The following is a 72,089-nucleotide window of genomic DNA, read 5'->3' as shown; positions in this document are numbered from 1 at the left end:
AGCGTAACAAAGGTGTATAGGAATATGTAAGGAGGACTTAGAAGTGATCTAGAAGCAAAGATCTTTCTAACAGGCACTGTCCATTCACCACAAGGGACAAAACCATGCAGAGTTCGTGTGAAAAGTGTTTTTCTTGAACACTTTGCTGTCAACAGTAACCAGCATACAACAAACACTTTTGCATTAGCTCCGAACATCTGACACTGTCTCAATAATTTCTGTGTAAAAGAAACGTGACATTCTGTCCTCTTGACTTCTGTCATCAGCAATATGACAGTCATAACTTGTATTCTGACATTGTTCTGAGATCTTAGAGAAATGCCATAACTTCTAAACTCTTGAGAAGCAGCCATGCAAAATATATGCTTCAACTTTAAAAAAAGCCATTCATCCACATTACTTGTACCAAAAAATGAATTCTATAGCTGAGATTATGTATGGTTGTAAAAAAAGTCCAGAATAAACACAAAAAAATGATGCTTTAAAAAAATTATTATTAACCTTGTTATTTTTTTCCATTTGAACATGCATTAGAAGAGTTAAACAGTTCACAAACAGCAGCAAGCATTGAAAACAGATCTTTTGACTTAAACTAAAATTATTAGATAGCTTTTTCCACACTCACCAAAATGAGAAGCCTGAAGTGTATGCCCTTCATAACTGTCATGGGCTAACATGTTATGGCCATGCCACTGTAACAGAAAAAGGATACAAGAACTCAGATTAATTGCAAGATACTATGCAGCAAACAAAATTAATGTTTAACTTCATGAAAAAGCAAAATTTTATTCATTTATTTAGCAAGATTTGCACTTTATCTCTCTCTTCATTAGATTTTTTCTCTGGTATTTTTTCCACCCAGATCCATATTCAGTTTAATGGTATATAATAGTAAGAAACACCACCCAAGAACATACGTCACTTTCATTTCCCCATTCATGTTTCCCCTATCTAGTTTGGAATTAGGATAAGAGATATTTTTCTTCCAAACTTCTGCTTATGCACAGCAGATGCCAGTAAACTGAGAATAAACCTGTTTCGCACTGGAACTTCAAAACTACAGCTCATGAACCACCCACCAACATTTAAGTAGGCAAAAAATACTGAAAAGGTCTTTTTACAGTCCTGTTTAACACAGATGCTTGATCTTTTTGTACTATACAACACCACACTCTGCATGTACAACACCAAGCTGATGAGATCACTTTCTACAATTAACCTCTGCAAATACTCTTATTCAGGTCTCACCTAGGGAGATCGTGCTTTACTGACTATATTTCCCATTATATCGTCTTCCTAAACCAAGACTGAATGTGGCAAATTGATGGTCCACGCACCACGCTCTCAAGACCAGCACATTTGGACTCCTCATCAAGAGAGATAACGAGCTCCAGAGCCAAGGGACCTCTGCTGTGAATGCCCTACCCACAGATGTTTAGCAATCGTAAATAAGGGCTAATCTCAGCTCTGGTGACAGCACATGTGGAGATAGAGTTCTCTTTGCTATTTTATTGATAATGTATCCATCCAAAGTCCTACAGGCATGCTGAAAATGCTAATTAAAATTTGTATGCATACTCCTTGGAACAATGTCTAGGACTAAAACCCCTCCCAAAATCTTTCTCTACCCAGAAATCAGAGATCACCCAAGCAGGCTTTTCTCTCCTGGTAGCCTTGAGGTTGGCAAGCTACCCTCATAGCATACCCCACAGAGAGGGAGCCTGGAGGTCAAAATCTCTTTCTGTGGGGGAGGTTGTTCCCATTGTGCAGCAATATGAGGCACGTTCCCCCAGAACAGCTCTCCCAACTGCCACCAGATCATTTTCCTATGTTTCAGTCTCAGTAGCTGCAGCTGCCACTATTTACCTCAGAGCACCAACCATACGTGTTCTGTTTCCACTGGCTATGGATTTGTGCTTACCTGGCAAAGTTATTCCACTTGAAAGCAAGAGGAATCAGTTGGAAATTAAAAAACAACAACAAACCCAAAACAAGCAACAACAACAAAGTCAAGACCAATGTAGATACCTGCAGCTATTTAGCATAAAAAGCTTGAGGTTGCCAAGAATTTTTAGAGTCCATCCTTAGTATCTCTTTTTTGTAAAATGGGATTTCAGCCTAGAGAACTATTTGCTGTATTTGAAAATTTCACCTCCATAATAATGTACTAATGCAAATTTATTAAAAAACATTACATTGCATCTTCAGAAAGCTTTGCTATAACCATTTCAGAGTCTCCCAAGTCATACAAAGCCTGTGAGTTTCTCCTGGGAGACACTTGCTGAGAGGAACAGTGTTAAGAAAAATGCTGAATTCACCACATGCCTTCTGCTCTTTGAAACACCCAAATAGCTTGGATGTGTATATGTAAGCTTCTGTGGAAAGCATTGAGTAAATATATCTACTTGATTTCTATAGTTTTAATATGCTTTAGATCATTAGTCAAGCTTACTGGAGAGCAGCAGTAGTTTTTGAGCCTTTTCTAGCAGCCTCTGCCACATTGAAATGAAGATGTTTAATATCAGTAATGACATTACTCCATCTTCTTATGCTGTATAAGTCTTACTGATATTTATCCCATGGTAGTTATTAAAAAGTAGGCATTTCTTTCAGCAGCAGCTTAAGCAGCTCCCTTTTGGCCTGTCGATGCCCCATCCTCTCCTGCTTACCGGGTGTGCTGGTGCAACTTGTGGGATAGCAGCAGCAAACTCAACAAGTTTCCCAAGTGTGGGGAGAATTAGTTATGATCCACTCAGTCTTAAGCCACTTACTTATTTTGGCCAGGATACATCTGTAGTTGATCACCCAACTCCATCCATAGCCCACTCCCCATTCTGCAGCTACATAAATGTCTCATTTAAAGTGCTGCCTCCCTGGTAGAGAGAAAAACCAAAAAAAACTTGTAAAAAAGTGATGTGTACCTATTTTAAGTGAACGGTAAGCATATTATCAACTTCTGTAACAAGAGACAGCTACCATTTTGCATACGCTCTTCCACTGGATAGCTTCTTATGGCTCTGCTTTCTCCTAGGCTTAAGTTCATATGCTACTTTATACTGTAAGATTAAACTGAGCTCCTTAAATAGTTTTTGCATGAAGTTATATGTACTTATTTTATTTTTTTTTAATTTTGAGGGGGGGGAAGTGGAACCCATTACACAAACTTGGCTACATGAAAGCAACTCATGGGGAATGACAAAGAGAGCACTTACCTTAAAGTAATAATAAAAAAATTTCCAACAGTGATTTATTTTCCCCTTTTTTTGCCATCACTACAGATAAGGACAATGGTGGTAAGAGATTGTGCCTGTTACTGTCCCACTAAAGTTTCTCAGTAGCGTTCCAGCCATACCACTATGCCCAGGTATGATACCTCAGTCTGCTGATTTCATTACAAGCCATAAAGAACAATTATGGAATGTGACTAGGACCAGCATTAAGTAGCCCTGGGAGCCTGCTCATATGCCACACCTGAGCAAGTAACTTTTTTTGAACCAGTAAACTTGTTTTAGCAGGATGCATAGCTCTTATCCTAACTTTCTAAAGAAGTCTTAGGAGTATACATTGAAATAGCATGATTTTAAAACTTTTTTTCTCTTTTACTTAGTCTTCTCTCCCTATTTTTGTCATGTTTAGCTCTACTTTAATTCTCTGCCATATCTCTTGTGATAGCTTCAGATGCTGCTAGATTTCCTTAGCTTGTATTAGCTGTAATGATTACTTGAGTAAATCTCACTGTTTTCTTCAGCAAACTTGTTTGGATGAACTTAATAATCAAACCTTTTGTGGCAGGTGGATGTAATCTTTTATTTGAATGAGGGATTTCAGAGTAAAAGTAAGAAGGTGGGCTGATGGCATTAAACAAGCTACCCAGCCACAGCTATCTGACTCCTGACTTGCATTATCTTGGTGGGGCACCTGTATCTCATCCTATTTTAGGGCAGCACCAGTCATCCTTCCCTTCTTTCCTGAGTACTTGTGGTCTATACATTGCCCTACTCCCTGGGTAGGAAGGAGGTGTGATGCAGTAGCACTGCATGTGCCTTGTTTATGGGAATGAAGGATAGATTCAAGCAGAGGATGTAGGTAACTAAATTTAAAGCCTGTGATCATCCTAAGCATTGCTGGCCTGCTGAGTAAGTTGGAGATGTCTACAACCAAGTATTTTTCTTAGGCAGGTGCTTGAACCCATACAAAGCAGTTGCAAATCCCCTTTTCCCAAACCAGTGCTGTGATTTCTGAAGTGAGTTGGGGGGGGGGGGGTTAGCACCCTATGAAGTGCAAGTAAGGTAGAGGCTTGAACAGTTGTCAGAGGAAATTTCCTTTAGGAAAGCTATTTGGATATGACAGTAATCAGACTGTGTGTGCATGTATATATATATAACTTTTGTGTTTACATATAGTCTATCATACCCACTGTAATAGACACATATAGTCTATCATACTTTTTTTCTTTTGAGTATAAGCTTCCAAGATATTTGAGTTATGATTTTTATTGCTGTGAAATCTAAAATTAGTGAAAGACTTCAGGAAAACAGTTGCTATTTTTTTCCTGATTGTGTTAGAAAACAACACAGACAAAATAACAAAGACAAGACAGGCTCCTCACTTGAACAAGTGGAGTCAACCCCTTCATGTTTGCCTGGGCTCTTCTGTGTCCTATTGTATTAAGTGGAGAATAAAACGGTCTTAATGTTCAGCAAACTGTTTTCAACCAAGGTATTCTGCTGGTGTATGGGATGTAATGTGTCTCCAACAAGTCAGCTTTAAGATATGCTTTATGTGAAAAAAAGACTAGGCAATTGGGTCTTTTGCAGTCTTCTGGCAGGTTAAAAATTAGTTCAGCAGATACCTAGGGTGGGAGCAGTCTTTAAAACTGAGGGTCTCTAGTGAAAGCTTGTATATTCAGGTGCAGGGACTTTGTAGCTGCGCACAGGCTTTGACTAAAACATGTTAATGTGAGCTTGCAAGAGCAGTTTTGCAGGGTGATGGGGGGTGCCTGTCTGCTGCTAAAAGAAATCATTATATATGCTCATAGAAAACCCTCTATATTACTTGGAAATAAAGGCATGGTTTGTAATTCTTCTTTCTGGAAATTTTAATGTCCTTGGCCAGGTACTGAAGTAGAGCTGTAACGGTTTCTGGGAGCTGTGGATTTGGGTCCTTTGGCTGTTGAAACCACCTTAATTCATTTAATCTGATGGCTTAAGTCCAGGTTCTTCTGAAACCATTATCTGCACATGCTGCAAGATAGTATTAATGTGTATTTGCATCCCCTTCTTAAAGCAAAATTATTCCCTGTAACGAAGTCTGTCCTCTCAAAAGAGTTACCTTCATATTTTATGCCAGTTTTTATTGAGCTGCTTTCTCTTTCACCAGCTCCTCTGGAAACAGGAATATTTCAGATCAATGGTTGGGACAGGTGGTGGTACCATATGGGGGTCCTCTTTGTATACATATGTATTTACTTACTACATATGTATTTGTATACATGTGTGTTTACTTACTAAATACATAGGCCTGTTTGCAGAATCTCAAATGCTACCCCAAATATTTCTTTTAAGTATTTGTTTAGTGTCTTTGAAGTAAACATCCTTTTTGAAGTGGTAAGTATGCTTTGGTGGTGGGTATTGAGCTGGGGCTGAGGCTTGTGCTGGGGAGCTGGGGGATGCTGATGGGGTCAGACGGAGGAAAGGGATGAGTAGATGGACCTGAAACACTTGGTTCTTATTTGTTGTGTGGTCATAAATGAGGGCATTTGGGTTAGAAAAAGGAGCAATGTCATGAAGTGGGGGGAAATTTGTAGTAATTTGTAAAGGCTGGGTGAGTGCCACTAGGTGTAAATGAGTGTGGGAGGGTGGTCCCCCTTAGCTGAGGCAGCAGCTGGTGTGGTTGGAGAAACAATATTGAGGGAAGGAGTCTTTAATAAAAGAACACCCTGCAAGCAGGAGTAAGGGAGCATCTACCAAAGCAGTGCAGCTGTGGCTGTGTAGGTCTCAGGCAGTGCCATTGTTAATGTTTGGAAGTCCCTTTCTCTTGTTATCCCAAATCCTGGCTGAGAGAATGCCTTGCAGAGCTCAGTAAAAGGCTTTAAAAGTCACCTCGTCTGACAACAAAGCTTCTCTTCCCTTAAGACGTGTCACTTAATCATCTTTAGCTTCACCAGAAAAATCAGAGGGATGAGCAACTACAGTGACAGTTACTGCTTTTAAACAGTTCACTGGATAACTGTGTTTCTTCCAGAGCAGTGTCGAACATCACATTTTCATCCTGGAGACTATCCCTTGTGCTATGTATTTCTGCTTGAAGAAATTGATAATACCCTGCCCACATTTGTAGCAAGCTCCCCGGACAGAGGAAGACCCTAAAATGAGTTATTTTGCGCATCTTTCTCTATTTAATCTTCTGCCATACGATGGCACTGGTTAGCTGACCAAGGCATATGGTTCTCCTGTTGCAGTCCAAGCTGGGTTCCGGCTATTTTATGGTGATGCCCGCAGAGTGCAGCTTCTGCTCATGGAACTCCTCCACAGCTTGCTTGGAAACATCAGAAGATAGAATATTTGTGGAACAATAGAAAACAACAGTTTGTTTTTCATTTCATGTTACTTCATAGCTCTCTAATCCTTGAGATAAATTCCCAGCTCAGCTCTTCATTGTGATCAGATGAAATATGGGCAATTTTTAACTTGCGGGGATGAATGAGTGGCACAGAAAATAATTTTTGTTTAATTTGAAGTGAAAGGGAAAATCTACACAAATGGTAAATTTTACAAAATTTATGAGAGACAGTGCTCTCCCCTTTGTGCATGCAATGGGAGTGAATAGTGGCTGAAGAGCCACTAAGTCCATGGTTTAAAAAAGAGGACCTAGGGGTGTGATTTTAAACCTTTTCAGGCATTTACATAAGCTCTGAGCATTCAGTGCTGTATTCTTAACAAAACAGCCAGAATTTAACAAATAAATGCAAAAGCACTCTGTATGGGATAACTTTAGATACCTGTTTTCGAAACCCAATTAGCACTACTTCTAACAGTACAAATTACTTTTGTGATCTATATCTTGAATTAGTTTAAAAAGAAATGTAAGTGAACGTCATGTGTAATGCACAAAGCTTCCAGATGTTTGTGCTCATTTACTGTCAATTCAGTTTTTCAGTACCCAAGGTAAAATGATTTGTACTCTGGCAACTTCTCCCCAAAAATCCCATCTGAGGGCTGAGCACTGCTTGGGGCTTCTCTCTGTACCAACTTATGAGGCCATGCAGACTGTTGTTGGCTGTCAAGAGCCAAAGGTCTGATTTTAAATGATTATGATAGGAATTATGATAAATACCAGGGAATACAAATAGGTCTGAAATGACCTGAGGCCCTGAATTACTTGCCCAGGGCTGAAAACTGAGCAAATGACAGTGGCAGACAGAGGGCGGGCATCCTTTCGGGAGGGTGGTTTCTAAAACAGAGACCCTTGTTTGATTGGCAAGTAGCTGTCTGATCCAGTGTGTAATGCAAAGAAAAGGCATGTAAATTAAATATATTTTTTTAATGCATTTAAAAAAAACCCAGTTATTGTCTGGGATTTTCTTGTGTGGTAACCCATAAGATAGTGGGACTACACTCACTATTGCCTTAAATCTTTGACAAATTTTAAAGGAATTATAACTTTAAGGCCTGATGTATTTCCTTTATTGCTTTCCTATTTCTGCCAGGGAGAAACATGAGCTGTCTCTTGCTGTCATGTGAGGATGCATTTGCCCGATTAAAATCCCTTTGGCCACTGCTCTGCTTGGGAGTGTGGCTGTGGGCTTGGGGTCTGCCTCTGTCCTGCAGCACCTTGCGGGGCTGTTGCCTGTTTTAGGGCAAGACAATGGTGAAAGGCTTTGTATTGGGGATTAGCGTACCAAATGGATGAGTAAAAGAGGTGGTAATTAAACAAGATGATGAGATGAAGGCAGCAATAAGGATTGATGACATGGCTCAAGCTGGCAATGGAGCATGGGGTGAAGTTGGGTGATTTGAAGGCGAAATGTGATTGATCTGTGTTGTGTCAGGTGATGGCACAAAAACAGTCTAAAAGGTGAATTTGGAACTCTTCAAATCCTTTGAAAAGCTAGTCATGATTATTTAGCTGTGGATGTGATGTTTGGAAATATTTATTTAATGATTACTGAGGCTTTCACGCTGGATCCGTTTTCTTTTAACTGAGTGTTTTAATTTTAAAAAGCATTTTCAAGTAAGAGAAGAAAAAGACAAGACAGTGATTAATAGGGCCTCTCTAACAAAGAGCAAAGCTCTGGAGGCCTCAAAATTGCTGGTGGTGCCATGCAGAAAGACCCTGATAGTCTCGGAGAAAGACAGGAGGACGTTATGTAAAAATCAGAAAAAAGACAGGAGGTGATCGCCTGCCTACAACTTGTCAATAATTAAAACATCTTAGCCATTGAAGCCTTTTGATTTTTGCTGTCTATGAAACTTAAGGAAAAAGTCTTCAAAACTTTGTCAAAAGTTGGATGTTGACAGTCTGAATTTGCAGCAGTGCTGTGAGTATTGTGGATGGCATGCTTGAAATAAAGCAGCAGCCTTGCAGCTCAGAATCTTACGGATTGTATCTGTTCCGTCTCTTTCCCCTTTGGCATGATGGTTTGCATTTTTCTCTTTAATTTCAAAGCAAAACTATAAATAGGAGTTGGGAACTGTGTGGATGTGGTGATTGATATGGGTTTTGTTTGCTGTTCTCACCCACTCGCCTTATAAAGGAGGTCTAAGCTTAAATTAAGAGCTAATGATCGAGCAGTTTGTCAACCCATGCCATGTCCTTGATCTGCTTCCAGCATGTTGGCTCCATCCTCTTGCTGTGACAAATGTCATTGATTTTGGCAGGGCTGGGTCAAGCCCTTGGTACAGATCTTTCAAATTTTACAATGAGCACAAATATGATAGACTCAAACTTATTTCTTCAAAATGACTCCCTGGAATCCCTAAATGTTTACATTAATTTTGGGGTTTTGCTTAGGAGAAAAAAAAATTTAAAACAATCTGTGTTATCTTTTGGGGCATGTAATAAGAGCTACACCTTGATACAGGTCCTTCTGATCAGAGGAGATAGCACATATTCCTATAAAATGAAGGATGAAAAAGGCAATAAAAAGTTTCTAAGGCTGATAAAAATATGATTTATAGTCAGGACCCAGTTATAAATCCCGTCAACACTTACTATAGTTATACTTGCACATTGCTGCATTGTTGAAAGAAAGGTTGGTAAAGGAATTAAGTATATGGTGTTTAACTCATAGTTACTTACACAAGTTGCAACTAGCTTGAAAAATGCCAGCATTGTTAGTAAAAGTAGTAATAGAATAGTGATGCATGTTAATAGCCATAAGGGTATCTGCCATTTAAAACTAAGTATAGTCAACTGTGTTTTGGGACCCGAAATGTGTAGAAGAACATAAAAATTTTTAATAGGGTAATAGCAGCTGCAGAAGTCAAAGTAGTAGAGGAAGGGGGAATACTTCAGCTCATGATGGCCGACATTTGCTCCCCAGCTGATAACAGTTCAGTGATTCAACTTCAACCTTTGATTTATCTCATTTAACTTCACACTGTCTGTTTGGCCTTGAGCTCTTTTCAGGTGTTGCCAGGTCCTAAGAGCATCCCACCCCATCTCCCCACCCCCAATTTAACCTTTTAAAGTTATTTGTAACTCTGTGTAGTGGCTGTAAAGAGCATCTAAAGGAAAACCAGGAGTTTCTCTGTGGTATGCTCTGATTTTTAACTCTGCATCACTCGACTGATCTTTATCAACAATGCTCAGCATATTGTTCCCAGGATGGGCAATACTCTATCCCTCTACCTTTGGCTTCAGGGATTACACCCCAGTTCTGAAAAAAACCACCTATTGTTAAAGAATTTTTAATTGTTATTGCTGTTTTCAAGATACTAAAACTATTGTGGATGTACAGGCATGTATAAACACATGAACTCAGGGCAGCAATATCCAGTGTATCATGTTAGCTATGTATTCTTGTTTACTTAATTTTCTTTTAGTGATTTTTTTTTTTCCTTTAGGATTATACTTATTTTTTCCAATTCCAAGCAGTTGTTGGGTAGTTTCTATTTGCAAAATCCTCAGATGTAATTCTGCCCCTTCCATGATCAACAAACAAGATGTCATCTGGAAATCTCGTATTTTCTTCCTGAACCTGCTTTGGTCTGATACTTTTACTTTTGAGAGGAGTAGTTGTAAAAGTATGCTAATAAGAACTTTATCTTGCTCTATCAAAAGCTCATGCCACGTAGACCCATCTCCTGGTTGTGTAGTTTATAGCCTGGCTGTTATTGTTAGCACTCGCATCACCCATGCGTGCATGTGAGCTTCCGTGCAGGAGTGACACTGGGAGCTTCGGGTTTTGTGGCCAAGTGTGCAAAAGGAAATGTAAAAAATCCAGGTTACATCTGTAATCTTGCCTTTGTGGGTATGTGCTGTGTTATAGGCTTTAATTGCACGGCTGCAAAATGTTTCTCAAATGCACTATAATCAGCATTTTCTAAAACCTTAGTTGCATGAGTTTCATCTGGGGTTTTTTTGAGCTGTTTTACTTTCTGCAGACCGTGCTGAGGCTATGACGCCTGCCTGGCAATGGTGCATGGTCAGCTGTACTTGCACAGCAATTTCCACATATAACAGTGGTACAGTGCAAGATGCTGATGGGCACCAGCAAACACACAGCCTCTAAGGAGGCTGTCTAGAAAAAATGATGCAAAGAAAATCCTCTTTTCCCTCTGCTTTGTGCTCTGAAAAGGGGTTTGACTTGCCATGCCACAAAATTTTGAGGCTAGGGCTGATTTTTTTTGTCCCTGGGAAGGATTTAAAGCCTCCATGAGGTTGTGAGCCTCTTGCCCTGAGCGGCTGAGCTGGAATGAAACTGAATTTCTTGGCCGACTCTGCAAGGTTTGGGGATTGTTGGCCTCTGCAGAGGAATCCCTGGCCAGGGCTGGCCCTGAACACCAGTGGCTCCTGTGGCTTGCTTACATGCAGGAGGGAATATGCTTTTGAGGATTGCAGTAGAATACTGCTAAGGGTGGATTTCTGACAATCTGGGGTCTCTGTTCAGCACCTGCCTTTTACTGGGTGGGTGTTAGTTAATGCTTCCTGGATGGGATTTCTCTTCTGTGACCAGGCAGCTGGTGATGGCACCTCCTAGCCTGACCCTTGTAGCTTGGCAGGACACATGCTGCAATCCCAAAATGCCTGAGGGGATGTATGTGTCCCCTGACTTTTGTTGCTGGTAGCAGAGGGATGGGATGGGGCACCCTGTGTGCCTGGTTGTGCTGTTTTTGGCTGGGATAAGCGTTTGGTCTCAGTGCTGAGCAAATGTCAGAGCAAAGGCTTGCACAGATTTATTCTCGTTCAGGAAAATGTGTGACTCTTGGTTACAAAATTAGGAGCACAGATGTTAGTGAAAGAAGGAAAATGATTAGTGCACACACTTGCACTGTAACTGTGCCTCCAAATTGAGTTAATTATGGATACACTTCCTCAGCCCTCCTGTTCCCCACAGATTTTCCTGTACCAAATGAAAATGTGCATCTTGTTCCTGTTGTCTGAGTTAGGTGGAGGATAATACTAAATAATACTGTGGGGAAAAGTTTCAGTTGTGATTTGTTGTGATGAGCTTTGCCATGTAACATTGTTAAACTCAGTTATCACAATTAAGTTTGCTTTAGATTTTTGTGCGTTTTATTGGATATTTTATTCAGTTGATTTACTTAAGTGGAGTTCCTCAGTATGGAGTTTTAATGTTCCTGTTTTCACCAGCCTTCTAAAAAAACTTCAGCAGGTATCTTGATTTCTAAGAGTTTTACAAAAAGGCAAGGAACAACGCTCTTTTTCTTATTTCATGATGAAGACGCTTGGAGATGTGAGTGAACTAATGATCTGTATAATTACAGTACAGGTGACATGCAAACATTTTGCAAACTATTCCTTGCCAGTTGCTGTAAAGCCAGTGCTTTCTGCCTTGCTGGTCCAGAGACCTGAGCATAGACTCTTTTCATGGAGGAATTGATTACAGTTGCAAAATTTTCTTGTAAAATTTTTTTCCTTGTAAATATATTCTTTCCACCAAGCCAGTGCTGATTCAGTTATAAATGTTTTTGCATTTGGAGGAAACTTTTTCCATGTTATGGCTAGACAACAGCCTTTCTCGCAGATCCCAGACCTGGTCTGATACAAACTCATTGTACAGGCAAAATCTGTGTGTAACTGTTGCCATCTTCATGATTTTTGGTCTCCAATCTTTGTTGTCTCTGGATCATGGCAAACAGATGGTGTTCAAGTTTTATTTGAATATCTGACTACATTGGAAATGAGGCAAAATGAATTCAGCCATCACTAATAAGAATAATGCCAAACACTCAGGAAGTTTCTTCCCCACTTTTCCATAGTCTTGTTTATAACTTTGTTACACAATTGTGTTTCATCTGAATGGTTTAACCAATAGCTTTGGAGATGCACCTGCAAAATTTTTTTGGTGTTTTGTGAGCTGAATCACAATGATCATGGTTACTGTGCACACAAGTGTCCCTTTAAATCTGTGCATCTTGTTGCATACAGAAACGTACAGAAATTGGATTTAATGCAGAAAACCACATCTCCATAAAATAGAGTTACTGTTCTGGCTAGGTAAATGCAGCATTTTAATTGCATTTATAATTTGAGCCCAACCAGTTGTGTTAGTAACTGTTTTCCTCACAGCAGTAACCAGCAACAACCGCAGGCATTGAGCTTTATAGTTAATCTAGTTTTTGGAAAAATTGTTTAGCAATTAACGCTAATAGCTGGCTGATACTTGCATAGCATCCAAGTTCAACTGTACATTTGCCTTTCACAGAGCAGACTTGCAAACAAGATCTGGCACCCAAACAGGCCTGTGCTAGACTGAAATTATTCATGTGTAGTCAGATAAGTAAACAAATAAGGAATTCGGAGACCTTTTAGATTATTAAATTTTTTTTCATTTGGTATCTGCCTCTTTAACTTGGAGCTGCCCAGGATGGTCTTGAAATTAAGCTTTTAGGCTTAAAAGCTCATTTATTTGTTTCTGGGATATGTTACTGGTACTCGTAATAAACTAATGGGATTTAATAAACCCAGAACAGTCTCAAAATTGGGAAACTATTCTTCAGTATGATGGACATATCTAAGCAAACAGGTCCTATACACTTTGCTATCAGGTTCATGCCCCTGCAGAGTTGACCTGTATGGCACTGATGGCTCAGTTCTGCTCTTCAGTGAAATATTATTTCCTTGAATTATCCCTTTGATGTTTTAAAAGCCCAGAAAAGGTGTGTGAGCCCTTAAATGGGAATGAATGCCTTTGCAAGGGTGATGTGAGGTGAAAAGGAGAAGTGGCAGTACACGGGCTGCACCGGCTCCTGAGCTGCATAGCATAGAAAATGCTCAAAATATCAGATGTGTAAGTTGAAATTGCCTCAAGGCAGCTTAATCTTATACGGGAGGAATTGGCATTGTGCATAACCCAAGCAGAAATGGGCCTTGGCAGCAACGGAGGAGCAGCAGCGTCTCTGGGACAAGTTGTTCTGAACAGTTTATCGCTCGTGTGAGCTCACGCTTGCTGTGTTGCAAAAAGACCTGGGGAACGCGTCTCCTTGTTTGATCTCAGCCTGATATTGCCCTCGGTGGAGCAATCCTGTGCTTTATTTGCAACTGAGCTGGCCTTTCAGGGAAATCCTCGATGGCTGCTTTCTGCCTGGGCTTTGCAGTGGTAGGGAGGGCTATGGCACCACCCCCAGGGTGGTGGAGGCGGGAGGCAGAAGCAGTCTTAGAGCTGGAAAGGGGAAGAAAGCAGTTTAATGAAAACAATGCTTTCTCAAACATTGGTCATTCTCTGTTTTTTGCTGCTTTTTGTCTCTTCCCCCCCCCCCCCCCCCCCCCCCCCCGCCCTGATTGGGATGGGGTGGGCAGGTTTTGAAGTGGTCTGTGCATCACAATGTTCAAATCAACTTGGGCGGTTTGGTGCCTCAGGACTCATTTCTGCTTTGTGATTGCTTCATGCTGAGACATTGCGAGGGGTTATTTGGGGGAGAATTAAAAGCTTTTTTGTTGTTCTTCTGGATGGTTTTTGGCGCTGAGAAAACCTGTAGCTCTTGCAAAACGTTCAGCATCCCTGAATTTAAACACTATTGTAACATCAGACCTCACTGGATTTTGGCTTGAGGCTTGCATCCGGAAGCATTAAAACACTTGTGTTAGACAGGAATGTTACCCTCGATATAAATTTCCATATAAAAACCTCTACTTGTCGTTTGTCCATATATTCCCCCGTTTGTCTCACCCTTATTTCTTTTTATTGCTGTTTCTGCTTGGCAAACACCACCACAGTCCTAGGTGCATGTCAGCCTTTGAGGGAGCTTCTGCGGGGCAATGACGTTTTAAAAATAAATAATTTTTTAGGCTTCTGATGGGCTCTCTAGTGCTTTTTGCCCTTGTCTGTGCCTGGTGAAGGAAATGTGTGAGCAGCGGGACAGGGCTTTGGGTTTGGGGTGACATGGGTGGGGAACCCCACAGACTTCTCCTGTGCCTGGGTGGCCACAACTGTGGCTTTTTGTCTGTGATGGGGCACCCTGTCCCTGCTTGGTCTCCCCTGCACTCTCTCAGTCCCGCTGTGGCAGGCAGGATGGCATTTACACCTTTAAAACCTCCTCAGCTCTGTACTGGCGAAGGTCTTGTGTGGTTGTTGGCTCCAGCCTCGGTGCTTCAGGGCATGATTTCAACCATGTCTATGGAGACCAATTTTCAACATCAAAACAAACCAGTGTAAGTGGAATTTATATTACCTTTTAAAAATGCAAGTCAACAGACCTGAGGACTCTGCTTCGAGGAAGCCTCTTGGGTTTGTTCAGGGAATTACTACAAATATTTTACATCCTTTTTGAGACTCCAGGCAACCTCAGGAAGTGTCTGCTGAGGACAGCTGTTGAAATACCCCAGATTGCATAGCTGATCAGTGGGATTTTGGGGCCTGTGCTGTGAGAAAGCACCCCTCTGACACCAAATATCCTACACTGCTTGAAAGCACTGTCTAATTTTCAGAGGCAGGCTGATCTTTCTAAACATCTAGATAGTATTTTTCCTCCCTGAAGCACAGTGTTTTCAGCTTGAGTGATGGTGGTCAAGAGCAATTGGAGCAAAAGCCTGGATCCCAAGTGCCTGAGTGTGTGCAAATTTGGGTAAGCCCAAAGGTGAAGAAATACTCTACAGCCAGAGATGGAAAATATCCCTGCAGTGATGTCACAGCAGTGGAAGGGTTGAATTCAGATAAGAAAAGGCGGCAGTGGAGGATGTGTTGGGATGCTGCCCAAAGCCCATTGAAGAGGCAGGTTAAAGATGGGTGAGAGTGGGCTGGGAGTGCTCCACCCCTCTCTGAAATGTGCCTTGAGGACTCAGTGCTCAGACTGAATATCTTGGAAACTCAGTAATAGATGCTTAAAGACAGAATCTGGAAATTTTGCAAATGTGTTTTGTTTTTTTCCCAGGCTGGTTAGAGCTTATGCCATCTCTCACAGTACGGGGAAGAGAAAGACATACCAAGCTACTGGACTTAATATTGGAAAATAGCCTGGTTTAGGGATTTTGGCCTAGGTACGAGCATCAAATTATGTCAAGATGAATAGTGACTTAACTGCTAATTTTATGATAGGAGAAGGCTGTGCCAACAAGCTGCCAACTTAGAGATGTGTTTTGTTATCTTGGTGCCTTGCCGGCAGGTGGATTTGATTGGGATGTTGGTACTGGCTGGATCCTTGTTTCTTTACATATCAGTATTGCATGTATGTATTGTGCATCTGTAATGTACATGTGTGCTTAATCTTTCAGGAGAGCTTTATTTGCATCTTTGTCATGATGTGAATGTGGTGCCTCTCTAGCTTTTATTTATGCTTGTATACAAACAGCCTTTGTGCAAAGCGCAAGTTGAAGCTTCACAAGAATGTCACCGTGTCCTTTCAATTTCTGCCAAATCTAGACATGGGGGAAAAAAATTCTTAAACTGAGCAAGGAAACATATTCCTGAAAAATGTTTACTTGTGATGGAACTGGGCAGCTTTCAACCTGGTATGATGGAAATTAACAGCCAGCAATGTGTCTACTGTATAGCAGGGGCGAAAAAGGGTTGTTGGAGAGGGGGAAGCTTCCTGATAAAAGTGGGAAGCTGAACCGCAGCCAGTTTGCTAAGAGATGGAGTGGGCTCTCAAAATGTGATGGTCTTGCAAAGGTTTCGCTGTGTTTCAGTCTGATGTTTCCCGGCACTAGTGGGGAAAATGATGCATGAGTCTGGCTTGCAGTAAGACATCAGCATATGTCAGCTTGATCTGCTCTCTGCAGAAAACAGAAGAAAATGTGGCCTTTTGTGATACATTAGAAGAAACTACTGCTTGATTGTCCATGAAATTTCAGTGCTTTATTGAAGATGTTCACTGTATAATTTAGGTCTTCCCTTTTCAGCATACCAGGGCAAAGGCAGAAATCTTCTGACCCCATTGAAGTTTCATGTTACTATTTTGATCCTTGTGATTTGGTTTTTAGTACAAAATCACCAGCCTTGCTGTGAGTACTCAGCATGTTGCTTCATGTTTTCCGCTGCCTACCTACCTGTGCCAGCTTTTAAAGCTCTCGTGAAACAAAATATTTGCCTTACTAAATTTTGCAGGTAGTCTTTAGACCGACCCTGGGTTGCAAAATTGTCTGGAACCTGGTTCATTACAGGAAGAGAAAGCAGCAAATGCAAACTTCAGTCTCAGCCTTTGAATCACTTCAAGGGTCAATTCATGTCTAGCAAGTGTGTCCAGAGACGGCTTTCCTAGAAACACCATTATTTGCAATGATCTGGTTCCTGCTACCTTCTCCCAGGCAGTGCCTTTAAACTGGGCAGAAGTTAAATTCTTGAAGCTGATTCCCCCCCCCCCAAGCATTTGCTGCTCACAGAGTTTGCTTTAATGCTTTTGTGGCCACTTCTGAGCTGGGTGCAATGGCTTGTCACCAAACCTGGTGCTGGCAGTTCACCATGGACTGACTACAGCAACCACACAAAACCATTACTAATCCAAACGATGGACTTAGCATCAAAATGCTTTGTGCGGGCTACCTCCCTTTTTCTCTTTGGTGCGATTTTCAGTTTTTAGGCATTTGGCATCGTAACATTGTGCTGATGGTACAGCTTCTGGCAAGGGTGTGTAACAGCTTTGGGGCTGCTAATAGCAAACTGCAAATGTTTCCCCTGTGCCCGCAGGTGCTGGGGAAGAGCTTCTGTCCAGGACAGCCATGTATTTAATGGGTCTTGGGAGGCTTTTCTGTGAATCCGTGCAGTTATTTTTCAGACTGATCTGAGCTTTAACATTCCCAACATCCTGCCGTAGGAAGGGGTCAGGGGGATGGGACCCAAGCTGCTTGCTGTGTTCAAGATGTAGTAGATTTACACAACTGTGTAAATGTTCAGCTTTTTCCCTGCTCTGTCCCCAATTATTCCTGATGCTGGATTTGCTTTCTGGAGCTGTGGTTTCCTTTGAATGGTCTGTCATAACCTTGACATTGTCCTCCTGAGATGTGATGGTCAGTTCAGAGGCCTTTGCTGTTCAAACAAACCTGGGATAACTTTTCCCCCATGTGCATCACTTTTACATTTATCCCCTTTGGTTTTATTTGGCATTTTTTGCTCAATATTTGCAGTACTGCAAGGTCCCTGTTTTCCAGAGGATGCTCATCCTTACCTGAACAACTGGATATCATTAGCAAAATTTGCTGTTCCCCCTCCTCCATCCACTTCTTTCTTCAAGGCAAGGTCCTTTGATACATTGCCTGTAAGAACAGCTCTGGCACGGTGGTATTGCCAAATTCCTCCTCCAGGAACGTGATAGAAAGCTTCATTTCATTTTTCTGCCATGGCATTATCTTTTTTGCTTGTTCCTCTAATGTGTGGGTCACTCCTTAGCCCCATCAGCCTCCTGGGAGGTTGCTTCTGCTGTGGTTGGAAGAGGCTTGATTTGCTAGTCCAGGCATTAGCAAGTTGCTCCTTTGGCCTGCCTTGTTTGTTTTTACGTGTGACCTTCTAGATGTCAGGAACATTTCTATTTTCCTCATTCGTATACAACCTCAGCTTCTCAGAGGATGACTTATTGATTTTAATAATGCCTTTTACCCTGCTGTTTTGGTATGTTGGCTTTCCCTCTACAGCCCTTACTCTGAGCTTCCAAAATCTGTTTGTTTTCCTAGTTTCCATGCCGCCTGCAAGAATTTTGCTCTTTTGACTTCCCACTTGGGTGTTTGTTGTATATATTCTGTATAGGAAACATTCCCATATATTGCACATAGATACTCCAGAAACACTCAAAGTGCAAGAAGAAAATGTGACCCTCAAGAGGAGGTGGTCAAAGGTTCAGATGTTTGTGGAGTGGCATTGGCAGGATTTAGACCTTGAGGTGTCTGTGTAACTTTCATGATTGTTGTTTCAGAGTTTAACAGCATAAATACGTTACTTTTGTCAACCCAGCTGGCAGGCTGCTAAATTTGAAAGCCTTCCTGTATGATTGTTTGGGTGTACAGATGGGGATGGTGCATGCCTTTGCCTAGGGAGCTTTTGTAGACCAGAACTGCAGAGGCTTTAGGGGGCATCTTCAGGGGGAGAAAAAAAAAAAGAATGTGTCATTAAAACTATGCAATTAAGTGCACCAGAGTATGTGTTTGCAGGGCAGGAGCTGCTGAAGGGCTTAGCTGAGAGCTACACCTTTCACTTTCAAAGGTCTGATCTGAAGCATGTTAGTGGGAATGTTTGCCCTGTTTGAATATATATGTACTGTATGGTTATGTAGAAATTACAAAAATATTATATTAAAATTAAAATATATTAATTATCCAGATGTATTTCTGGGAGGGAGCAGAGATGCAGAGCACTCCCCTTCTGGGACTGTTGAGATTCTGGATTGGAAAGTGAAATAATTTCTCTCTCAAGTGAGAGCAGAAATGGCATGTGACTGACAGTGTGACTGTGTTTACAGACAAAACCTGGAGCTCACCTAAATCCAGTATTTTGATCTGCTGGAAGCATTGCTGTGTGACTTGGCCACACAGCCCCTAATCCAGTATCAAGGTGTTTTCTGAGATACCAGAGAATAAGTCAGGGGAAGCCTTTAATACTACTTTGTCATGTTGTTGTGACACAATGTTTGCACCTTTTTCTGCTAAGCGAATATACACAATAAATGGGAGGCTTTAAAAAGATCTAACTTTGAGATAACTTGCTTTATGTACCTTGAACAAGTAATTCTTCTTAATCTATATCAATATAAAATCAGACTGTATTTTTTCCCATGCAAAAATGATAAAAGCTGCTGTACTGTCCTTCAAATTTGCTTTGGCAACAATAAGCCAACTCCATTTTATTAAATAGCTTTCTTTCCTCCAAATATATACAGAAATGTTTGCAGTATAAACATCTTAACTAGACATCTGCTTTTCCCCAGATATAAAACACAGTTAACTTTTTGCTCTGTTTCTGTTCACTGGGGCTGATAACTTTTTCTGCTGGCCAGATGAAATAAAATTGGGTTTTGTACCAGATGCAGCACAGTTCAGTTTTGCATTACGCAGGTGTTCCCCCAGCTGGGGAGTGTGGAAACGTGCCATTTTGCTGAGATGATGGTGAGGTTTAGAAATGTTAGGGCGTTAAAAATAATTCTCTGTGTTAACAGTGGGCTTTGTCCCTGGTGGGCTCCATATGCCGAACAGCTGACTGGGGCAGCAGCTGTTCTATATTTTAATAGGAGAGTTATAAAGTTAGAAACATGGATGATCATTCAAAACATAAGCAACTCTTTGCAGTCATGGAAACAGGATTCAACAATAAACTTGCATTTGTGAGCCTTCCAAACAAAATAATCCCACTGCACTGTGTTCAGGTGGTCTTGGGGAAGTGAATGAACTTGCATTTCTATTTCCTTAAGTTCTGTTTACTCAAAGTCCTTTTTTTTTTTTAAACTTTTTTCTGACTTCTATTTCTGAGAAGTTATTAAACTTTGCATGTGATCCTGATTTAGATTCTTCTCCAACAGTGACAGAGATTTATATGAGAATCTTTCCTGGAGCGTGTTATTGATAATGGTCATGCCAGTAGGATATAGCAAAGTCTGAGCAAACAATTTGCTCTCATGTAATTTCTTGGGATTTCAGCATCCCTTTTAATCCAAGTAGCTATTCAAACTCTTGCTGCATGTTTGCTGCAGCTCTGTATCCTTTGCAAGGAACATGCAAAGTCCTGCTTTCCTGGAAAATCAGATGAACCTGCAGGTTTCCCTCCTAACAACATGCAGGTTTTCTAGCACAGTGTGGCATACAAAAGCTCTCCTTGTTTGGGCTCTGAACCACCTTCTCATTTTGATTACAGGCTTCTTTTGGACACTCTCACGCTCGATCACATACCGCACCCCTATCCAAAACAATACCAACTACCTTCCAATTTCTGCACAGCCCTGCTGTAGTCCCTGTCTTGCTCTGCTCACCTGTTTGTGTTTTGGTTTGGAGGGGCTGCTGTTATTTCAGCTCCCTGCTTCCATAAAAGTGCTGTGATTAATGTTGTGTGTGGAGAGCAGTGCCCACACCCGGCGACTGCGTTTAGGTCTCAACCAACCCGTAGCAATATATTGGCAAGTGGCTGGATCTCCGCTCCTGAGCTGTGTGATAACCTCTGACTTGGCTAGTTTGGGCTGTAAGTGATCTTATATAGACCTGAATATTGCAAACAGACGGGGAGTGGAGTGGTTGGCAGGACAGTTTGTGTGAAAATAAAATGGGTTAAGCCAAGTCTGTGCGTACAATGAGTTGTGGAGGAACAAGTGGGCTGAATGTGGCTTGGGCACGTGTATGAGCTGTAACTGCCTCTGCTGTTCATGCCATTTGATAAGTATATAAATGTTATTTTTCTCTCTATATAATCAATTTTGGGTCATTGTCAGATAAGAGATTTAGCAGAGATTTAAAAGTGCTAGTGACAAAACCGGTGTAAATCTTGGCAGAGCTTGAAGGTAGAGTAAATTCTTGGGGCAGAGTCTGGCAGCTTGGGGACGTTGGGGATGATTTGTGGCTGCTTAATTCACTGCAGGGACCAGCCTGGTGCCCTGCAAGTCCCAGGACTGAAGGAAGAAAAGTCATTTCAGCCTCCTCTCTGCACCTATCAAGAGAAAACTGCCCATTTTAAACCTAGAAACAACAACAAAATTGATTGTTTCTTGGAATGGGCAATGCTGAATTCAACAGTTTGGGAAGTTAAAAGTTGGTGTAAAAGAACAGTGCTGATTCTGGGGGTAGAGAGGGATGCTTGAGGGCCAGCACAGCTCATTTGTGAGGACAGACTACATAGAAAGAAAATGTTAGTTGACAAACTAAGTATGGAGGTAAGCATGCGCTGCTTGCCACAAGAATCACAGGGAGGAGGAGGAGAAGGTTGGAGGCATTTTGCTCAGTACATGTGTGGGATGAGGAGTTGCCTTTCAAATGAAGCGGATTTGTAGTGATGATGAATGGGGAGGAATCCCTCTGGGGAGAGGAAGGAGCTTCCTACAAGCCAAGCTCTCTATATCAGAGCATTTTCACCGTGGAAAACACCAATTAAATCCCTCTATAAAGCAACTGGGATTGTATTGGTGAGCTTCTCTCTGCAGAGAGGGTTGAAGGCTACCTGGGGTCTCACCCCATAGCTCTGGGGCCCCAGGCAAAGAAAACGTGACCCAGTGCCAGCACTATTTTTTGGCCTATGCTACAACCATGTGCTCTGACCCTTTTGGCAGATGAAGTATTTGTTTAAAGCCACAAATGGCTGCCTGAAGGAATGATCATTGGATAATGGGGTCCTGCTCTGCAATTTGTCTGAGTGTGGGGGGATGTGTCACCCTAAACCAGAGCGGTTGTGGCCTGTTCTAAGCTATATTCTGGAGCAAATTTTTGCTGTCTTGCTGTGAAGGACCTCTGGATGCCAAGTTCTCCAGCCATGCTCGTTGCTTCTTTGGACACATCCCCTGAAAGTGATCACTGAGGGTGATTGACATAATAAATATGAATCTGTGGGTCTGCAACACAAGAGGTTTTTTTTTGTGTACAATATACGCACTACTTACAAATATAGAAAATGAATTTTAAGTAGAAAAGAGGCTCCTTCCTGTAAATCAGCAACTAATTAGCAATGTGTGTATGTTAGTATATTTTACTTTTTTTTTAATGTCAGTAAAACTAAAACTCAGTAGGTAGTATGTTTGCCCTTCTACAAAGGAATTGTGGTTTTAGTCTCCTATGAACTAATACTGTATGGACTGAGATCTGGGTCATTCTGACTCTGCAGAACTCGATGGGGCTTTGCTGACTCCTGCAGTAGCTGACAATTCAGCCCTCTAATGCAGCTAATAAACTACCTCAAAAAAGACTAAATACAATATGGTAAGAGATCTTTATTAAAAATTTTGTACATCAAAGGACTACTACATTTTAAACAAGAAATAAGATTTTACATATTACAAAAGATGTTATTAGTTCTTGAATTAGAAATAAATTTTATGAACACTGTACATGATACATTTGAGTTGTAAGAGCAGGAATAGGACCGAGTGCCTGAAAACGATATAACTTAATAAGCAAATGCACTCAATTCTTAGTATACAACATAATATTTCTGGAAAAATAGCATGTTAACCTCTGTCTGAAAATGCCGTACCCCTCTAACCAGTAACTACCAACAGTGTTCTCAGGAGAAAGCACAGACACATGTGCCCTGTGTGGTGATTTTCCATTTGGAGTTTCTTCCTTTGTTGGAGAAATTTTCTTCCTATGGTCTATTTTTCTTGGAGAGAGCAGAATGTTATTCTGTGGTATGGTTAACACAATCTGCATATAAAAACCCAATGCAAAACATTTCTCACAATGTAATTTTACCTCCAACCCGGATTAGAAAAACCAACCATGATAGCACATAAATGTCTAGAGAAATAGATTTTTATTGACTGTTATCTTTTGTTACAAAGTAGTTAAAGAAGAAATATATTTTAGCTTATCAGATAACCGTTACTTTGTGTATCATTCATACTATATCATTTTTTTCTTTTTGAGATTGTCAGTGTAGCTGCATTAGAATTTAAAATAAAAACAACAGAGAAGATCACCTTTTCATTGCATGACCTATTTGGCTAGGAAGGTTGTGTGAAGTTTTACAGGATAGTATTAACGTACAGTTCTCATACAAAAGCATAGTATGTATCTAGTCCAAGAAAGGTAATAAAAAAGATTTAAATCTTTATACAGAAAGTGACAATGCCCATGTTATACTATGGAACACATCTACTAATTTTGAATTACAGGTGTAATGTGTGGATTAAAGATATCAACTTACTAAACAAATCTTAAAAAAGAGAGCAAAATCTATAAATAAAATAGTAAGTGCTTTCTTTAAGATAATATTCTTTGGCTGCTTTAAGTGCCAGTGAAAGGGTTATTGAAAACCACTAAAATGCGTAAGGTCCCACTATTATTGTTAATCTTAACACCGAGCTTGTACGATAATTCAAACTGTTGACTGTTAGCATCTCCAGATCCACAATGTGTTCTCTTGGTCCTGATAGTGATTTCACCAGTACAAGCATTGCACTTACGGCGCTTGTTTGCTGAAAGAACAACAACAAAAAGGTTTAATTCAGTCAAATCCAAAACAATTCCCTAGTTGCATCAAGAGAGTGCTTGTGTGTTACTACACTGTAAAAATGCTCTGTCTCAGCAGAGATACACAATGCAAGTATTCTTTTAACATTTTTAAATGGCCATGACTAATCTCACACCTGGCTTTGCTGCAGGGAAAACTTTACCTGACTAGGGCTCAGAGGAATAAACTGCACTGCAAAATCTGTTCCTGGTTATGCTGAGTCTCCTAAAGGATGTGAAAAGTGGTAATCTATCCCAGGATGGTCTTTGTTTTTTATCTCCATCTATCAGCTTTTAAAATATATGGAGAACAAGTAAAACAAGAGAGACCTAATGTGTTTAACAGTGATGTAGCTTGTTCAATGGAGGGAAACCTTAAGTCTGTGTCATGGCTTACACTCCAGAAGGAGTCGCGCTCCCCTTGTAAACACTGCAAATTTTTGCAACTGGTGTGCCTGTTGCCATCCCCATGTTGTACTGCTCCGAAGCTCTTTTCCCAGTCTGGAATCATGCTGGGGAACATTGACAGGCCTTGTCTGTGGCATGCTGCTAGTTTGTTAAACAGTTTCATGATTTACAGATGATGACAAAAGGGTAAATTCCATCTCTCCCTTCACCTACTACAAATATTTTCTTACCATGTCAAGTGGGCAGGGTATACAGATGAATCCAATCCATCTGCTGTATCTGAGACCCAGCTAAGTTTTACTAAACAATAGGAATAACTTCTAAGCAAGCCTTTGTTTACTACAGTCCCTTGGCAGGAATGAACCCATGCTTCCTTATTTAAGGCCTGCGATTTGTTTTTGGGTGGCAGCAGAGTATTGGAATTGTTAGTCTAAAGAAAGGCAGTCCGAAGGCTAGATTGGGGTCTAACCCAAACTACAGCTGGAGTGATCTTATGCTTTTTTAAGCAAATAATTGTATTTTGGGGGTAGGTATGGGGTTTTGATATGTAATCAATCCAGGGAAAAGCACTGGATTATCTGGACTCAGAACAAGTGAGACAGAGTGGGGAAACATGGTAATGCCATCTCTTGGTACACTTTTTGGATGTATTATCAAAACCCCCTAATGTTCAGATTTGAAGAAAAATAAAAAATGAAAACCTTCCAATTAATATATTTCTGATAGAAGCTTTTTGTGCTGATTCTGTTTTACTGAGTGTAAAGTCACATATGAAGCAAAAAGGATTTCCCAGGAATTTGTAAATATTACAAATGTCCAAGAAAATCAGATTTCTTCCAAAAAATCTTAAAAAGCAGATGTTATAGACACTTTCATTCATGTGTATCTACTTGAATGCATTATACCAACAGGAAATACTGCTGTCGTAAGTCATTTGAACTTTTGTGGTTTTCCGAAATAGTTGCAGCACTATGGGAAAATAAAGGTTTAAGTATGTCTCAACACAAAATCTTTGTAAATTGGCCAGAACTTAGCATTCTAGAAATCAGTGCCCCATCCCAAGCTATTATTGATTTCTTTACTTTTTTTGCAAAAATGATAAATTTAATTAAAGTAATTGTACAAGGCATCTTTCTATAATCCTCTCCTAAGTACATACACATGAGGTGTTGGTACAGAGAGTGAAAAGCATAGAGGTATCTCATTTGAATCTGACATGGGTGTCTCAGGATTGCTAAATATTCATGATTGCTACTAGTAGTGCATTCATTTGAAAGAAACAGTTTGACTCTGTTTAGAGTTATCAGGTAGAAAAGTAAAAGGCTTTTTAAAATTTGGAAGTCAAGCACATGTAATAAGGAAGTATCAAAAAGTTGATAAACTTTGGGATGCCATGATACTCTTACAGGGACATTTGATGGGTTTGTCAAAATGGCAAGGCACTATAACACCTTGGTAGCACCAGTGATTTTTATACCCTGCTCAGGGTCCAACTCCCACCAATACTCACTCTCAGGTAAAATTCTCCATTTTCATTTCCAGACTTGATCCGGAATGTGTTAATAGTATTAGGGTAAATAGTGGTTGCCTGAATCTGGAAGATATCAGAGGGCACTGTTCTGTCTGAACGGATGCTCATGTATTTGTAGACAACAGAGTAAGGCAGCTCTCGGCAAATGGCATTTGATACAGGGCAGACGCAGCGGCTGAAAAACAAAAACGGATGAAACTGTGATAGTTGCAAACAAACGGTACTTGCTTTCTGTTGTATTTGATCATGTTGCCTCTTGAGGATGATCCTAAAAAAAGAGACTAATTTTTCTCTTACTTCTCAGATGTAAGGACATAGGGCTCTTGACAAGGATTTCTTGGGTAACAACGAAATCCTCCATGGTAATTCCAGCAAATCTCATCCTCTCTGCATTCATTAGTAGTCTCGCACTCATTTATATCTAGGAGGAAGGAAAAGTGACTGTGTTAAAGCAGATGGAAAAGAGTTTACTACAAAAGCAAACATAACATCTTCCAAACAACCGAAAAAAAAAAAAAGCCACCTGCTTGTCTGTTGCAAGCCAACAGGTTTCCATGTTCTTTAACTGGCTTTTCTGGGGCCTGGCTATAAAGGATTTCTCTATGCAGAAATGGAATAAATTTGTTTATTGAATGTTAATTAAGTCTGAAGATCTTTTTAGTCTACTAAAGATACACATTAATCATCCGTAACACAACTGTAGAAATACTGTGAAGTTTCTAATTAGCTAAGAATGGTTTTATAGCAGAAGATATCTTGTAGACAGAAGAAAAATGTTTTGAGTAAGAATTGTGATTTCCTGCCTTTTGCAGGTTCTCATTTTTAATTGCTTAAGTTTCATGGTGTAACTGAAATGCTTAGTTAATGGCTACATTTTAACTACAATAGCTTTGAAAGGAATAATGAAAACTTGTTTATTGTGCAAAGCAGACCTTCCTTTTTTGCCTGGGAAAATAACCCTGAACGGAGGTGAGGACTGTCAGACTTGCACTGTATTAATGCTCTATTATCCTGTCAATGCCAGAACCCCACTACTGTCTATGGATATGGTCTCCTGAAATGAACACAGTCACAGAAAGGGTTTATGCAAATGTAATCCCTCAGAAGGCACAGATTTTTAGATGGTGAAACCACCCACCCCACAATGTTCAGTATCAGCTGCTGTTCTTAAGAAGGGAAATAAATTAATCTAGATTTTATAAAAAATATTAATAAAAATGAGTTATTTTCTCATCCTGTCTGCCAATAATTAGCATACCTAGTTATTTCTAAAAATAATGACTGTTAAATTGGGTTCTGCATTACAGAAGCAATGGTTCTTGCACTTAATATGTTGTTCTGCAATATTATCTAATAAGATGCAGAGACATTTAGCACCAGTGGGGAAAACCCACAAACTTTAAAATTCTGGCATTTGGTGGCACCTGACCAGAACATTATTTTCTAAACACAAATTATCTAAGCTGCTCAAGACTTGCATTTTTCTCTCCTGTTATCAGGAGAAACATATCTTCAATTTCTACTGCAGCTGGATTTAAAAATCTCTATAAAATGAAACATCATATAAAGCCATGTTTAGTGTCTGTAAAAAACGGCTTGATTTTTTTCAGAGGTACTTATCTCTGAAACTTAGACTCACTACCTAGACATCTAAGACAAGTTTTACCTGACGGTTGCAAAAACTGAAATTTTGTCCTAGGAATCTGAAGGACTTAGAGTTTGAGCTGAAGGGTTCAAATAAGAATTAATATACGATATGCAATTAATCATCAAATGCTTATCAACCTATCTTTTGCTAACATAATGGTAGTCCTGTCATGAAATGTAAACATTTAGATAGCAAGCATTCTTAGTCTTGCCTGAAATGGTGGTGTTAATAATGCAGTATTGAGACTGCTAAGATGAGGGCACTTACCTTGACATGTTCTGCCTCCTACTACCTGGTATCCTTCAGGGCAGACACATGAGAATTTTCCTGGTTCATTGACACACTGATATTGACATATATAACTTGAGGTTCTGCATTCATCAGTGTCTGCAGAGAGCAAAAGAGCTTAAAGTTATTGTTTTTTAACATCTACTTTGTTACAGAACTAAATACAATACCTAAATGCTGGCTCTTAGAGGGAAAAAAAAAAGAATTCTAAAAAGAATGTTATCAAAAAACTGAAGTGTACTGCTTAAAGCCTCAAAGTTGCAAACAGAAGTGCTATTTCTACTTGCATGTTGTCAATAATCTTCCAAAATGAGAATTTTGGATTTGAGGAAGCAAAAGCAAAATTAGACTGCAGAACAGGTTTGGGAATTTATACTTTCAGTATTGCAAAATGTGATTACTTTCACAAAAAAACACAGATGTGAGATTAGTAAGGCAAAAATATTGCCTTTATACTTGTGGCCTACGCTAATGGAGTAGCTCTTTGGGAAAGAGGGGAAGGCCTCATTTTTTGTCTTCAAATAATATTCAGTGTATGCCATTCTCTTGTTTTTTAATCCTTAAGTAGCTATCAGTCCCTTGCTAGAGAAGTGTAGTGTGAAACAGAATTTAACAGTATATGCCATTAACCAGAAATTAAATTAAACTTATCAAAACTAGGGAATGGTTTGGAGAACAGTATAACTTCCTCCTACTACCTCTGAGGCTTGAGGCCAGTTCTTGATTTTGTCAGGGAAGTCCTTGGAGGCTGCATACTTGCTGCTCCCTGTTCTGTTCACTTGCAAGTAGGATTAGTTTAAGAAGCTTGGAGAGGGAGCATCTGCAATAGCTCAGCTGGCCTGTTTAGGAGGGCAGTGGTAAACCAAAAAGATCTCTTTGGCTCAAAGACTGGTAGAAAGGATATGGGCTTTAAGGGTGAGATCATCATGTGTCCAAAAGGAGATTAGAGGACCCCTGTGGAGACTCTGGCAGAGGAAATAAAGTGTTGATTGTATAATCACAAGGAGACATGCTGTTTGTATACTCAGGCTTGAAAGCACCTCAAAAGCACAATTGTCGCTTCCTTAAAATCAAAAATTTGAGGTTTTATTTTCAGTGGAGCCTAACAACACACAAAATTGCACTTGTTTTTGGTTTGCATTCCTTTCTGATTCATTTAATGGTCATCAGCATTAGACCACACACAATTCAAGTGAATTTGTGAAATAAGTGTTCAGAAGCCTTATTCTTCCCAGCTGTGATCTGAAATGTAGTAAAGGCTGTCCTGTTTTGCACTTACTATTAAGAGAGATATACCCGTATCTACATGTACCTGAATGCAGCTGCAGCTACTAAGGTGTGTATTAGCAACCACACTTGCAACATAAAAAATAAACATCTAAGGGTTTTGGGCACAAACTGCACCCACAGGGTGGCTCCAGTTGAATTATATCCCTTAATTCACAGAAAGATTTCTGGGAAAATAATTTAAAAAAAAATCGCTCTTCCAAGACAAAAAAAAATTGTTTACCTTCACAGTTGATTCTGTCACTGCTTAACTCAAATCCTGGATTACACTGACAGATGAAAGAACCCAGTATATTGTAACACTGTTGTGCACATGGGTTATTGGCATCACATTCATTTATGTCTGAAAGGAAAAATTACAGATCTTTATCCTGTGTAGCTGGTAATTAGGCTGATTAAGTGGATTAGTCCTTAGTCTGGGTCTATTGCTTAGCAGAAGCTCAGTTGACTATATCAATATAGATCTGCAGTCACTGGAACGAAGTCAGATCTATGCTTTACATTCCATGTAGAAAAAGACTATTTTTCCAGGAATGAGAGTTATTCTAATGTGTGATGAATTCTTCCAAAAATGTTTAGTGTGGCCATTAAACTCCACATTCCAGTGTCTTTTTTTCAGGTATGAAATGCCAAGTATCTATAAATAATTGATATAAGGAATACATACTGATAAGACCTCTCAGCATGCAGTCGTTAAGATTTATTTGAGCTATTTATTACTCTTAAAATTTGTTCTTTTAAATTCCATTACAATTATAACATGAGCCTTTGAGGCCAGTAGAGTTTTGCAGTGCTCTAAGGCCTAGACCATATTGGGGGAAGGTATGTTTCTGTGCTAGATTTTTTTTCCATGAAGTGTCCATCCTAAGAACATATGTGAGAACACTGTGGTATGAGAAGAGAAGCAATTTTTAATGGTAAGTTTATATAACTGTAATGACCTCTGGAATGTATAACACTTGTTTTTCATAGGCTCTTGACTAACTGCTGCTCCTCTGTCATTCCCTCTGTAGATTTTAGTGTATTTTCCCTTGTATTCCTCCCCTGCATGTTTTCCATTCATATTTGTGTTTATCAGATATAACCATTAGTAGAGAGCTGCATTTGAAAAAAAAATAATCTTGAGTTCATGGCTTTTGCAAATGCTTATAAATGTCAGCAACACTCAGTCATTTATAGATACAACTAAAAACTCAAAGACTATGAAGACTAGGCATTCACAATAACTAAACCAATGAGTAGGATATTAATTTTCTATATGATGAACCTCCTAGTCCTGAAAATGAATGGTAATAGGGAAAAACTGATTACAAACTTCTTTCTTCCTCCTTTTAATTTCTTGCAACAGTGCAATGAATGTACATCGTGACAATGCTACCAGAAGGAATAAATAAGTTAGCCAAAGCCACAGTTGTTCTGTTTGTTTTCCTTCCAAGAACTATTGACCCACTTTCAATATATGCAAAAGTTGTAACACAAATGTAATCAGTACAGCTGTCAAGTATCACTTCTGCCAGATGACTGTTGCAGATGTGAAAGTCTGTCTTGATGCAGCAACCATTCATTTACAAATTTTCTTCTTATGATTTACTTTACCTTTCCTGGTGGGCGTATGCCTTATTAGGCTGGGAGGCCAGCAAGTCAGAGAAGGGGTGTTTTGGTGAAACACTTAGCAAAGTTGGAGCTGTCATGGATTTGTGAGTCTAACTGAAAGAATACACCTTGCATTTGAGCCATGGAAAAGGGTCAAATAAGTAACAACTTGTCACATGGTTATGTTGTGTCCATGTGCAATTTTTTATCCTATCATTTGGTGAAAAATGAGAAATTCCTCTCTCACTTCAGTGCTGTGCAGTATGCCAGGGTACTTGATAAGATATGGCAACACTTGGAAGTAATGGTAGAAACTGGAAAACCCAGATTGATTTATCTCCTATACAGATATGTATATAATGTAGATTTTATATATATAAAAATTAAAGCCATAAAGAACTTCTGACCATCTCCATCACCAATCTCTTGATTTCTTTTTTTAATGGCCATTCTCTCTGCACTTCAGCAGACATAGTTACCTTTATATTATTACTCTGTCTAATTCTTCTAGAACAGAACTTATGATTTCAAACTTAACAGCAGCCTTAAAGTTTTACTGCAAGGCTTCTAAAGGGTCACTCTTCCTTAGTGACCCTCATTTTCATTTTTAACATTATTTTCTAGATATTCAAATGTGATAGATGCTTTCTTTCCTCATTATGCTTATCATGTGCTGAGGATAATTACACTTAACTGCAGAGGTATAGTATTGCTTCCCCTGGTTTCCAGTTTCAGCCCTTGTGTTGCATGAACTGGGAATAATATCATGAAAGCCAATGATAATGCAAAGTGATCCACCAGAACTGAAAGAATAATTAAATCTAAGATTAAATAATGAATGTAAACCTCCTGGGTTCCAGCTGCCAAACTAGATGCTCCTCAGAAACCTGCTACACCAACAAAATAACAGGTTTTCAATAAGGCTCCCATTTTCTCTCTAACCCTCCTGTACTTCTCAGATCACTTGCGGGAGAACCTTTCAATACAGCAACTGGTATGTCGTACTGGTTGGTATTTATTTCCTTTAAGTTGGGATGAAGATATTTAAATTTCAACCGTGGCAAGTTATGTGTCAGTATTTGTCTCTATACTGATGAAGCTCATGAGTACATGAAGAGAAGTTCTTACCTACACAGGTGTGGTTGTTGGATGCTAACTGGAAACCAGCATTGCACTGGCAGTAATAGGAACCAGGAATGTTCACGCATCGATGGTGGCAATATGGAGGCAGGGTGCATTCGTCGATGTCTAAGTTATCAAAAAAGAGAAATTCGTTCAAATGGAATCATGGCAGTTCACTGTTGCTGTCTTTTGTCCAAAGAAACTCTAAAGTTAATTACACTTGATTAAAAGCAGGGGAAAAAACTTATATAAGCTAGGTACTGCTTCTGTGGATATTAATGGGAATACTATTTTACTTTTTTTTTTAAGTAACTTTTGTAAAAATCTGTTTTATGCCGATTGTCTTCCAGCCACTGAGAACAATACACATTCCAACTCTATTTTTTATTCAGTTCCACAGTACTGCTTAGTCTTGTTTATTTTGTATAGGTAAGACCCAGAATGTTTTGTTTGGCTTTTCAGCTAAGATTTCTCATGATCAGACATAATGCCGACCAAGACAGTGAATGTGGCTTGTAGCTCTCGTTTTTCCAAAAATTCGCATGCAGCACTCTTAGCATGTACTGAATCTTTTCAGCTCTGTTAGGAAGAGTTCAAATTTTCTGTGCAAGTACAGGGGAATGGTGAGGATAGAAGATTAATGGGCCTGAAAAGGAAACAGGTGGCTGCGCTTCTGCAGGCATCCCCCAGAAACTGGCTTGCTCCCCCAAGGGGCTGCCATTGCTCCCATTCCCCTCCCTGCCTCTCCTGCATACCTTTCCATACAGCAGCACTAGCACCTTCTGGCTGTGCTCTCAGGTGCCAAGGAAGGTGATCAGACTGGCTGAAGTTGGTGTTATCTCAGGCAGTATTAACTTTCCACAGACTCTCCTTGCAGATTAGCCCTGGTTTTGAGGTGGAGCAGGCTGCCTTTCCAAGTTTCAGCATTCCTAATGTGCACTGGAGCAGGCTTTTCACCTGCAAACCATACCAATGTGCAACAGCCCATTCTTTTACCTCTCTGCATTTTAAAAGGTTTCCTTGCATTCTGGAGGAGATACTGCCTCTGGTTTTGTCTGAAAAACATTTTTTTTTTTAATTATGCTACAATTCTGATTGTGCATGTATGTGCAGCAGCCGTCTTTAGTTGTGGCCTGCTTGAGCTTGGTGAAGAAATCCATGCCGTGTTCTGTAGATGTACACAATGTGAGATTTCAAAGGCTCAATGCTCAGACAAATAAGACCAGTTTTCACTGGAACAAAGGCACTTCCCATATCCATGCCAGATCTTGAGTTTCCTACCTCCAGCTGTTTCCACCATAGATGTGTTTAAAAAGAGGCCAAGACTTTTTTTTATAATGAGGAAAGTGTTTGTTTTAATATCAAGTGAAAAAATAATCTTTAGAAGTTAACCCTTTCTTTGTCAAATTTGCAGTCACTGTTTGGGGCTAAACTTAGCAGTGGAGTGTTTTGGATGGTTCTGAATGAAAATGCTTATGCTGGAAAATTCCTGGCTATCCATCCAGTAGCGATTGTCACTGTAACTCTTTTGTTGCAGAGAGAAATTCGGAAGTAGAAATGGAATAAATTAGGAGGCACAATAGATCTCGTGCATCCTTGACTTTTACAGGACTAAGCTGTTACAAATTGTTGTTTAAAGTTTTGATTATACAATACAGACATACGAGCAATGCTTTGCTACTTAGGCACTGCATTTATGCACATAAATGCTTCCAGGATTTGACTCTAAGTCAGTGGGAGTTTTCCTTGTAGGATTAGGCACATCAGCTCCATGCAGATCTAAGGGCTAAGCATTATCTAATCAATTCAGCCAAATCTTCTCTTTGAAGTAATGCTGGAAAACAGTTTATTCTACCTGCAGTCCCATGTTTCAGAAAAGACTAATTTTGCAATATGTAAATGAGCAAATTAAAAAAAAAAAATCTCAAAAAAAGACAGAAATCATTAGTGAATTTAGATTAAAATCAGTCGTTAGAAATGAGTCCTTTTCTCCTTCTACCTTGAAGCCAAAATAGTCTGGAAAAATTTCTTTCAAATTTGAGAAACATTTCCTCCCATATGGAGAACCTCTATCAAGATCTGGCCCCAAGAACATTTTCTGGCTAAGTTGTTATAAAATCCCCAAAGACAGGCTTTAGTCTGAAATGCTGACAGTAATAAGTGTAGGGATGTACTTATAATTTAGGTCAATGTGTAATATGTAACACAGGTGTTATTCTTGGTTTTGACCTAAATAGGAGAAGGGAAATTTCACTTTCCAGACATCTTCATGTATAGACTTAGATGCATTAATGTATTCACATGTAGATATAAGAGTGTATCATTCTGCTTCTTTTCTTTTGAGTGCTGTAATATGTGTCCCACAAGACCTTCAGGTAGTATCATAGGTCTTGACATTAAAAGTGCTATTGCATAGCAGTAATATACTTTACCTGCTCTAAAAAATCTAGAAAAAACCCAGATATTAAAAAAAAAAAATAAAAAAAATCAATGACCTGTCAAAACTATTCATCTACCTACATTCCAAACTATTCCTCCTACTCTTGCACAGAGAACTGAGAAAAATCAGATAAATCTGTGTTTATATCAATTTGTCAGTCCAGGGCCTGAGCCACATCTTTTGGGAAAGAGATAAGAATTTTTGGGTCAATTTCTACAGCCCTTGGCTCAGAACCCTAAAGGAAGAGCCATGCCCAGAAATTTAAGTTAGTCTGGATGTGTACTGAAATTTCCCCAGTTTCATTCCTGCAGCTCTTGTTAGGCAGTGACTACCTATAGACTTTGCAAGGCTTTTTGAAAGAGATTAAAAATAAAAAAAATTTGTTAAACACTTTCAAATGCAGGATCCCTAACACAAAGAAAAAGAGGAAAACCTGAAGTTCTGTTCCTGTTCTGCTGAGGCGGCCCCCCCCCCCCCAAAAATTTTTCTCCTAGGCTGCATAAAACCAGTCTTGTGTCCTATTCAAGACCACCTCTTAAAGCAGCTCATGATGTATATATTTGATTCTCTTATTTCATAGTTGTTTTTATTATCTCTGACAAACCTAAGGCTTAAGGCTGGAGTGCCTATAAAAGCAATTCATCCATTGAAATCATGATTAAAGAGGTGTTAAATAAAGGCTGAAGGAGGACTGCAGGAACAGAGTAATGGCACTTTTGCATAATGTCCCCAAATGAGGATGGAATAGGAAAGATGCAGTGTTTACACTGCACTTGGATTGAATTTAATGCTATACTTATATAGGTCCCAAAGGTGCTGATAGTTTATTTTGGCACAAAGAATAAAGTGTAGTGGTTTATAAGTTGCAAATATCATATACCTGCATTCAGAGTTTCCATCTCTTTCATTTATACTCATAAAACTGAGTACTGAAACAGACTGTGCAAGGGGGCTCTGCAGAGCAGGGATTTAGGTCTGTGTGAAGGTAGTGCTTTGTCCTACAGATCTGGAGTCAAGTCTCACTGAGGTCAGTGGAAAGACATGCTTTAGTTTGCTGCTATAGTAGACTTATGACTATATCTGGGACATTAGGCAATACCCCAATATAAACAATAAACACAATGGTAACTGTTAGGAAAATTAATCTTGTGAAGTTCATGTCCAAGTGTTGATTATACTTAAAATAGTTTCTAGTTTCATGTTTCAGTGACTAGTTATTGTGATAAAGTGATTATTCCATTGCATTTCAAAGTTATATAGATATTTTACAGTACACGTCTATAGACTTTATAATCAATATAAAGTTTGCAACTGTAGATAATGAAAGAAAATAATTTAGTCTAGAGCAACACTTACCAACGCATTGGTCCCCTCGTTTCTGATAGCCTGGAGGACACTGGCAGCTGAAGGACCCTCTTAAATTGACACATACTTGGTCAGCTCTACAATTATGGGTTCCAGTTGCACATTCATCTATATCTTTATTAAAGAAAAGCAAATGCAGTATTAGTCATAAAGTTTACTTAAAATATTTAGCCTGTTGAAATGCTTTACACATCTTCAAGCTACCTGTAAGTGAAGGCAGCAAAGTTCAAATATACTCCAAAGATGTAATCTCAATGCTTATTCCATTTGCAGGGCATAATGTTATCAGATTTCTAATAGCTTTTAATTCTGATGTACTGCATTTGGAAATATTTTCAGATATGGTTATTTTAAACAATCAGATACTTTTATTTGTCAAATACCATTAATATTTTGTACTTATCACTATAAAACTTTCTGTAAACTTCTTGCAACTTTATCATATTTTAATAATTTGACTTTTCTGGTTTGTGTTTTTTTCCCATGCTGGTTGTTTGTTGCATGCTGAATTACTCTAGCAAATTTCAGCAAATGTAGTTCAGCTCTTTCCCAAGAATGAGATGAGTTAGAAATATGTTGTTTTGCTGATACAAAAAGACCCTGGTGATCTCTTTTGCATGGTTCCTTTGCTCCATACTTTGGGCAGGGACTTGGAACTTGGTATGTGGTGGCCTTCTCATCAGGAAGAGATCTGCCTCTTTTCATTCCCATGAAAATTCCCCTAATTCAGTCAATCTGAAGTCTTTGGAAACAGTTTACGTATGTTTGTATTTGAACAGTACAGCTAAAAATGCAAATACTAGACCAATACTTCTCAGTGTAATTCAGGCAGCTTTAGTTCACACTAAATGCAGGTTTATACAAGTATAAAAACAACATTTTGATTTTGTCTATTCATTGTAACTGCTGAAGGTACTTAATTATAATTAAACTGCATGTGCTGACAAATAGGTTGCTTAAGATGGAATTACAATTTGCTTTCTCATCTGAACATCCAAAATGTTGGAAAGCTTTTCATTGTAACCTGACACAGTACAGTGAAAGGACTTTTTAACTTTGGCATTGTACACAATTTGGAGACTCTAGGCTGAATAAACAAATTCCTTAAAACTTATGATCTCTAGTTTACAAATCTCAGCTGACCTCTCTATTTGTATAGGCACTGGGGACGTTAGAACACCACCAGTGGCAGATTCTGGGTGGTGCTTTGGAAAAAATGATGGATTGTTTCTCAGAGCAAATGAAAACAATTTTGACCACAAGATTCAATAAAAAATAAACCATCAACAGTTTGAATTAATTCTCAATGTTTGCCCTTTCCCCAAATGTCCAAATACTTTACATGTATCTTCTCTTTATCTGACAGGAAAAATAAAGTCATCTTATATTAGCCTGCTCTTTGCATTTCTGCATATCAGTCCTATAGCTGCTGTGTTGATGCAGGACTTGCTGACTGCATTGTTCTGTACTGACAGCTGAAAAGCACATTCTCAGGTGTAAAGACTTTTAGGGACTATAGCTGGCTGCCTCATACCAACCTGACACATCATTAAATGCTTGAGCCAAAGCACGGTGGAGTTCAATGCAAGTCTTTGCAAGGACTTCACTGGGCTTTGCATGTACTCCTAGTTTCTACAAAAGTTGAAAATAAAATGGCTATAATACTCATACAGTTCAAATCCTTTTTGTTGCAGAGTGTGCTGGAACAAAGAAAGTTTATTTGATCTTTAGGAACTTCATATATGAGTAAACTTAACATGAGTTACCTTTTAAGATGGATTAGTTAAAATGCATTAAGTACCTATGTTGCCATTTGCATCCATGGTTTGATTTCCATTAAGCTTAATTTCTATGGAATAATAAGCTACTCCAGCTAAAATGAAGCAAACTAGATTGATTTATGCACTCAGAGTCTTTGATTTTTCCCAATGGTAAGTTCAGTTTGAAAGAAAAACAATTATTCAGCAGTAGTGTTTGACTGCTAGCTGCCGCCTCTTGGACGATCTGATGTTATGGCCAAAAAGATCTGTTCTTGTAACAACAACCTTTTCTTGAGACTTGTTTCAAGGAATCCTTTAGAGCTCTCCTAAGCTTCTTATTCAAGTTGGGATCCTGAACTGGGTTGCATATTATCTGTGACTGTATGTCCTGTCTGTCTTCTACATGCCATGAAAATGCGTATCAGTATGTGGCATATTCTTGGTGGACTTCAGAAGAGCTTTATTGGTGTTACTCTGCATCGTCATGGTACTTTTTGCTATTTTGACTCTTTGCTGGATGGCTTTTGTTGAGAAGTGAGTCCCCAGGCAAGCTAGGGAAACAGATACATGGAATGAAGTATTGGTGGGAGTTCTTTGAAAACCCCAATCCTCTTTTTTTTTTTTTTTTTTTTTTTTTTTTTTTTTTGGGGCTTTTTCTGAACTGTCTAAGGTGGGAAGTGAAGGAGGACAGGAGAGCAGCCTCTAGCCTTCACTGGGGAAGGGTGGTAGGTTGTCATGCTTAGAGCAGTTCTGCTCACATCTGTGCAAAGAAATCAGTAATGTTAGAGGAAGTCTGATGGCCTAAAGATCATGTTTAGGTGCTTCAATGAAAATATTGTGGAAGGAGAACAACAGGCAGCTAGAAACGTTTCAGTGCTAGAACATGCAGTTCTGAAATCTCTAGGATTGCAGTAATTACAGATATAGCCATTGTGACTGATACAAGGGTGAGGATGTGGGTAGAAGATTTCAGTGCCCAAAGCAGTGCCAAATGTGAATTGTACTGGTGTGATACTAGAAGCAGCCCAGCCCTTGTGGAGTATGGAAAGAAGCACTGGTGGATTCTGCAATGTGATATTGCTGTACAGATCTCTGCATCTATGCCTTTGGTGAGTGAAGCCCAAAAAGAAGTCTTCAGCTTCTTGGCACTTGGTGTGACCTGAATAATCCTCTATTAGAGAATCAGTCTTTTTTTCTAACTGTCCTGGGAGTTACTGGAGCAATAGAGGAGTGGAAGTCATAGGAAGGAAGCAACATCAATGCTGGAGGTCTCCTTGGGATGAGGCAGAAGAGCTCCGTTTTTCTCTGAGGTGGCAGAAGTACACACACACACGCTTCTCTTCCCCATATGAAATAGCATAATCTTACACTGGTGGTGCCAATATTCATCTGGGATTCCCACTTATGTGTTCATGGTTCTTGAATGGGTAGACTGTCTATCTGCAACTGTTTGGGGTCTGACTGAACTCCGACTGATGTGAAGCTTCCAGATTGTTTTCCCAGTTATGTCCCCTCTGTATGGAAATCAGTAATTCTCAGGTCTTCATTATTCTAAGAACTTCTTTTTCCAGTTTAAATCAGACTTTTCCAATCAATTAGATTCCTAGCTTGTGTGTGTAACTTGCACCGTGGCACCTGATTCTGTGACAGTGATCTGGAAGCTGCACCAATTCCTGCTTTTAGTCTGTATCAAAAGCAGTAATATGGGGATGAGATGGTGGTTATACAAAGCACGTGTTTTTCCTTAAATTCTACCATCTCATTCCAATTGATCTTTCTTGACAAAATCTCTGGACTTAAGTGTGAACAGTAAATGAGGGTATTGAGAATCCACGCTTTTGGTTTCTGCCCGCTGCAGACACCCGTGACCAGACTGATCTGGTATCTGTGAAGACATAGCCATCTGGGGCAAAGGTGTGATAGAAACTCCCACAGGACCATCACAGAGCTCACCAGCTTTAATCCTAAAAGCAAGATAAATTTGTCTGACCTTTCCTCTCTAGCACGAATGTTTAATAACGTGTTACGTGCATGTGTATTTATAATAATTAAAAAAAATTAAAACAAGACACTCCACTGCACACACTTGTCTCTCTGGGGAGAGGGTGAGAGAACAAACATGTGACAGATGTTTGTCATGTTGCTTAATGCACTACTGGAAAGCACTCAAGATACCACAGTGATGAGTGCAGTATAAGAAACAGATCTAGAAAGAAAATAATGGGCTTTTACAAGCTCATTCTTGAGCATCTTTCTTCGGCATCCTCTTTTCCAAATTTAGTGTCATCATGATAAAGTTTGTTTCGATAAGTGTTTCAGCAACTGATGCCATAGCTAAAGCCTCTACCTTAACCAAGTATCTTGTAAGCTGTACCTGAAAACACCCTCAACTCGTTCCTCATCAACTTGTTTAAATTTAATTTCTTGATGTTACACATACATTTGTTCACTCAGGTAGGCAATGTAAATTACACTGATAACCAGTAATTAAAATGATTTCTCTTTCAACATTACCCTTTCTTTTTTCTTTGTATTTTCTAATCTCACCTGTTTAAGGGGTTGTGCTGTTCGCTACAGATAACAAAGAGCTGTAAGTTGTATTAAATTGTTAAACAACCTGAATGCTATTTGATTATTGATGCATGCAACCTATGAAATATAGATTAATTCTTAAACTCACTGTATCTCTGAGTCTGATCTAAGATGTTGCTCAGATTCTTATTCCCAGACAGTTATTCTCTGGACAGTTACAGCCTGTGTAGTTGGAAATTTTCCTTTGAAATAGCCTGGGTGTCTCTAACAATCCTTTTGCAGATTGATCTTACTTGAAAATGGAGCTGGGTTACCTTCAGTGTCTTGATCACTGTAATAATTGAACTCTGGTTATTATGTAGTCTTTCAATAAGCCACTTAAAAGCAAACTTATTATGGGATTTATTTGTACTTCACACAGTTACAAAAATTTAACAAAATTTGTAAAATGTGTTTGAATTGAGTACTTTGATTTCTGTATGTTGTTTATAGGTGTTATATCCAGAACACTACACTGAAAGAATATGATAAAGTCAACTACTCAGAGGACTGCAAAACACAAATTCAGGTTCTCTGAACAGTCTGAATTCAGATCCATTAAGCATCATGACACAGCCTTTAATTATTTGAATCTCATATTCTGTTTTTCCTGCATGCTTATGCTCGGTCAAACCTTACCATTCCTGAAATGGGATAGGTGGTATGGTCCTCTATCAAGTTGCAATGATTACTGCTATATAAAAACCTTAAATTGATGTAAAGAGTCAGAGTCAATAGAGAAGTGGGAGGAGGAAAATTACAGTTAAGGACACTGGTCTCTCAATTAAATTACATGTAAGCCACACTGCTCCTTCAGAAATGTTTATGGAAGTCCTCAACCATACTATGGTAAATATGGCCATCAGACCCCAATGACCCATCCTGATATAAATACCCTTTTGCAACAATCTCCAGGACTATTCCAAGAAGTTCATTTTAGAAGACTTTGATATTGATAACTATCTGCAGGTTACAATAATGCTCTGATTTGCATAGGCTACTGTTTGAAGTTGCAGGGTACCACAGAAATAACGTGAGAACCATGGAGGGCAGCAGAGCTTGCTCCTGTATTCCTTCAAAATATAAATCAACTTGCATTTCATAGTTTTAATTCCACAAGCCTCACTAATAGCTATACCCAGTGATTCCCTCATTTTCCAAAAATGTACCCGCGCTCCCTCTTGAAGTGATTTACACAATTATGTCCTTCCATTGCTGACTTTGGCAGCCTACTCGATATTTCAACCACCAGTTGTGTACAAAAATTTTGCCTGACCTGCTTTTTAGCTATAGCTTTCTCTAAATCTAGTGTATGGTTCCCTGTTTTAGAGCTAGTTAGTTTTTCTACTTCTCTACTGCAATCCATTCTGTCAGGCTCTTATCTACATCCATAAAATTCTTTCCTAGTCTCTCTTTCTGAGCTACAAACCTGGCTCCGTTCCCTTCATGCTGTGACTCATTTTTCCCAAACCCCCTGACTCATGCTGCTTGCTCACTTATGCAACAGCTTAATCTCTGTAATTTTCTTCGTATCATGAGAAGTACATAAATTCACGAGATGCATTTCACCAGTCCTTCAAACTTTTGTAGAAAAAAAAAATGCAATCCACATCTATCCTTCATCTTATTTAAGCCATTTAAACCTTTTCTCCTTTAGCTCATACCTGTATGTTGTGGTCAGAGCTGGAGAACTATTCTTAACTAACTCAAGTATGTCTTACTCCTGTGACTGAAGTGCTCAGCTTCTTGCTGCTCACTGGCTCTCAACATATTGCAATTTATTACAGCATCTTCATGCTCTGCTTGTTTGTGTATATAGTCATCTGTTCAAACAACTCAAAATGTTCAAACAACTCAAAATTGCTTTTTCTATTCGGTCTGTAGTAATCTTGTAAGCAGAATATTCCGCCAGATCAAAAAGAGGGTTCTTAAAATGACCTTATGGGATTCAAATTCTTATTTCTGCCCCCACTGAGCAGCACCAACAGACCAGCTTCTGAATGGTTTATACAAATCTAAACCCAGAATGATTCCACTGATGTCAGTGTTGCACTTGTTATTGACTCCAGTGAAGCTGTTCTCCCTTTGTTTTGAATGTAAACGATAAATATTTTAGTTAATCAGTTTAAATTTTTTGAGTTCTCAGTGTGAGTGAGACCAGAAAATGACTTGGTCTATTTTTCTAATAGATTAATTTGAACTGAAAACACTGCCTCCCATGTAAGCGATGGCACCAGTGAGTCTGATATCAGACATACAATGATCTGCACAGTACTGCAGGTATCATGGACAATTTACTTAACTTCAGGATTCTGTAAAACCTTTTACTTTGTGTCCACTTCATTAGCTTTCCTTCTGTCTGTAAGACATTTTTTATTAGTATTTTTCAGAAATAACCAGCTGAAGGTAAAATACTTGAAGAAATTAGACCACTATAGTTCTTCCATGAGAATGGGCTTACATTATTTTACCAAATTAAGTATTCTGTCCCTTATTTATGTTTCTTATATTGTTCTTGCAACTGAAGCCAAGCTCACTGCTATGTCGTTTCCTGGATCCTCCCTGATCCTTTCTTACACATAGGAACAACATTAGCAACCTCCAAATTCCCTGGTTCCCTCCCCAGCCTTAGCAAGCTATCAACAATTTCTGTCAAAGGCTTTTCTATTTCCCTTGCTACTTCCTTCAACATTTGGGATGTTATTCATCTGGGCTGGATGCCCAGACAACTTTTAACTCATTGGTGTTGGGAGGCTGTGCTTTGTGGTGGTAAAATACCAGCACAAAATCTGTTACATAACATCAGGTCAGTAGGTACCAAAAGACTAAATATTTGGAGAAATTTCTCACTTCTAGAGTGGCAAAACCTGTTTATATAGAGACCTGCACTCTAACAGTGCAGTCACTATCCAGTAGTGTCATGAGGTAGCATCTATAATTCTGTACAACTCTGTAGCAGCCCATAAAATCCCTCTTTATTGCTGGTTTTTCTCTTTCCCTTTTAAATTTTCCTTTGGCCCTTTCATGTTAAGTATATTGGACTGATTGCCCTGGTAACAAGTTTTCACAGTTGAGCGAAGGTAACCTGCACAAATGCTTGTTTGCACAGGAAAAATATACGTAAGAGCCAAGACCTACATTTAAGCAAATATGTGAGGTAGAATGTTTAAATTAATGAGATTTTCATGAAAAACAGCACGACTTCTTTTGGTGTGCTGAAACATTTCCCCTCTCAAATTTGAGAGTACAGCAAAGCAAGTTCCTTGTAGATTTGTCTTTTAATACTCCTGGGTATCATGGCACAACAAAATAGAAGTAATGCAAAGTATTAATGTAGAAAATGTATAAAAAAATTTTAATCCAGTGCAACTTATAGTTCCTTGTGTGATTTCTGTATTTGGACTGCAAAAATGTTAGTAACTACCGTGAATTTGGGAAAGTCACCCAACCACAGTGACTTCGTGAGTATGAAGGTATAGGAAAAGCATCCTCCTTCTATTAACTCAACAGAGTTAACAAGGAACCAAGCTGTAATAATTAAGTCTGGACTGCAGTACTTTGTCACAATTATGTATTGTTTTTGGTATGTCCAAACTGAATTGACTTATCACATAGAATAGCTAAATAAAGGAGTGAGCCATAGCTTTCAGCACTAGAACATCTCCCACATGTTTGTTTGGGAGTGGCAGGCAGCTGAAAAGGAAAAAAATAATGAATGAAGCTTTGAACTGATGCATTACTTCCTTTCTCCTCCACTTTGCCTCCATTTGTGATACCACCTTCCTTCTCTAGTGTACGCCATGCAGTCTGTAAATTACACTGCAAAAGGTAAATGGCTTTTAATTCTGAGTTGTTTTTTTTTTATTTTATTTTTAAGATGGAGATGCCATATGCAACTGAATATGCTTTTTCTATCCTATATCTTAACATAAGACAATAATTATAATTGTTGCATTCAGGACAGTATTTCAGTGGTGACAAGGTAAGGGTGCTTAACCTGAATCAGTACCCAAACATGTATTCTGCCTTCTGCACAGTAGCTGTCCATGCTGGAAATAGTATGGCAAGTTAAAAAGCCTAATGCTGTATTACAACTTTTACTATGTTGTGCTCTGTACTTTTTCCTGGCCCCCACCAGTACAAGCCATGGTTCAACACAGCTTGTAGAAATGTGTTCTGATAAAAAGATACACTTCATTATCGAATAACAACCACAGTGAATTAAATGAATGTGACACATAAAACACTGTTCCAAGTAATACAGTAATTAAAATGATTATTACAAATAAAAGTGGTATGGCTAATATGACAACAATGTTAGTCTTATAGAAGGCCACAAAAACCATTCCCAAAAGACATTTAACAATAGTATTTTTTATCCAATATTACTGCAACATGTATTCTTAAAACAAGAACACAGATATTAATATATATGTCTTTGTGTTTAAAGTTTCTGAAAGGGAAGAATAATACTTTTTTTTCCCCACTAGAAGACCACAATGGTAACTATTAGTCTTCCTGCTCATCAAAAAGAAAAATGTTCCATGTTTTTGATCTATATTAATTTAAAATTTGTATTTTTGGCTTTATTTCTGCTGGGGCCATAAATGGAGCCATACTTGCTTTCAAGTTATAATCCAATAATTCAGTGCAATGTATCTGCAAGTCTCAGAGTGCTTCAAAATGTGAGTTGTCATAATGGTAAACTTTTTGATTTATATTGCAATAGCTTATTTTTACTTTCAGTAGAGTATTTCCTGCTGTTGCTTTCTTGTGACTTTATGCTAGAGGTCTAACAACTTGTGCTTTTTGGTTCATGCCTGCCTAAGTGAGGATCACCCACCCATGATGACCAATACACTTGGACTATACTCAAAAACAACAAGGGTGGATTAAACTATTCCATTATTGCAGATGAAAGAGTTCTCCCCGACATCTGGCATATCATCTTCAAAACTGATATGGAACATTTCCATAAATTCAGCTTAACATTGTTTTTGTGAGTGTTCCAAAGTATTTTTAACATGAAGAAATAGCATGCAAACTAATTTCCTATTTGAAAGTAAATGTCTTGTTCTTATTTCTAATTCACCCAGTTATTAAAAAGATAAAAAAAAAAAAAAAAAAAAAGATGTTCACTTAACTTGAAGCATACTGTTTTGTTTATTTAAGTTAATGGAAAAGCTAGTCAGTGTTTGATGTAAAGCTGCCCCCTTGCTTGAAAGAAAACCAAACAACTGGTTATGAATTATGAATATCTCCTAATAGTTTCCAGAATTATCTGAAGGATGTATTTTTTTCTTAATTATGTACACTTAAAAGTTCCAAGTTCCCTATTCATTTCCATTTTGTTTATTTCTCTCCTTGGAAACCTCATAAGCATTTTCCTTTAGCAAGGCTTGACTGAACAAAATATTACTGCTACAACCTGTCATATTAGGGAAATAAAGGCCTGAAAGCTCATTGTGGTTTTTAATTAGGAAGTTGAAGAATCACTCATTAAATCTTTGCAAGCCTTTTCACAGCACTTGCACTGGCAGCTGCTGGGTCCCTGCAAAGGAAAACACAAACTTCTATCCAAAAAGTGTGCTTCAGAGCACACTTTAAAAATCAAGTTTTATTCTGAGACAATGCAGAAAACAGTTACTGCAAAAAAAATCTTGCTTTCCTTGTATGTTGGCATGTCTTCAACTGTTTTAGTCCTAATCAGACGGTTCCTCTTGTGAGGAAGGACAATGTCTCCTTACGGTGAGGGAGGCATCTCTGTGTGGGAGTTGCTGGCAAAGGTTCTGCAATGGGGGATGCAGTCGGGTGAAAACCTGGTCTGTCTGTGTGGCACTACCATAGTCTGCATGTCCTTCTGACAGTAAAGGCAGCTAGCTATCAACTGAACAAAATCTAATTAACACAGTGAGCAAACCGATGTACTAAGCATAAACTATGTGATATCCAATACTAGCCTCAAATACAATAGTCTGATTTTTGCGTTTTTTTGGTAGTGAATGCATAGCTCATCAGTGCACACTTTGCTAACTTAAGAAACAAGGGACCTTAAGATATAAAGGACTTATAAGACAAGGGACTTAAAATATTTGATATAAGGGACCAATTTTTATCAATAAAATCTTATTCTCCTTCAGCTTTTGCAGGCTGAATGAGCTGTTCTAGGAATTATAACTGTAGTTCCCAAGCTGAGAACATTTAAGTTCAAGTCGAGTTCAATAGCAACTATCAGAAAGAGAAGGCTTATCTAAACGATGATATTGTTTTTAGCACTAATCAGCCTATCTGTTGGCAGTACCAACATACTGCAATCTCCCCAGCTCCCTACGTAAATAAGCAGATTCCTGATGCCGTTCCAACTTCAGAAATGCCTCTGAAGGCATTATTTAATTATGAATTTCTCCTACATGGTTATGTGATACTTCTAGTGTGTTGCCGTATGTACCCACAGATGCCTTGTTTTGAAGAAACGTATCCAAAACTTATTTATTTTCAAAGTATAATTGGTGGGCACTGGTCTGTATTTTACCTTCTTGTGAAATAAAAAATGAAATAGTTAAAAGAAATTCACTTTCACGCCTTCTACAACTTTTGAATGATAAAACAATAAAAGCAAATTATGGAAATAGTACTTAAAGACACATCAGTTGATTTGGTCCAAAATATACTCTAGGGATGGGAGGGGATTGGAAGAGCTGGGATAGAAAAACACAATGTTCAGGTTGCGCAGTTCAAGCAAAGTGAAGTGAAATGGATGTGCAAAAGTTAAGATTCCTGTGGCAATATCAATCTGACTATGCTATAAACAAGCAGTGTTATATGGTACTGATCTAACAAAACCATCAGGAACAGCATCTCATAAATTTTTGTTTGTCTGTCTTGCCTTAAGAATTCACAGTAGCTTGTTCTCCATTTGAACTTAAGTGGAAAATCCAACTTTCCATATAATTCTTAGCATGAAGAAAGCTTAAAACGAAGTTTTAAAAATCCTTTGTTTAAAAGAGAATAGATACAAGAGGCAAAGCCAGGCAGGATCAGAAGAGAGGTAGAGGCACTAGGAAAAAAGAAATCTATTCTTTGAAGGTAAAAGAGGGGAAAAAAAAAAATGCAGTATGAGTATTTATGAAGGAAGAAAAATGAACATCAAAGTTAAAAAGATGTATCATGATAAAGGTACTAAGTGGAGGCTAAAGAAAAGAAGGGGGAAAAAGCAAGGTACATACATAAGAGCGCTAGTAATGTAGCTGCTTTTCACTTACAGAAATAGTGTTTATTAAGCACTTTATTATAATTCAAGACTAGCAGTTTGATCACCACCACACCAAGGTGTTTTCATTGCTCACTTTTTGACCTGAGAGCTGGTAAGTACCTGCCTGTGATGTATGTCTGTATTTTGCTGCTGTTTTTCTGATTCAAAGTATAATTGGAGCTGTTAGAAGAATGCCTAAATAACAAGTGCTGAGATGGTACAGTGCACCCTGTGTTGTGTAGGAGAACGTGTCCTGCTGTGCTTGCACATGCCTGGGATATGGTGAGAGCAAGACACGAGCCCAAGGGAGGTTATGGTGGGCTGTGGGCAAAAGCAAGGGATGGACAAGAAGGGTAACTGAAATAAGTTGAGGGTGTGCAGTTTACCGAATATCGTAAGTTGGAGTGGTGCTTGGGAAGTATTTGTTGTTCTTTCAAAAACCTGACAAAAAAACCCTTAAAACTGAAAATTATTATTATTTTTGGCCCCAAACTAAGATTCTTCTGGGGTTTAGCCACATTTTTTTCTGTATTTGGGAACAAAAAAGAAAAAAGACACCAAAAAAATACTTTGTTCTTTCAATGAGCCAGTAATAAATAAAACCTAACATTTTAAAAACCAGAAGTTTCCTTGGGAAGAGAGCTATTTTTTTTCTTCCATAATTACTTTGCCTTAAAATTGTGATCGACTCTGCTCTCAAGCTAAGGGTCTGACTTCCCAGCTGCTTTTAAGCAACCAAGTTGAAGTAGCAATTGGGACAGCTTTTCTCTTTTTTTTTTTTTTTTTTTTTTTTTTTTTTCCTGGTCTTTGGCTGGGAAGTTACGTGGGTTTGCCTCAGAATAGGTGCTGTGCTACCATAGTCCTGGCACTTTTCACTGAAAATGAGATTTCAGCAGTGTTTCCTAGAGTAAGTAGAGTACTCCAGAAGTCTGCTTGCAGGGCTGTCAGGATGGTGAAATGCAGCAACCTGCTTTTGTTTGCCTGAGCATGTGATTTTTTTCATTTTTTTTTTTATACCTTGTGATCTTCACAGACTTCTGGCGAAGCTTAAAAGGTTAGTTTGAGAAAGGAGTGGCTATCATTTGTTTAGAAAATAAATAGAAAAAAGTAGGCCAAATACCAGTAAAGTTCCAGTTTTAAAATATTAAACTAACACACAACATTGCTGACCTGAAAAGGTCACATAAAGTGGGAGAAAGGATGTATTTAGACTGATTGCCAGGCAGGACGTGGGATCTCTCACTGACTTGGCAGTAGATACTTCAGCTCTATTTGCTATTAGTGCTGTTTCTAATGCTCCTTATTTGCTAGGTTCTTAAGTTTGACAAGATCCATGCTTTATTTTCCAGTATTTACGTGGTATTAAGCAAGTGTGTAAATCCATTCAGAGATTAACCAAGGCCTCCACCGCCCCCTGCTTTCTGCTTCATCTTTGGTTAGTAGACAGGATGCTCAGAAACCTGGGAAAATGCAAGTTTTGAGGGGTTTTCCTTTGGGGTGTGCTATCACATAACAAGGTTATTTGTAACATGTTCAAAGTTGCTAAATATGGTAGAATAAGGCCCATTGCTTCCAAATTTGTCAGTGACAGTGAAGAAAGAAATGACTACTTAAACTACAATAGAAGTGTTACAATTTCTTTGGAAGAAGTTATAAGATTTAATGAAAATGTAAGCATCCCTTTCTATGGTCTGACTTTAGGGTACTTGGCTAGCATAAAGTAGAAAACCTAACACAGCAGATAAATAATTGCTGCCACATCATCTAAGCACATCATTATCACTGCTGGATGAGATGAAAGGTATTTACAAATGAGAGTCTGCCAGAACACAGTCAGCTCATGCTTGATCCAGCTCCAGCTGTAATCAATAGGAGCCTTCAACTAAACTAGAGCTTAAAGAACAAGCTAACTTCTTTTTGAAATGTATTACACTTCAAATTTTGAAAAATTAAAGCTGGAGCTTATCAGAAGTGAGGTGCAGAGGGATTCAGTGCCTAACAAAGCCCTTTGTTTTACTCCACGCATTGTGTGATGGTCTTCAAAAGTATACTTTCCACTCTGACAACTTGAGCCCCCACGTTTCTTTCTTCCCCTTGAATCTCCCACTTTTACTTTGCTCTTGTTTTTCTTTCCCTGTTCCTCTGGGTTCTGCCCTTCTAATTTTTCAAGGCAGAGAATGTGCCTTTGTTTGTGAAGAGCAAAGTGAGTTTATGGCACCCTATTCATTACATTTATGAATCATATCTAACTGAATTTTTCCCATAGCCCAAAGGTGGCTGTTTGCCCAAAGGCACTGCTCTCAGTGCCTGTATTTTCTATTTATAAGGTGTATTTTAGTTTACATCAGAAGCTGAGGGAAAGACTTCTGCTTGATATCACTTCTGCCAAATGAAACCCACAGAGAGGCTGTGGCCAAAGGAACTCTGTACAAAAGTTGTCTAGGCTCTGTAATTTTGTTAACGTGGGTGCATGGTAGTATACATTAGTTGCCAATAAAAACAATCTAAAATAGATACAGCCCTGTGCAAGTCTCAAGACGATCTTAAAATGTACAGAACACAGGTAAGTGAGCATTGGGAGAGAAACGCACTCTGTCAAAACACAGTTCGGTGAGAAAATCAGCTTTTGCAAGATGGTCATGAAGGGATAAGAAGCTCCTCTGACAATCCCTTCTACTCCACGCTAGTTGATGAAATTCTTGAACGAGTAGTTTACAACCGAATTAAAGAAAATTGTTATTTTTGAAACTCTGTGGTTGTGACAAAGTGTGGGCGCTCCCCAGAACACGTTGATGTTAAGTAGGCAGTATAACCAAGGACATTGAGAAATTAACCATTTCAGTCCTCAAGAAGTACACTAGTATTAGCAATGGCTCAATGTCAGGCAAGTTTTGGCTCTGGGTCACTGGCAGGCATTAAAAAGCACCAGCAGCATGGAGCCTAGTATGCCAGTAGAAAGAGATCTACTGCGGGACAACTGTTAGTACAGATGCCCATCCAAACCAGAGGATTTTTTTGCCTCCAGAGACCTGCAGGAAGAAATAGGAATCAGCTTTGTAGCTAACATGGGCAAGGAAAGGAACAGGCCCTGACAGATTCGCTGGACAAGTTTTTTAATACTTTGTGGCATGAGATGTTTCTCTTGCTCCTGGCTCCAGAAAGAAAGATGAGTGGGAAGCTTTAGTCATCCTTCCTGAAAAGGTAGCATTGAGGCCTTTCCTTCTCTTCATGAGAAGGTATTTTGCTTGGTTTTCAGTCTGTTCCATTCCCTCTTTAAAAAGCATGAGGTCCCAGATTTTGATTTTCTTGCAAATTGAGTGTATGAGCTAATTGCCAAGAATACGTAGTCTGTCTGTATCTCAGCATTTCTGAGGGATGCCCAGAACATTATCAGTATGTTGCTCAGCATAACTTTCATTGCCTGGTTGTCTCTCGCTCTCAGTAGACAGTCATAAATATTTGATTAAAATCTAATCTAGTCTTTCCATGACCATTGCAGAGGTTAACTAATGAGCGCAAGTCTATAGGGGAACATAAGGGCCTCATGTTGAATACAGGCCAATATTGGTTGGTCAAAATAAATTTTGCTCATAAATTCTTGCAGGATGGGAGAAGAGATTTCTCAATTTAGAACCCTGTCAAAGCTATTGGAAAAAGCTGTCAATCACACTCAAGGTTTTCGTAGATATCTTGCTGCCTCAAATGCCTTCCAGACGGATTTAATGCCAGTATGATTGATTGTCCACTCAGCTTTGCAGCTGTGCACTTCAGGGGGAAAGTCCATGCCATGCTCATTCATCTGCTGGATGGCAAAAAAAAAAAGACTAGTGGCTCTTTCTTCATGGAAGTGCTATCTTCAAATAACTGATGAGGCAAGAGATGAACTGACAGAAGATGAATCTAGGGGAGACTAATTATATCAAAGTAATCAATGCCATGAACAAAGAATAGAATTATAAGGTAAAGCAAGGAGATAAGTACCTAAGTATTAGTTAGAAGTTCTATTTATAGTGGAGGAAAAGTAAACATCTACAAGCATGTTAATTTCTCACCAATAGGATAAGGGGGAGAATTGCTTAAAATTCTGAAGCTAAAGTGTTTTAAAGTAAGTTTTTTTGATAATTTTACTAATCCTATTATTATTTATGCTACTATGATTTTCGTTAGCTTGAATAACCCAAACCACTGTTTGCAACATTAAGCCTTCTCCCAGGCTAATCAACTTCAATCAAATTTATTGTGTCAGCTTAAGAGGTCTAACAGAGTACTTGTATTTCTCTGCACTGTTAGCTTACAGAAGCCCTCGTCATGGATAAGGATTCCACTGTTCTGCTGATATGTAAAGTCTGAACCAAAAGACAGGGCCACATTCAAGCATCTACAGTCTCAGAGAGGATAGAGTGGATGATTTCAAAGGATAGCAAGAACCAGTCTGGTAGGTAATGGTATTTGTGGCCTGTGAAGATTTTTTAAAAGCTTTTGCAAAATACAACATTTCCAGACAAGGACTACTGAAGAGGAGGGCAAGTTTTTTAGCAGACTGTAAACATGCTCATTTAAATAGCTTGAAAACTTTCATATATAGCACCTAACCAACTCCATTGATTTAGAGGCTGGTTTTAATTAATCAGATGCTACCAATAAATATGCAAAACACTGGTGGAAGACCAATGACAAGTTTGGTTTCTAGCAGTTAGTTGAACACTCTTTGTAGCTGGATCTGTATCTAAACTTATTTAGGATCTAACAGACTATAAGTATGCTTTTGTGATTTCATGGACAGGCAAAAAGATAAATATGAAAGAAAAGAAATACAATGTCTCAAATAATAAGAAGATAGGATCTTGTGAACTGATTTCAAAGTTTCAAAACCACCTCAGAGAAAGGAAAACTAAGTCGTGAAAGTTCTTGTATCATATTATTTTCAAAAGGACTGGAAAGTGTTCAATGTGCTTTAGGATCAAGTCCAAATGATTTTTAAGGAGTTAGATCTCATTTTCAATGAAAGGAAAATAAAAAGGAAGCAAAGCATAATAGATAAGTAATAGCTGAATACGTATTAAAACCAGAAATCTTTTTAAAGCAAAGAACAATGATCTCTTATCTACAGAATGTTCAGTAAATAGGCTAATTCTGCATATTGACCTAAAACTCTTGGGCTTGACTTATTATTACTTTATTTGTGCAGTAGTTTTTATTTACCCCATAAGGCTTCATACTTATTACATGTACGTGTGCTCGCCCGAAATGTCCAGTAGTAGAGAACAAAGCCTCTCGAGCCAGGAAGTGAATCTGAGAAGTTCATGGAAGGAACTCTCTGTGAACATACAGCTACGTGTCATTCTGTCCCAAACCAGTCATGTCCACCGCATCATTTTGCTCTTCATAATGAAGAAAATGTATTTGATTTTCAGATCATAACAATTTTGCAGTTCAATTTCTAGAAGGGGTAAGATTTTACAAAGAGGATACTGAGGAGATGATTGTTTTAGTCAAGCCAGGCATCACTTCCCACAGAAGTGGCACGAAGTATCTAGTTAGTTAAAAGTGACAATATTTTTTCATCTGGGACTGTAAACTGTTCACAATCCTATTTAGAGTCATCATAAATCATAAACTGTAAAGTATCTAGTTTCCTAAAGGAGCAGCTTTATTTCATTAACATTTTGAAACTCATGTTGCAATGTTGCTAATTGTATAGTAATTTATCCAGGACCACAGTGTGAATTGCTGTTTTCAGTCAGGTTTTAGCACTTATTGCCAGTTTAAGTAAAGAGGAAGACGGAATAAAGGATTAAATAGACACAAAAATGACGTGAAGAGTATCTAAAAGGGAAGCACTGCTAGATGTGGGACAAGTTGGGATACTCAGCAGAATTATCTGAAAACTATGTTCCAGCGATGTAACTGCAAGCTGAGTAAACAGCACTGTTCCTTCAGATCAAGGCTACTCCCTCCTATACTTTCAAGCATTTCCTACCCACCTGTGAATAGGATCGGTCTGTGCTTGGTATTGCAGGCTTGCTCTGGCAAGTTTAGTGAGAGTTTTTAAAATAAAAGATCCTAGCAACAAGGTAAAGAACTAATTCAGGGCAGCATTAAGTAACTGTGTAAATTTAGGTATGTGCAAAGATGTCAGTGAAATTGCTGGGAGCCAAGCACGTGCTTTAAATACTGGAACACAACTAAATGTGTCTTAATATGACACCTCAAAGTATAAACAGTGGTTTTGTTTATTAAAATCAGTCTTGATATACTTTAAGAACTTTGGTGGGCACTAGCTATGAATAAATTTTCACATTTATTCAGAGCTTTGCATGTTAAGTAGCATAGACACTGATTAGTGAAACTTTACTATTTTTCCTGGTTTGTGGATACACATTGATATTCCTTTTTTTTTTTTTTTTTTTTTTTTTTACAAACTGAAACTGAAAAAGCTGCAGAGATTCACTTGTAGCAAGAGTTGGGTCATGAGAGGCTGGGAATGACATTCAGCTTCTCATTAGCTAGTCTGCTTCCCATGAAAATGTTTTCACTCAAACCCAGGGCTGCCCCAGAATTGTGTTACTTTCCCTTATGGAAAGCACTTCCTCACCTTCACCTATTGTAAGAAAAGCAACCATTTTTCCCCATAAATACAGCACAGTTCTATACAAAATTCAGTTCTGAAAAGTACAGTAAGAACTAGTCTTAGTAGCAGGTAAAACCTAAGAAGGTGTATTTTTTAATCTTGAAGAAAATAGAGCAAAGAAGGAATACAAGCCAAATGTTTAAAAGTATGAAGATGGAAGATTTTCTCAGGTTAGCTTTTTCACTGCATCTGTACCTACAGTGCCTTCCAGAAGGAAACTTTCACTGGTGACTGGCACCCTCTCTGTGCTACAGCCAAATGAAATAATAAATAATTCTAAATATTTTGATAAGTAAAATTAAGGGACTGATGCAAACCAGCTAGAAGTATAATGAAAAATGAAGAGAAAAAAAAAGAGAAGTCTGCATCTTTAGCACATCTCTTTTGTCTGTCTCTATCAATTTAGGGTGAACTGAAAGGAGGGGTTCTGACTAGATATAAGGAAAAACCTTTTTCACCTTTAGGGCAGTCAAGAAGTGGAACACGTTGCCCAAAAGAGTCTTCCTCTTTACTTAAACTGGCAATAAGTGCCAAAACCTGACTGAAAACAGCAATTCACACTGTGGTCCTGGATAAATTACTATACAATTAGCAACACTGCAACATGAGTTTCAAAATGTTAATGCACTCCCCACCCACAGTGGTTTTCAAGACCTGACTGGATAAACCTGCCATGTGATCTCAGAGCTGACCCTGCTTTGAGCGGGATGTTGGACTAGAGACCTCCTGGGGTCCCTTATTACCTGAATTATTCTATGATGCTGTAAATGTACCCTAAGCTTGTAACTAGAATGGAGAACTGTACTACCTTTCTCTCCTCTGAATTTTTACAGATAGTGTTCTTCAGGCAGTAGTTGAGTCAAGTGAGGTTTCCGATTAAAACATTTATGGAGGTTGAGTCACAAAACTTTTTTTAATGCAACCTAAGCACCAAACTAAATAAATTCAGGATAGCTGTGAACTGAGAGAAAAAAACCCTGTAAGGAAGCCATTTGGTCATCACTGGGCTAAACTGTGAAATTAGTGCTAAGAATAGTTAACAATGGGACATAAGCATTTAATTTTTCAAATTAAGGACAAATGATAGGAATGGAAAAACCTGCATATTATCATTCCAGTTTTTAAGGGCTGTTGTCTACCCAGCCCATCCCAACTGCATCCCAACGGGACAGTAATGTTGTCTTGAATCTGAATTTGTGTGACAGAGACAGTTCTGTAACTTCATGCCATAAAGGTGGAGTGCGTGTTAGCTGGTGCGTTGCATGAACTTCTGCGGTGTTCTGCAAAGGCAGTCTTGAGTTGATCCAGGCAGATCCTATGGCTGTCCTGCTTGGAATGTTACGGCCAAATTAAAAAAACAACATTTTTGTGTCACCTTTTTGCTATTTTTCATATTTTTAGGCACTTAGGATCGTTCTTTCTGGCTGAACCCCCTGAGTGGCCATTCAGTCTGTGAAAATCCCAATTGGTCCCTTTGGTCTCTTTAATATTTTGCTCTCAGCCTACTGATCATAGCTGTTGTAGGAGTGTGACTCCACCCTGAGGACAAGGCACTGTGAAATGGCTCCTTAGCCCCTGTTTGGTCACAGATGAGGCATGTGTATGGAGCCTCCGGGGCTCCCACAGCATCTACGAGCCAGAATTTGCTGAGGCCATTTTTTGGCTAGGTTGGACATGACAGATACTAAAACAAAGAATCAAATGCAAAGAACGATATAAGCTGCTGCTGTTTTTGTCCCAAACACAAGACTTAAACACAGCAACAGTGTTGTGTAAAAGGTGTGCTTGTTAAGGTGTGCAAGTGCATGCACCACTAAGCTATTCAGAGCAGGACGGACCTCCTTCTACATGCATATGTTGTCCAGAAGAACGGCGCCTAAGTAAGGCCCCTGAAAGCTGTGGCAGTACAAAATGATGTCACTGAATTTCAGTATTGCATGCTTTTCTCTACAGTGACAAGCTGTGATTCCTATGTGAAAACGTTCTGATATTAATACCTGATTTCTTTTCGATATAGAAATGTTTTAAATGGCATTTGACAGCTAACACTCAGATTGGATTATTTATACATCACTTTGTCAGATTTACAGAAACTTTTGTCTGAATTTCCCAATGGTTTTAATTTTCAACAAAACTGTACTGGTTTGTGCTCTCTGAAAAAAAGTCTCAACCTGCTGCAGTTTTTGTAGGGCAGGGAATGGTTCCATTACAATACTGAGCATCTGATATCCACCAGACAGATTAATCAAAGCTTTGGGGAATAGGTTTTACGCTTAATCCATAGGTAGCAGTCACGAAATGCAGAAAGATGGAAAGTTTAACATGCTCTGCTTTCTCAAATTGGGCATACTTCAAACTGAGATACTTCAGAAGCGTATAGATACTGCCAATCTACTTTTCAGCAATTAACCTCATCCTGACATTCTTTAATAATTAAAGATTGACTTAAACATATAAATTAGGTTTGTTATCCCTTTCAAAAATTGCTCTTCTTTAACTTCTGGTTTCACTATATAAAATGTCCAGACATTTATTTAATTCAGTTCTTAAATTGTTGGCCTCAGTCATATCTTATAGCAGTGACTTCAGGAAGCGTTTCCTTTTCTGGGGTCCTCTGATTACACCGCCTTTCATTAAACGAAGTTCTGAACTGTGTTTCAAAGTGGGAAACAGCAGTTTTAAGTCTGCTTTCTCCAACCCCTTCTTTTTTTCTGTATGGTTTTTACCATGCTTACCTCTTTTCTCAGTTGTTAAAATCCTTCCTCGTCCCCTAACTGTTGCTTTCTCCTTCTGTGATCTGCTCCTAGTTCGCAATATTCCCCTTGAAATGGGCTGAGCAGTATTGCAAACAGCCACGCTCCTTATGAGCTGTTTGATAGGTAAGAAAATCAAGCAAGTGAACTGTTTCTGCATCAAGAACAGCCACTTGCATAGCTCCAGCTTCTCTGCTAGCTGGGGAATCCCCCAGGAAGCTTTCACAAGGGTGGAGAAAGCAGAGACAAGATCAAGACTAGTGCTCTAAAGCTGTGCTTAGGGGAAGAGGCTGAGGGTGTTCGAGGGTGTTGCTGGGTGGATCTCCTTGGCTAGTTTCTGGTTTTGGCTTTATTACATGGCTGTGCTTTCAATTTATTTCAAAGGTGCCTGGAGCCTTATAAATCTGCATACATAGTAAGGAAGAGATTCTCTTAATGGTGAATACTGAATTTGAGTGTAATCATAATGGAGAGAACATTTTGATTTAAATATATAATGAAGCAACCTTTTCATAAAAATATCTTCTAGAAATGGGGAATTTTTCCTTTTATAGGCACATAGAGCCACAGTTTCTCATAGAGGAATACTTTATCTTGGAACACACAGAAAAAAGCAGCCACCTCCCCAAAATCATGATTTTCCACATGCTGAATAATAGATTAAACCTTATTAATATATTTTCTAGATTGTTTAAATAATGGTCAAACAGTGTTTAGAATGGGAAAAACGGGTGGTTTTTCCTCCTGCACGCAGCTTTTGCAGCACACCAGTCGTATCAGGAAGATGGTTATAACTCTCTTCCAACCCAGGTTCATTTGAGCTATAATGCTCTCCTGCTTCTGCAAACCCCAGCAGCCCAAGAGGTGCTCAACCACTATGTTGTTGTTGACTTAAGCCTATCATTTTTATCTGCTTGTACAGTGCTTTCTGCACTAGGTAAAAAATACTGGGCCTAGAATTGTCGGCAATATCTTAGGATCTTGCAACAATCCTGAACTTCTTTTGTACTCCGATAACATACAAGGAGCAAGCTGGAAAGAGAATCTGTCTTGATCCTTCAAATTAAGCCAGGTAAGATTGAGGAAGATCTAGGTGCAGAGTAAATACAAGCAGGATGACTTCAGATAAGAATGTGTTTTTTCTTTACTCCTGGGAAATAGGAATGACTTTTGGATTCTGCACACTTCCCTGATTTAGTTTCCAACAACTTCTGGGAGGAATAAAGTATCTTCCACAGCCTATAGGCAGATCAGTGGGTACTCCAAAGCATTGCTTATTTCTGATGTGTCTATGCACTAAATGCAACACTGCCTATTGAAATAGTACTGCTTTTAACTAGCCCTAAGTGTGACATGCAATACGTTGTTTTATCTAGTTCACCTCTATCATCTGAAAGTTATGTGGAGAACCTGTTTCTGATAAGAAAGTCCCTTGAGAACAAATTCATCTACTAAGAAAGTGCTTTAAACACTACAAGATATAAAAGTACAAGTAAGATCGGGTAATGCAGATGCAAAACAAAATAATTTCAAAACTGATGAAGAACTCGGTAACTATTTTATTTTAAGGTGCTTGACAAAGATCCTTTCTTGTTATGATGCTATCTGTATCAACTGAGATGAACCTTCTCCAAGTACTGAACTGTATTTGTTGCTTCTAAATGTGTACTTTAATTCCATTTCTTTTCTAACACAGCCCAGATACCCCAAATTCTCCACAGAGTAAGTCTAGAAAAGAAAGAGTTTGCTTTTTCCATCTTTCTGATCAAGGTAGTTTTATAAGCTAGGTCAAGTCACCTAAAATCACACTTAAATTTCTGCTCACTTTGCCATTAATTTGCCAATTCATTTCTTCTGTGTAAGTCTGTTATTAAATGTTAGCTTATTGGCAACCTCTTTAAAACCATACAGAAAATTGTTACCTGTCAAAAGTCCTCGCACTTTTCAATTCTAACTACTTCTGTTAGAACAGGCAGCTGTTACAGTATTGATAAGGATTTCTTTTTAAATTGTTAATGCTAAGAGATCTGCAGTAATTGATTGTCCATATTACTGTTTTTCTGGCATGATGGTATTTTTTCATCCCATAAGATGTCTTATTTCACCCCCTTGGATTTCTTTAACTCTTGTGAATTTTAATTATTGAAAAAACAAACTTTGTATAAATCTTTGTATAAACACCAGTTTTATACAGCAATCTGACTTACTTAAGTTTTTCTGTTGGTGCAAGTTACAGCTGGTAGTAGAATTTAGGTGTCAATAGTATCAAAGGAGATGAGGTGATTATTTACCCGGAGGCCAGCAGAAGGCCAGTTCTCCTTTATAAAGGCCATCTTTTTGAAAGAAAAGATTCATGGGTAGACAGTAACCAATTTGAAAACTCAGGCTGAAGATTTTAGTGGTGCTGATGGACAAAAAAACCCCCCATTCCTGAAGCCATTCAGGCTTGAAATTTTAAAATCACCATATTCTCCATTGCTTTTGCTATCTATTGAGGTTTGATGGCACACATTATGACCAGTTACCTGTTAACAGAAATCCCACCCATGCAGGCATATGCATATAAAAATCCTTGAACAAGTTCTGTTTGTACTCAGGAAACTACATAGAACATCTGTTCAGGCATGGACTAAACACGCTTAAGTGCAATGTCAGATTTGCTTATATCATATCATACTGGGTCATGCATTAGACTAGAATTTTACTTCAGATTAAATTCAGCTTATAAAAGAAAGCTCAGCCATGTCTTCTCCTTTTCAGAACTGATTTAAATAGGCTTAAATGATGCCTGGATATGTCCACTCAAAGGCATGAATTTTTTTTAATCAGGAGTTAATAAAGACAAATTCAGAGCTTCCCAAAGTAAACATCTCTTCCCAAGAGATACACCTTCATACACTGAATCCTTTATCATACTATTTAAGAATTTTACTTATTTCTGTGGTTAGCCATCTATGGTCATCACCACTATCCTTGAACAATCAAGTACTATTTTTCCTACTTCCTGAAAACTAGTGTTTTGACAGTAAGAAATGCAAATAAGAAAGCCATATTAAAAAGAAAAAAACAAACCAAACACAAAACCAAACAAAAAACCCCACCCCAAACCCCCAAATAACAAATAACAAACCACCCCCTGCAGAATAGTTATGGGGCATTTTTCAGTTAGGTGAAGTTACTTATTTAAGGTATTTGGTAACAGCAACAGGTAAGGGTCTACTGAATATCTAGTTCTAAAAATGCTTAATTAAGAGATTGGGATACATTATGCCAGAAAAGGTCTAATTTACTTCTGGGCCTCAAGAACTTTTTCTTAGCACTGTATCTTACAAAAGTATGTGTAACACATGTTGTTTTCTTAGTAACTTTTTCAGCTTCAAAGTTACAGGTTTTACCATATAATTATACATAACAAAGATTAGACATTTCTCTACTTAACAACAAAACCAACTTTTAATATGATTTCAGATCAACAAATAAAAACACAAATGTGAATGAGCATAAAAGGTATTATAGAATAACTACATGTACGCTAAACTACTTCATAGCTCTGTAATTTGCAAATCCTGCTTGTATTTTTGGTAAAGTTAAAATGTAAATGAAAGAAAGTACAAGCAGGATTCTTGTGGATTAGTTCTTTCGGGTTAAATTTTGCTGTATATTGAATTACGGCAAATATTTCTCTCCAAAACTATTGCTTTCTGGCTGCTATGAAAACAAAACCCAGCAAATTAAAGATGAAAGCAGATATAACCTTTGAAATTTCATGCTTTTTATCCATGGACTTTATATGGCTGATTACCTATTCCATATATTCTTGTCACATACAGAGAGATGAGATCCTACTAGCCAAGTTCAGATCTTTCAATCTTGTGGATAGAAGCAATTTAACTTTACAACAGGTATGTGGCAAGCTTCCCTTTGATAAGAACCCTTCAGCCAAAAGGATGCTTAAATCTCATATGAATTATTACAGAACATGCATAAATGATGATGGTCCAGAAAAAACCAGCTCAAAAAGCATCACAGAAGGAAAATGAGAATAAATATTCTTTAAATATAATGAAAGAAGATGGCCAAGCTCAACTTATATGAAACCCATGAACAAAAAGTAGAAGTTCTTACTCAGTCAACACATACACAGGACAAAAGTGTTGCCATGACAAAGTGCTGTACAAGAATAGTTGACCACACCACACCACAAAATATGCAGAATGTTTAAGATGCAACCTGGTAAGGTGGACTCAAAAATTACTCTCTCATTGTGGTTTCCACCAGACCAAAAATATCTCATGAGTATGGGGTCCTATAACACTATGTTCTCATTGTCCTTGATGACAGGAAAATAGCAAGCCTAAACAACATACTGAATTAATTCAAGTAATGGTGGAGACTGGTTCACTTGGCTATAGTGCATCAGACATTTTTTCCTTAGTAAAGGACGTGCAAAGGAACATAGGCATTACTAGGTGGTACAGTGAAGAATCAAACAGACCACTTCTGTATTTGCGGGAAGCTTTGTTCTTCCTGTAGGACAATTTTGGCACACACAGAAAGGCAAAGAGAAACAGTAGCTATCGTTTTCCTTTGCCAACATGAAAAAGAAATGAAGAAAATAACAGTTCTGAACTTCAGCTCTTGCGCTAGCTTTCCAGCTTGCTAAATTAGAGTCCCATCATTGGAGATGCTCAAGAAATGTCCTGGACCTTTAAAAAGTGTGTGTCTAATGCTGAGAACCTTTAGAGATGTTCCAGGGTTAGAAAAGGTGACTCAGTAACCCAAATTTCAAAAATGAAAATAAAACACAGATAAGAGCATTTCCATTATATACTAAGTAATCTGAAGCAGGAATCAGGTTTGAAAACAGAGAAAAACGTGTTGGTTGAGAGAAAATTACCTTGAGCAAACAACTGAAGAAAAGAGGAACACACAACCTTTCTCAGCAGGCTAAAGAACTATAATGCAGTAGTCCGGGATGAAATAACTGCAGACCTGCTCAAAGCAAACACATTGAGAACATCACTATAATTCTTTCATGGCAGCATGGGAGAAAGAATCTATCCACAAAGTGGCAAGGGTATCACTATAAAAATATCCCAGAAGGGTGCTAAAAGTAGCTGCCAGGATGCTCTCACGCTGCTGTAGCTGCTAGGGAAACCTTCTGTATCACTGCAATGCTGTAGACCACAATTGATTGACAGCAGGTATTGAAACAGGGAACAAAAGCCAGCTTGTGCTCCCACAAATCGCCTTCTAAGCTATGTGATGCTATTGAATGCAACAGATGACAGCTATCATTCCTTGTAGAGTTTACTGACTTTTAGGATGCTTGTGTCTGAGCATTTGCAACAGATACAGGGAATTCCTTGAAGGGATAAATAAATACTCCGTGCCTTTTAATGGGGTGCCAAGTATACTGGGATGCCCAGTCAGGATCAGACATAAGCACATTCTTCCCCTTTGCTATCTGGTATTATTCCTGATTGCATTACAAAAAAGACCTCCAGCTTAGAGAGTGAAATTCTGAAGAAGGACAGATGGCTGGAGGTTTGGACTTTCTTCAGGCCATGTGCCTTCTGAATACATTTGCTATGTTTTGCTTGTGAAAACATCAGCCTCCTCAGAGCTACTAAGCAAACAGGCTTTACAATCAACAAATCAAACCCAAAAGTATGACAGTCGATGTGACTACTGTATGATCCCATTTTTCTTGAATAAGAAGCCATGAGAACTGCTAATGAGTTTACTTAAACTTGGAAGTCTAGTGCTTGCCTGCATAATTGCAATTCAAGAAGCTAAGGTAAATACAACTTTCGGAAGCTTGCCTGAATCTAGGGTACTTAGCACGATTAGCATATGGTATGAATCTTTAGCTGCAACGTACTGAGCATATTCCTGCAGGGGTCGGAATAATGGAAAAGCAGTAAGTCTAAAGGAAGTAAAGCAGCTGCTAGTATTTATGCTTGTGATGGATGTTCACAGTAAAATGGTCAGACAGAACAGAGAATGTCTATCCAAGGTCTTGACATGACACTCACAGCTGTGCAAATAGCACAGATGGGAAGATGATTCAGAGTGGCTAAATTTTGAAAATGCCCAAACCCAGGCCCTCAGACCCTCAAAATAAGATGGTTTTTTTGTGACCTCTCCCCTGGTCCCTCAAGGCTATTAAAGAGATTCTCCAGAAAGGGCTCTTTGCAGCAAAATGCAGCAGTTTCACAGATTAACAGCTTGAACAATTGGTTCAGGATGGGCTGATGAAAGATGATCTCTGCATGATGTACCCAAATGTACAAGAAATTAATTGGTGTCTATGAACACTCAGTATAAATAGCTGTGAAAATGTCAGCTTGTATCCTTCTGTGGATTCTCTTAGACCTGCAAAATTCCTACGGCTTTTCCAAGTAATTAGTATTCAAATGGCATGTATAACCAAGTCAGTCTCTTAGGGTGGCTACTGCTGGCAGCAAGTATCCTCCACTTTCTGAAGTACTGTAGCAAACATATGTACATATGAACTGTGTCTGAGTAAGCACTTTGATGAACTAATGGCATCCTAAACCAGATAACTAGACCTTATTTTTCCCTACAACAGCCTCTCTCCTCACCCTATCCTCAGACTAAACAGGTCTTATGTTGTTGAGAGGAACAACTCTGGAATTAAACTTGTCACAACTCAGGCTCTTTTAAAAGTACTCCTTAAATACAGGAAGTGGGAAAACTTGGGATGGTGCAGTATTTTACAGAAGGCTCTCCAAAACATTTCTGGGGCCAGCCTAAGAAGCTATTAAAAGGTATATTTTAGCTTATGTCTATATTAGCAAGTAGTGTGAACCCATAGAAGCAGATCAGAAGCTGGTGCAGAGGCTCCCATGTCCCAGTATGTGCATTTCTGAGGGTCTCCAGGCTCCCTCCAGTCTGATCCTGGAGCCTGAATGCTTGTTAGTGGTTGTGGCATATTAGCGGTACTCCTGCAGTGCCTTTCAGGTTTAGTTTCTTCTGAATGGGATCTGGTTTGCATGTTCCAAGACCGCTCAGTGAGGCAAATCAAAGTGTGCTAAGTGGAGCTCATTAGGAGGTGCATTTCAGAAGTGCAGTCTGCACCCCAGCCAAAATGTCAATGAAGAGCACCCTGCCAGAGGCACACCCCGACTTTCCAACCTGAACTAGTTCTGCAAAGGGCCAGGCTGAGTGCACCTGCACTTATCCGATTTTTAATCTCCTTTATATGCAAGTTGCACATCCCTGACATATATACATATAATATAAAGTGATTTCTGTACAGAAAACAAACCATCACAAACTGCTCCCCCTTGTCCCTCCCTCCTATAAAGAAAAAAAAAAGTAATCTAGAGATGCAAAATCTAGGCTTATTTGACTTACTTACACCATGTTAAATTCTTGAGGCAAAAAGCGACACTGAGTATGGTAAGTTACTTTGAAAAGTACTGGAAAACTTCACAAAAAAACCCCTAACCCCTACCAATAGAGATCCCTAAAATGATTTTGCAGGGGAAAAATAACCACAGCACAGAAAAGAAGTTCATTCATTTCCTCCTCCCACAGAGAAGAAAAAAAAGTAACCAATGTCCACCAAGTCAAGGCAGAACTCTCTGGAAAAATGTGTCTCTTCCATATAAGCAAGCATTGATATTTTTTTTTTCAACCCTTCCCCCCCCCCCCCCCCCCCCCCCCCCCCCCGTATTTTACAGTCACAGCAGCACAAAGGGTTATAAAGAAACTGGAGAAATGCAGGAAGCTAATCTATCTGAGGAGCAAAAAAGTTTGCTTACTTTAGTGCTTCTACTGCCAGTATGATAGGAAGGCAAGAAAAAAAAGTTCCTTTCCCTTCTTAAGTTTACAAGTTATTTGGTACCTTTGCTTGGTCTTTTTTTTCATTTAAGTGTCATTAAAATTCTAGGAAAAGCTAGTAGTTTCTTGCAGACTAGATTTGACAAAATTGAATTAATTGGGTGATTTTCTTTTGACTTCAATAGGAGCAGACTCAAATCACAGAGAGCCCTAACACCACAGTAGAAAATACAATTGAGTCTTGTATGCAGGCAACAGAATGCAGCTATTTATGTTTTTTATCAGGCAAAAAGTATCTGTGCGTATTAGCTAACTCAGTAATTTACTTAAAAATACTTCTTATTCTGTTTTTTGCTTTTCCCAGTCTGAGTGATACTCTCACAACGACAGGTCAGAACATCTCAGTGGCTTCCTGAAAGTGCTGGCAGGTGCCACACATGGGAATCTACCTTAGTGACCAGTTCAGCAGCCCTTTGAGTTAAAGGCAAATTAAGAAGTGACAGTGAATTGAGTATACAGAGGTGGGAAGAGGGAGGATTAGTTAAGGTCATAAACTCAGAATTTAAGATACAGTTAAAGTGTTTTAAGTTAAAGCACAAAACTCCATGCTCTGTACATATTCTACACAAGAGATCTTTCTCCAGAATAACCTCCCGTCATCTCTTCATCAGTTTTGGGGCTTCCTAGCACTTACTGCTCACGTACAGCATCTTAAGAACTTCCCAATTTTTGCTACCCACACTTCTAACATCAACACAATTATACAAGAACTTGTTTCTGACGACTAGTAGTTATAAAAAATTATGTATATCATAGGAAACTGCAGTCATTTCCATGGAGTTGTCTTCTGCAAGGCAGTGTGCTTTGCTATCAACCTGCCACCTGTGCTATTCACGTGCTACATGGTCTCTAATAAATAAGAGCATGCATTGCAGACAGAAAACTCTCAATGCTGATAAGTATCATACTTGTCACTTGTTTTCTTCAGGTCAGAAGTTAAGAAGGTATTCAGTATCTTTGTAACTCAGGCATATGGCCATGTTTTGGTAGATTAAGTGCAGAGAATCATACGCCTCTCAAGGTTTCTCATTCCTGTCAACAGAAATAGGATCTGGCCACACTACACCATGCTTTACCTAATGATGAAGCTCAGCACATCACTGAAGCCTCTTAAAGTCCAACAGAGCTAGTGTCATTTATGCATGTTTATTCCAAGCACAGAAAGCAACACAAGTGTGCTTGGCCTATCATATACTCACTATTCAATGTTTAAAAAGGGAGTGGATATTTGTATGAAAACAGAAGGCCCCTCATACTCTAGTATGATGTCAGTAATACAGCTCCTCAGAGCATGTTATTGTTTTAAGCAGAGGTCTCCACACTTTCACATTGGCTATAAAATACTTAGTGCTGCTGGACTGGAAGGAAAATGTCATACATCTGCAAACAATTAGAAGGAGCTGGACTTCATATTTGATTTACTAAACAATAAAACAAGCTTAAGTGTGACTATATGTGTAAGTTACACTCCCTAGGAGCCTCAAGCAGTTATCATAGCAAAGTCTTTTAACCATAATTAAATAAATCCACAGTGGGACCATTGCTGATCAAGATTATCTTTTATAAGATATTTTCAGCAGCAAAAAGCATGAAGATCATGAAGTTGAATGCATGCTTTAAGTGCTCCAAAAGTCTTTTATCCTTTCTTTCAAGCACTGTCCACTACCCTTTTTCCAGCTGGAATTCATTCAGTACAATACATTTCAACTTTTAAACACTAATATTTCCATGCTTTCTGCATTTAGATTGAAATTTTGGCATGAAGAAATTAGTAGCAAAACTTGATTCAGTCAAGCCCAAGATTTCACCATAGTTTGGGTCTGCTAGTTAAACAGCTCTGGTACTATAACAACAGTTAGTTGTTGTTATAAATTAGCCAAAGATTTGTGAATTGAATATAAATATTTAGTTGCAAGTTTCAGGAAGCCAGAGCATGGAACAAAGTAATAGTAATATATCACCACCAATCTTCTCCTCAACAAAACAAAAACGTCAACCAGTTGTCAGTCTGTAAGTTAACCCTAACTCTCAACTGTTATTTGGAATATAAGGTATTGGTACTACACGCTGTTAAACTTTCCTATGCTATCCCCAATTTATACACCTAAAGCCATTGTAGCAAAAGTGATGTTCATGTTTGGAGTCTTCTAGCATTACTTGCATTCTTTTATCAAACAAAAACGTTGTCACAGGCTAAAGTTGAAGCGGTTTATTGCAGTTCACCAGTGAAGATGAGTGCCAGCCACAGTAACACAACATCACCTGAAGGAGGGAGTGCCGGATCAAACATAGGAGTCTGGTATTCTGTTCCTGGTTCTGCTGCTGCTTTGCTAAGTTAAACTAAGGAAAAAATAATTTGCCATCCTTGACATTGATTTTCCCTTGATAACCCTAAGTGAACGCTCAGGGTTGAGGGGATCATGGTACTGACCTCCTGTGGTAGGTTCTTTACTTGCTGTTCTTGAATTAGAGTGACAGAAATGTTGAGAATTAGCAGATAAGCCAGAAATGCAACTCTGAGGCTTTGCCTACAAAAATAACTTACCCAGTCTCCATGATGATTACTATGCTTCAGAATGACAGGGAATTTACTTACTAGTGATAAATAATGTTCTGTATACATGAATACCAGGGAGAAAGGAACTACCACTGTATATTACAGCTTGCCTTGATTATAGTCACTCAAGTGCTATTTTATATGATTATACTCTTATGGGCCACAAAGTGGAAAAGATGAAACATGGGGTTAAGTTTTGCCCTCTGTTTGCACGGGTATCTCACTAATGTGCTTGAAAATCAAGTTTGTGAACAAGGAGTAGAATATGTTTTTATGAAAGAAAACAAAACAGTGGATGAAACGTTTGTTACTTCAGCAAATATAAGAGTAAACTATTTATATGAAATAATAAATGAAACAGTCTTAGTTTACAGTAGTGCTTGTGAGTCTGGTTCCCGAATGCATACAATTAACATTGCTAATACCCTGAGAATTTTGGCACTGCATGTGGTGTATGTACACTGAGATGAAAGCTCTTCATTGCCATAGTTTCAAAGACTGGCTAGACTATGACTGGAAGTGAGCTGGCAGGGTCTGTGTAGAACTACTTCCATAGAGATCAGAAGAGCACAAGCTGTTCAGATGTTTGGTTCCTACTAGTTGAGAAATATTCCTCATACATAATAAAAACACCATATTCTTCCCCATTGCAATCTGGTCTAAACACAAGTTCACATGGTGGTTATTTTTTGTTCCATTCAGCATTCACTTACTGTAAAATACATAGTTTTGCAAATCTTGAGAAATTGTCTATAATATGACTTGCTGTGTTGCCTACTTTTTTCAAAGCACTGCCTCTCCTGGACATACTTAATACAAAACAAAATGTTTGACTAAAGTTGCTTACTTGCATTAAGGGTGCGGGTTTTTTTTGAGGATCTACAGACAACAGAATTAGTTCTACTTGTTAGCCTGAACTAGATGGAACAGACTGTAAGGCTGCAACAAACTGCAAGTTCTGTTACCTTGAACAATAACAACATGCATGTATTTTATTTATTATATCTTAAGTGTGTACATGTCCAGTTTAATGGTGCAACAATATATTCTAGTAAATGCAAGAGTTATAGGCTTTTTTCATTTTTTTCATTTTCCAGGTATTAGATTTGTTATCACATACACTCCAATTATACTGAAAGCAAAACATACAGCAGCTTGCTTACCTTGGCACACATTGTGATCACTTTGCTCATACCCAGCTGCACACTGAATTTGATGAGTTGGGTTTGGAGGGGCACGGTGAGGATCTGCTGGAGTCCGTCGAATGACGTTGTTTCGACCACTAGTGGATTCGGCTGCTGCTTCTTCTCGCTCATTTACAATAATTTGCGCTGTTCTAGGTAGACAGAGGTATCCTCCATAGTGGTTAACACATTTCATCCCACCTTTACATGCATCTGGGACTATTTCACATTCATCAATATCTGTGGTTAGCAACAACACAAGTCATGCTTTTAAAAGTCGAACCTTCTGCAACAGCCATTAATACAAGTAACACAATGAGACATGCAAGCACACCTCCTTGTCCAAAACGGGGGTGTGTAATGACAATACTTAAAGAATACCAGTGGCAAGTCCATCTTTGAAAATTGCTTACTGTACCTTTGCACCGTTGCCTAACAGGATCCCATTCATAGCCATCTGTACATTGCTATAGAGGAAAAAAAAAAATTAAATGTTAGGCTACTCAGGATTGGAAAAATAATCAAGCATATTTCAATGAACTCAAAAGTTTGACATTAAGGGAAATGCAACGTTTGCATACCTTCATAAGCTAGAAAAATGGCTATTGGTTCAGCATTGCTGCGCAGGAACAACAGCGAGTGTATATAAAGACAGCCTCTATCTCAGGAAGTTCCTAAGATACCATTTATTGCCAGTAGGTAGGTTTTACTGGGGCTGGGGAACAAAGTGAGGAAAGCAGCACTTTCTCCTTGCCTTGTTCCTATATACCGTTTTAAAGCATCTGTCATTGGCTGAATCCTGGAATAGATGAACCTTTGGATTGACTCAGCTGACCAGTATGAAAATCTTCTTATGAAAAACAAGCAAGTTTTCCTGAATTTTGGTCTTGTTCACTGCCTTCCAACAGGTGAACATCTTTCATTCCTGGGGCCGGTTTGCCAGAGGGGCTAATGGGCCTCTATGCCCCTGTACTTCATCCTCTCTCCCATTAGCACTCTAGCAATGGGGAAGGATCCCATGACAGCTGGAAATTCGTTCACATGCTTTTTAAAATCACATGATTCCAGGAACTGCAGTCTAGGAAGAACAATTTATATTGTGAGACATACAATAATCAGTTATGAGTTTATAACAGTGGGACTACTTATAGAATTAAGACTTAGCAAAATTCAGAGACTGTACTCCGCAACTATTCATATCAGTGCAGACGAGTAAGTTCAGGAAGAATTTTAAATATTCTGCCCTGCAGTTAGACAGACATCTTCATTATTACTCTGCCCCAAAACATTAAACTGTCTAGAGGGCAGTAATTTTAATCACAGGTGACAGTTACAGAAACTGATTTGCAGAGTATCACAATGCTACCAACTACAGTGGACACATTTAAAATATCAATGAATCAATTGAGCTGTACTATGTAGGTACATATGCATCCTATGCTGCTTAGGATATTGCTTTAATGGCCCTACAGAAAAAAAGAATTGAGTTGGCTAATGCAATTAGTCACAGTCAAGCAAGCTAAAGCTTGTTGCAACTCCTCTGCTGCAGAGGAACTATGCAAGCGACAAATTTGACCTTCCAATGCCTAGATCCACTTGTTCCATGTACTATCCTCAAGTTATTTTGAGGAACTTGTTACTAACAGACACTGATGCAGCAATAGGATTGAAAATATATTCTTCATTTGCAGGTGACACCAGCAATCTGTCAAATGTGGCAGCAAGTTGTAACTTTGGAGGCTTTTTCTTCCAAAGGGGTAAGTGGACAGTAAACTGTATTACAGTTCTCAATCTCTAAAGGAATGACTACATGCTGAGTTGACAACACCAAAGTTACTGTAGCTATGAAAACGCAAACCCAAAGGAAAACAGCTAATTCGTGCATTTACTGAATCACCCAATTCCTGTTAATGCACAACAGAAGTACTGTCTATTTAACTGTACGGAGCCAAGTCCATCTATTACTGCAGCTGAAGGGACTTTTAGAATAGAAAAGGATTTGGCCCTAAATGAATACAATGTACGCATGAGAAACAGTAGCATCCTAAGAGTAAAATTTCAAAAGCTAAGTTTTTTTTGTTAAGTAGTTTTACATGATTAGAGTCTAATGATCATTGAAGCACCTAAATGCTAAGACCTCTTCAAAAATGGAGTATAGGAAGCCAAGTCATATATGCATGCTAGAAATTTTCCATTGGTATAAACAGAACTATGCAGGCTTATCAGAAAAGGCTACTTAATTTTTTAAAAAGAACATGTAATAAATGCAGAAAAGGAGGGGGGATAGGATCCCTATGTTAGTCTGGATTTTCAAAAGGTACTTAGATCTTCAGTTTCCACTTATATGTAGGGACTTAAAAAAAAATAAATAATAAAATCACAAAAGCCTCTAAACAGAAGTACCCTCAACCTTCAAAAATCTATTGCTTCTAAAGCCCAGTGTTAAACTGTTTTATGACTGACTTCCTGATGCTCACTGGAGGCTTCTTTGAGCCCCGTCTTCTACAATAAGGTCCAACTCTGCAATATTTACTCACTTGAGCCATCCCACTGACTTCAGTGGGATTACTTGTATAAGACACAATCTCAGTCTTTGGCTGTGGTTCTCTAACTTTTTGCATGTGTGCAGAATTTTCTGCTTGTGTGGCATTGCACTAATGTCTGTACACATATTCAGAGGTCCACCCATATGAAGCAAGTTGCAGGGATTACAACTGTAATCAGATGTGAAAATGTGGGTTTTTCCCCAGCCCAAGCCGATGTAATTGCCACTCCTTCTATGACATGCATTATGCAAGCCAAAGACTGAACACAAGCAGATTAAAAAAAGCCTTACAAAAAAGGCTTTAAATCTCTTACCCTATCACTTGGTTACAAGCAGAACCTCTTTCCAGTATTCTTGTACAATTTTATCAAGCCATGCAAAACCACTGCTCAAAACCAGCTCAGAAACCAACAGTCCTATCATCACTCCAGGACTAAGATGCTTCATTAAGAGCACCGAATTTTGCAGTACTTACATTTTGTTAAAAACAGCTTGAAATACCCAAAGGAAAACACAAAAGAATGTTTGACCTAATTATCTGTCAAAGTCCATATCTTTCAAATGAAGGTCCTAGGGACCCTGTCTTTATGAAAATGGATTAAAAAAAATATTAAAACCTCATAATTTTGTTCAGTTCATCAAGCTCAGTACATAGATAAGCTTTTCAGAACAGGCAGTTGTAGCCTATTTTGCTCAATCTTTTCAACTTTAAAACACTGTTTCAGTGCAGTAACAGCTTTACGGTTAACGTTCGAACGCAAAGAACTTTGTATTGCATGCTATACATCGGCAAGAAATTTGGTTTTTCTTAAATGTCATTTAGAAAAGAATCCCTGCAAAGCAGTAATTACCTCGAACTCTATTAAACCTTACCGTGTACGTTATGGTTTCCTCAGTTTCCTGCGAATGTACTGTAATAAGAATGAGACCAGCCAAGAACATAGCTGTCAACATCGTGAACCTTGAAAGAAAGAAAAACAAATAAAGTGGGAATATTTTTAGCGCTCTCCTTGGCCGGGGGACGCAGGCAGCACCTCCGGGACCGGCTCCGGGACCGGCTGTGAGCGCCCGCCCAGCCTCTACCTGGGTGAAGCGGCCGGGACGCTGCCCCTTTTCTCCTGCAAGAAGAGGGTGAGGTTTGGCTGTGCTTCCAGCCCGGTGTATTTTAGCCAGCTGGGGAGGGGAGGGGGCGGAAATAATCAGAAGTAAATGGAGTTTAAAATAACACAGCACTTAATGCCACACTGAACTACAAGCGGCGCGCTCCAGCGCGGCGCTGGGCGAGGGGCAGGCGGTGTCACCGCCCTGCCATCCCACGTTTTGGGGTGGCAAAGCGATTTTTAGGTAAAAGCTCACCGTCCGCCGGGAAAGCGGCCGGGGGAGAAGGCGGGGGACGACGACGACGACACCGGGCAGGGACGCGCTGCGGGACCCACCTCCCCGCGGGGAGACGATCGCCGCCCAGCCGAGCTGCGCGGCCGCACCAGCGGCTCCCCCCCGGCACCCTCCCGGCCGAGCCCGGGGGCGCCCCCTC

At 38.9% G+C, this 72,089-nt stretch overlaps 1 protein-coding gene across 1 annotated transcript; it reads right to left on the bottom strand.

Moving 5' to 3' along the window:
- Positions 1 to 22,488: 22,488 nt before the first annotated feature.
- On the bottom strand, positions 22,489 to 71,509 carry EFEMP1 (EGF containing fibulin-like extracellular matrix protein 1). Its single transcript, XM_010574851.1, has 10 exons — positions 71,429 to 71,509; positions 68,429 to 68,477; positions 67,990 to 68,250; positions 35,422 to 35,544; positions 31,632 to 31,751; positions 29,134 to 29,253; positions 27,603 to 27,722; positions 25,985 to 26,108; positions 25,667 to 25,862; positions 22,489 to 23,714 (listed from the first exon to the last, which is right to left on the bottom strand). Exons 1-10 carry the CDS (start codon positions 71,507 to 71,509, stop codon positions 23,556 to 23,558), a joined length of 1,353 nt encoding a protein of 450 aa, XP_010573153.1. The 3' UTR covers positions 22,489 to 23,555.
- Between the last annotated feature and the right edge of the window lie 580 nt (positions 71,510 to 72,089).

Source organism: Haliaeetus leucocephalus, unplaced genomic scaffold, assembly GCF_000737465.1.
Source record: "Haliaeetus leucocephalus isolate CR32 unplaced genomic scaffold, Haliaeetus_leucocephalus-4.0 Scaffold450, whole genome shotgun sequence".
Lineage (NCBI taxonomy): Eukaryota > Metazoa > Chordata > Aves > Accipitriformes > Accipitridae > Haliaeetus > Haliaeetus leucocephalus.
This window is presented reverse-complemented; position numbering and strand designations above follow the sequence as displayed.

Coding starts and splice junctions, on each gene's coding strand:
- EFEMP1 (XM_010574851.1), bottom strand. CDS start 71,509: ATGTTGACAGCTATGTTCTTGGCTGGTCTCATTCTTATTACAGTACAT. Junction 27,723..29,133: donor TGACAGAATCAACTGTGAAG/GTAAACAATTTT, acceptor TGCTCTCTGCAG/ACACTGATGAATGCAGAACC. Junction 23,715..25,666: donor ATGGAGAATTTTACCTGAGA/GTGAGTATTGGT, acceptor TTGTTCTTTCAG/CAAACAAGCGCCGTAAGTGC.